General features: G+C 34.2%; 1 pseudogene; it reads left to right on the plus strand.

The window, feature by feature from the left end:
- Positions 1-32084: 32084 nt before the first annotated feature.
- On the plus strand, positions 32085-57971 carry LOC149566744 (lysine histidine transporter-like 8 pseudogene; annotated as a pseudogene).
- Positions 57972-72089: the final 14118 nt, after the last annotated feature.

Below are 72089 nucleotides of genomic sequence, written 5' to 3' on the forward strand. Positions count from 1 at the left end.
TATTCATTCTTATCAAAGAAGATCTCATATGGTTCATTTGAGCTTCTATTTATGAAATTTGGGTCAACAAATTTGACTTATAATATGAACAATTGAATCCTGATATGCTTGTGAGTGCTCATTTTTTGTGTAACAAAAGAAGTTAAAAAGTGTTGTATTGTTCGATATTACAATAATGTAGAGGTAATTCCTTTTACTTCCTCTTTTGGGAATCCTTGGAGAATTATAATTCAATCATCTAGGTGTTACATTGAAATCCTAATTGAACTCATAAATGTAGCATTGTGGTAAAAAAAAATTATGCATTGATTGATGATAAAGGAATTGGACATGAATGATGAAAGAGAGCATATCAATAAGAAGAGAGGCAGAGCCAAAAGGCTGAACAAAAGGGATTAGGTTGTGTTGAGGCTAAAAGAGAGATTAAACAAGATGAACATAATTAAAGGAGTGGAAATGGACTCAGAGATAGATGGAAGCCAAACCACATGATTGAAGGGTTTGTGGAGTATTGACAGTGAAGGCACAATATACATATGTTAATTGCCTTAACCAAACAATACTATTGATGACTATGATATGCCAATAACATATGCAATAGTAATATGATTTCTAACTAAACAAGAACCTAGGGTCAGGACTCATATGACTATTACTAGCCTGATACAGTTACCCCATTTAGTGGTAATATTATAGTCATCCATGCTTGATACAATGATAAGCAATCACAACATATTTGATAATTATACAATTCAATTTGATCATAGACTATTTCATTTTTATTTTTTAAAACCTATGGTTTTTATCAAAATTTTGCACTTAATAGTTGTTATTTTGATGATGCCCATTTTTGATAGCTTTGCAAACTTCTTGATGATAATCTCAATGTCATTGATATTTTGATGCAGCTTGCCATCGAGGGCATGACAAGATCATCGACTATAATTTGCTAAATGTCGATCTTTCAATGCTAACACTCATTGATAACAATTTTAGAATTGTCAAACTTTTGAGCTTTTGTACTAGTGGTCTGATGTCATCCCATGACAAAGATTAGGATGATTTCATCGATCTTTCAATGAGAATGCCCGTCGATAAAAAATTCATTATTATCAAACTTTCAACATTTTGTACTAGTGGTCTGATGGCACCTCGTGACAAAGATTGGTATAATTTTTGATAGAGTGGTTTGTTGATATATCGACAGCCATGGATTACATCAGGATTTTGACAAAATTATAGTGACAATATTTTTTGACCTTTGAGAGTTGAAATTTTGACCAACACTCATTGAAAAATAGGTCCAAATTTACTAGTGACATGTCATGGATAAGAACCTATAAATTTTGAATAAGATAATTTCATATGAGGATGGTTTGGGTCAGATGAAACCATATTGATGTGGGATGATTTTATCTTAATTTTGTGAATCATGAAGAAAAATAGTGTGGAAATTTATGAGCAACTTCCAGTATTAAGCCAAAGGATATAAATGCATATGAAAAATGGTCATGAGAAATATAATTGATTATGAAAGAGTACAAAAATATGAGAAATGGTATTTTTACTTGAAGATAATGATGCATCACCTTGATGTAGTTTGATAAGAACTCTATCAAGGTACTCTCATGTACATATTGGTGTTCATGGAACAAAGGGAGATTAGAAGAATACATTGTTGGAAGTCTTAATGGGAAAGTAAGATACTGAGAGGGAGGGTGAATGAGGATCTAAAAAATGTTTTCACAAACAAAAAATCAAATATATTCAACTCTAATCCATCTCATATCTTAGATCATAGACCATATAACCATAAACTATAATATTGAAATAGATCTAAGTGTGCATCACATCCATAAACATGAAAGTAAATGAAAATACATAATACATAGGATTTGATTATCCATAAATCCTCCAAGGTGAATCTACCCTATGAGGGGTTTTCCCTATTAAGAGCTTACAAGACTTATTCAATCTACCTTGATAAAAGGATTTAAAACTCACAACTTAAGCACCCTATTAGGAGATTTGAATAGGCCTATTAGGATGACTCTATTAAGAGATCTATGTGACTCACTCATTAGAATGACTTATTACTTGATCCTTTGGTTAACACTCTAATACTAGATTATGGATCTTCTCTATCCTTGTCTGATTTGATCTCCTTATCTAATATACTCTATTCTTCCCTTCACTTCTAGGTTAGTATGTCTGATCATCAAACACAACCTTCCTTTTCTCACACACTTGTCTCTTCACTCTCTCATGGTCTTTCACTTACACACTCAATCATACTCTTTTGATTTAGGGTTTGGACCCTTCTTAAATAAATAACTAGAGAAGGTTCTAGATCTTGATCAAGGATCTAGAGCTCTCCCTTTTTCTACTTCGTCCTTCCAATTTTCTGATTGGTTACTCTACCTTCCTAGGGATCAATGTCCTCTAATAAAATTCTTAATTAGCTCCTTAATTTTTTTTACAACCATAAAATGATGTATAGAAGTTGACCAAAATGGTTTACATAAGTATTTATGCCATCAGAAACACATAGGTCAAAACTGGTTTACTCGTCACTTGAATACCCTTATGTTTGGTCATAACTAAAATTCATCCTTTCCCTTGGCTTTTGTATGCTCAGCAGTAACTTTCACACTTGGCATAAATTGACTTTTCTTATCTTGGCATCTTCTATCTTTACTCTGCTTAAATTATCACTTGGTCCATACTAGGGTGCTTGACAACTTTTAACTTGCTCAACTCGCACTGGAATATAAAAAAGTCCATAATCATTTGGCCTTCATTGGGTATCTCAATTGTAGTGATTACCAACCAAGTCTACCTAGGAAATGACTAAGTGTTTAACATTGATAGTCAACACAACATGGAGATCAAAAATCTCCTATGGAGAAAATACTATGTCATGAGTGATCATTCTATTCAAAATTACAAAATAGAAACCCCCCTTAGACTGTGAGTCAGTCTATATACAACATATATACATATCTCCAAAAATGAATGTGAGTAATATCACTCATACCTTTTATCTTTCCTAATTCATGTTTCCTTCCTTCTTTTGGTTTCCACATTAAATATATGACAAAAATATTATTTTCCCTTGTTTATCTTTTCTCCATTTTTCCCTTTATTTTTTTCACTCATGGTTTAGGGGTGGTTGAGGTCAAATTGTACTTGTCCAAAAATGTTTTATGAATTTGTAAAAAAATATCTAATGCATGATCCCAAGTGGATCTGACAGATTCCAAAACTTGAATCTTGATCTCTAGCTAAGCATCTAGACCCACTAAACTATCTTCTGTAGAGAGTTGTGGATCTCTCTAAACTAAATCTTTTGCATCTATAAGTTCTTTCTGCATCATATCTAGATGAGGTAGTAACATGGATTGAATAGAGATCAATTTGGTTTTAATGTTGCAATCCTTATCCATTAGCTTGGCTAACCTTCCTTGAGTAAAAGTTAATCTATTGAAATGAATAGAGTTTGAGCTTGCATCAATACTCACAGAATTTCTGAATGACTTCAAATCTTTTTGAAGTTTATCAATAGATGGTTGATTCTCCTTGGTGAAGAACTCAATATCACAAAGCATTTTATATAAATAATAAATATTCTACAAAACTCCTAAATTATTTACAATATTTGAAAGTTCAACCTTTTTTATTGCTATCTCTATTGAAACTTTCTCCAAAACTATGTGCTCAAATTTATTTTTAGACCATTTTATCAAATTTTTGTTGGCCTAATGTCATCATTGTTGACTTTCTCAACAATATGAACTAGTTGGTCTATTATTGTCATTTTCTCATTCATAGTATGAATTTCAAATACATCTACAAAATTGTATTTCATTTCATGTAATATCTAATTTTGTTGTATTTCCCTTCTAAGTTCCTCTTGTTTGGTATTCCTCTACAAGAGTTCTTGCACAATTTGCATTTTCTCAAAAGTTATTGTCTCTAGGTCATATTTGGGAATGATGATGACCTTGTCTAATGTCAATGGCTTGCTAGGTGACCTAACATTTTTTTTCATCTTCTTTGACCTAGGAGCATTAGCACTTGACAATGTAATATCCCTTTGATTAGGTATTTCCTATCGAATAGGTGTAGTAATTGATGTTTTAGTTAATATATGCACAACACTCAACAATTGTATTAAATCTTGGATTGCCTCTTACTCTTTCGGATTCTCAAAATCCTCACTCTTTTGTTGCTCAACCTCCTTTTCTCCCTCAATGTGAGGTCTTGAGGCATCATGTGTATATTGATCTTCTTGTTTTGGTTTTTCTCCTTCTTCCTTGTCCATCACAATATTGGCTGTTGGTGGTGGAAGTTGAATCACAATGATGGTTTTTCCCTATTCCTCAACACTTACATCTTGTCCTTTTTCCCCTACTATGACTAAAGTTATTTGAAAATTATCAGTTGTAGAGGTCATAGTTGGTGCACTCTCAATCCTTGGGTAATCCTAAATTTTTATTAACACTGGATTGGAGCATGGAAGAGGCGTATCTGAGGTTGCATTTGTAGATTTTGCATTTTTGAGTTCTTTCTTGGTTAAAATGTTTAGATTTTTTGGTATTTCATCACCAAAAATGTCTTTGATTGTGACAATATATCGTTGATCACTCTACTCTACCTTTCTTCTAATATGCTCCTCTAGATTATCTGGTTCATCATAATCTTCTTGATTATCTAACTCCATCATTTTTGTCTCTTTGTCTTCTTCAACTGTAGGACATTTCAGCCCAAATTCCTTTTTCCATACTAATGTGCTCTCTTGCATAACCTCTTCTATTTTATTTTTCAAAATATTATAGGTCCTTTTCTTCGGCACAAATTTCTTTGCAAAATCTCATATGAAAATAGATATGTGTATCTTTGCTAAATTTTCTATGGTCTGAGCTAAATTTGTTTCTCTGATTTGTCTCTCTATAGAAAATGCCCACTTCCATTTTGCATCCAATTTATTATACAAATCTTCTAGAATTCCCTTTCCTAACTCTATAAGCATATACTTGAATTTTGTCATTATATCTAGCATTACTTGTTCAATCTTCTCTTTATTTTCTTCATCTAGAGAATCATAATTAATGTATTTAAATCTTAAAATTCCTACTAAATTTATGATATTCTCATATACCTGATCAATATTCATAGAACGTCATCTAGGAACATTTTGGAGCTTTCTCAAATCATCCAACTTAGTCTTCTCTCCTTCATCCTCTCCATCATTAGGCAAGATGACTAGCTTCCTCCTCAACTTCTTTTGTTGATCCTACTCGGTCCCTTTGGTAACTTGTTTCCTCTTTGGTTTGTCATGTCCCTTAGTTAGCTTGGTTACCTTTGTTGTTAATTTCTTTGGATCCTTGATGATTTATTATTCTTTGAGGTTCAGATGTAGGAGGTGTAACATTTTTCTTCAAATCCTTGTTTATCTTAGGATAAACTATTACTATCTTTTTCTCCTTTTCTTCCTTGGGCTCACCAACCACTAATTATTTTCCCTTTGTTTCTTCTTCTTCTTCTTCATCTTTCCCTTTTCCTTTAGTAATTTATAGGGGTCCTTTGTGTAGTTTTCCCTCATGATAAGAAATCATTTTCTTTCTCTTTCTATCTATTTTAGGCACTTTTATTTGCATCATCATTTTTACATTTGTTTTCTCATATGTGCTAAATGGCTTAGCATTCTTGTACATCTCTTTAGATAGTAAATTTTTCACACTTGTAGTAATCTCATCTACATTTACCTCATATTGCATATGCCCTAGCCATGCAACCCTTGGTAGTACAACTTGTGCATATGTATAGTTTGTGTCCACCATGAAGAAAATGTCATCATAATAGTGGTCAAACACTAACTAGGGAGTCCTTAATTTGTTCTTCATTTTAATCTTAAATTCCTCAAAATATCCATCCATAATAGTTTAAATTTTTTCTCCCAATTGTTCATTCATTAGTCTTGATTTACCCCACACAGTAGTTCCAATAGTTGGAAATGAATTTTGCACATAGAAAAATATGCATATCAGGAGTGATCCAAATGTACATGATGAATTCTTCACTTTCCTAGTTGCTCCAATATTTTCATCTAATTGTATCAGTTGCATCTTTGTAAGTAAAGAGTTGTGAACTTTCTTCACAATTTTGTACCCTAAGTGCACTATAATACATGACACGTTGTTCATTCAACTTGACTGGTAGAACTTATGTGCAATCACAAGTACCACAAATTCAATAACAAGATCTTCAATGTCATCTATTGACATCCCTTGACCATTCCAGTTGGCCTTTTTTTGTTCTTGAATAACATTTCTTGCTTAGCAATGCAAGGTCTTGACTTGATCTATGGTAGGATACATTGTTACTCAATCAATTGTTGCCTTGTTGATTTTCATTGGTGCACTCTCTAGCCACAATTTCATGTTGTGTACCTTACTTAGAACAATTTTGATCCATTCAACTTTAAATTTTTTTAGAAAGGCTATGACATGAGTATGCCCTTTCTTGGCAACAACCTTATTCTCATCTTTCAATACTCCATTTTCACATAGTTTTTCCTAAGCAATTTTGACTTCAAAATCTCCAATCTCCCCTATCTTGCACATGTAGCATGACCAAATGTCATGTACCATAATGAATTTGGGAGGAATTTATGATAGAACACTTGATGCATCCCTAGTCATCATGATATTCAGGTATACCTTAAATTTTGGTGGGGGGCATTGATCATTCCTAACAATCTATGCATTAATATCCTTCAACATTTCCTTGCTAGTGTCTGATGCATGTGATTTCATTTTTGAAAAAAGGGTTTCAAAATAAATTCAAAAACTTTACAAAATAACTAAACTCATTTCACAAGCCTTACTTCACTTTTCAATTTTCCAATGACACATTATAGAATCTCACAATGTTTTGCACACATTGCTCTTTTGATTGCCTTGGAATCACTCTGTAAGTTTGCAATTTCCTAGTAACTGAAAATAATCTTCAAAATTTGATATATACCTTTGAATGATTGAATCAGGTCTTCAATGAATGCTTCATACTCTAGTAGGTTAATTATGTTTATTGATGGAGGAGTAAACAAGATAAACACAATACTAAGAGGGAGGGGGGGTGAATTAGAATCTTTAACACTTTCTAACTTGTGATGTGAATATCAGGATTTAACTATGTGATTTTGAGTCAAACTCATTGACCCATGTTTCATGAGTAGTGATTCAACATGAATCCATCTCTCATGAGAATAAATGGAACACTTAACACTCATTGGATCTAGGTGATGCTCATAGGGGTGAAGCATTGAGACTTCCCAATTCATTCACCCTACTTTCTCCTACTTTCTAACTTTTCACCAATTCATTCACACCTATCAATAACTTGTGCATGTAAAACTTATAATGTAAATATTCTATAACATATAAATATGATCGATCATATGCATGAAAATAAAACACATAACACAATATTTGTTACCTAGAAACCCTCCAAGGTGAAGGTAAAACTATGGTGGGGATGACACCCACAAATCTTCACCACTGCAATAATAAAGTTAACTAGTTAAGGTTGAAATGTTTAACCATAAAATAAGATCTACCCTATGAAGGGTCTACTATGTTAAAATCTTAAGAGGCTATAAGGTCTCACCTTGTTAGAGGATTTAGCACTTACAACAAAGTAAGGACTTTGTTAGGAGATCTACAAAGATATGTTAAGACCACCCTATTAAGAGATTTACCCTTATTTAAGTTTGTTAAAGCACATCCACTACCTAACTCTTGGTTTGGTCTATAATATGATTTTGGGTTTTCTCCTTGCTAACTGATCTTCTCCTCTAATTTGATATCACCAATCTTTCCCTTTCACTTCACTACCATGACTAGGTCACTCTATTTGTTAGATGATAACAAAACCCTTCACCAACTTCTGATCTTCTCAATTCTTCCTGTTCACATGCATTAACATCTATTCCTTTTCTCTTACTTCACATGCTTACAATCTAGGATAAGATCATCTCTATTAAAGTGATTCATAAGTCATTTTCTATATGGTTCCATGTTTTGCCTCTTGATCCTAATAATAGAACACACATCATAGGGATCTGTGATCCATGTCATGTAAATATTTTGTAACAACATTTGTAAGTATTAAATGTTCCTTCCAAGTTGACTTGATAACCATATTTCTTCAAACTTTGTTCCATTGCTGACTTTTATGTCAACTCTACATTGCTCAGTCTTTATTGTTTCTTGATGCTCAATATTGTTGTTTCTCATTTTGTATTATCTTTCTGATGCTCAAAATGTAGTATGCATGACACATACTGTATAACTTGGCACTTGTGTACTTGGAATTTTCTTGGTCACTAATGATCTCGGCCTGTATAGAAAATACTATTTGACCAAAAACTTACTCGGCTCCTATAGAGCTCAGTACATACTCACTTATGTACATGACTTAGCCTATATAGAGTAACTCGATCAGAATGATAATTGTATGACTCTGCCTTGTAAATGACTAAGTGTTTGACACTAATAGACAACAATGGTTAGAGATACCAACAATCTCCCCCTTTGACATTAGTGGAAGAAAACACTTTGTCATATTTACATCTATACAATACAATCTGATAAATGAGCTCCCCCCCCTAAGTCTTATGACTTATACAAATGAATAAACAATGAAAAAATGAATAGAAAATCCATTTCACCTTTATTCAAATCATTATGTGACATCTCATTTACATTAACTCTATTTCCCTTTTTATCAACTCTATTTCCCCTTGTTGACTCTATTTCCCCCTTGTTTTTGAACACTATATATCACAGCTACTAGGGTTGAATATGTAGAAGTAATCCATATTGTTCAATGAATTACTTATGAAATCTCATAATCATGGAAAATTCATGATCCCAATTGGTTTTTGTTGCCTCCAAAATGTGATTCTACAAGTGAAGTCTTGCAACCAAATCAATTAAACTATCAACCACTAATAAATTGTGACCTTCTATGATAAGATGATGGGTTTTTTTTAGTCCTATTTGCATGAACTCCATATGAGGTATCATCGTCACCTAAATAGAGATCAATTTGATCTTATATTTCTATTAGATGTCTAAAGCTTGGCCAATGTGCCTTGAGCATTCAGTAGATTATTGTAGTGATCGATGCTTGATCCTATTGACTCTGGAATAATGTTGTTGGATGTCTTCATCTCATCCTAAATTGAATTTATTTATGACTAAATATTGTGAGTAAATCATGAAACATCTAAAAAAATGTGAGGCCTCGCCTCGACCCATCGTAGCATAGTGATATATTCCTATTATTTTGATATTCACGACTCAAGATGTTGAGACATTATCTAATGCTTAGAACATACTATATTATTACATGTTGTGTGATGTTACTTTCAGATATAGTTGATTTTTGTCATTTAATGTTTCATGTATATGTATGTTGATGAAATCAGTAAATGTAGGATTGAGACTTTGATTTAAGAGATTTTAAATGGTTAAGAATTAAGCAGGATGAAGAAACCCTTATTGATGTATGTTTCACTTTATGTGGATTTCTGATATGTATACATATATGTACATGTGATTTTATAGGACTACTGATGTGTGCAATGAGTGTGTAGATATTTAGCCGAGAAACCCTACAGAGGAACATAACTGATCTCTATGTGCTAATTTTGGAAACCTTGTTGTTCGTAATTCTAGTATTGTATTGTGAGATGTATGTATGTATATTTCTATGTTCAGTGAATGTTAGTATTCGTAACTATGTTCTTTTAGTGTTGCTAGACACTCTTATATTGTTTATGTTCTTTAGTGTGCTGATTGGGGTTAGTTGTGTAACCTTTAGACCTAAGTTGTTTTAATTTAGTGTCAGTTTGTTATTTGGTTCTTAATCAAGGTTAGCCATCCCTTAATCTAGATTAGTGCTTAATCTACATTTTTAGAGTTGTTAGATGGTCTTATTTTATTCCTAGCTTTTGTTTGGCTCTAAACCTTTTTCCTAAGTCTTAAAACATGAAATTATTATACCCAAAGGGTATGGGTATGGGTTAGGGGTCTTTTCCAACCCCTAAGCCCCTTTTATTAACTTTTGAGGCCACTCAAAATGTCTCATTTTTCCTTTGTGCAAAAAGTGAATATGACCATCATGAGTTACCTCACTTCCATTTAGTGTTTAACCATAGTGTGGGTTGAGTTAGGAGCTTCTAGATTTGTAGGTGGGTGGGTATAGTTATTGATCCCTTTGGTGGTTGAGTTGAGGCTTATTTAGAGGCCCTTCTTGGACTAGTGGAAGTTTTTACCCAATCTCTAGATTTAGAGAGGAGACTTGGAAGATTGGAGCAAGGAAGGGAAAAGCTCTACTCAAACTTGTTCATTGCCATTACCTCTTTGTGAAGGTAGGAATTCTCATCTCCCTTGTTCAGATTTCATGTTTGTTTCATGCTTATGCTACCTTGTTGTTGTTTCAATGTTTGTATGTTTGTGGGTATGTTGGGAAGCTTTGAAAACCATGTTATTTTGGATGATTTCCTTTCATGTTTATGTTTGCAATTTTGACATTTTTCTTGCATGGGTGTTTTGGTATTACTCACCCTTGGATAGGGCAGAAGTGACCAATTTTGGGAAAGGTCTATTTAGTTGGACTCCAACCAGTGTAGAGTCTCTTCTCAGGATGAGAAGAGGGAGAGAGGGTAGGGTGTTATGGGCCCCTTCCTGTTAGCACAAACCTCGTATGAGTATGACATGTTTAAATGGAAGAACGAAAGTTCTTGGTTAATAGCCCCGATTGGGCATCTAATTTGGTGTTGTGCTTGACTTCTCCTGTTGGAAGAATCCACCTTTCCCTAGTGTTGATTCATTGTGGATCATATTGTGAAAACCTTGTATGAATATGCATGTTTGAATTGTTCTTGGTCATGCTTTTGGTCACCTGATCAGATTCTGTTCCCTCCATGGTTCTTGAATGTGTTGCAAAAAACATTATGAATCCCTTGATGAGGGTCATGAAGAAAATTCAATTAAATTGTTGTAATTGGGATTGATATCCTATGTAATTTGTATTTCAAACTTTGTTGTAATGGCGACGAAGCCAGGTTTTCTTCCTGGTTCTTTCCCGACTGAGCCTTTGAATCAGGTTTTCCATTAAAATTGGTGTTTGAGTATAATTGGTTATCATGTGGTTTAATAGTGATTTAAATTTAGATGGATGCATATCAAAAATGGGATCGAATTGATGTTGATTTAATTTGGCAATATTTCAAGTTTTCTTATACGTTGGAAACAAAAATTATGATCATGTATGTAGATTCAGTTTTCATGATTACTAGAATCAAACAATTATTGCATTATTGGACAAAATGAATAATTCAAATTCTTGGTATGTTAAGGTTGTAACAAGTCTTTATAGATTTTCATTAAAAAGAAATTAATGACAAAGGTCAAATTATTCCAATTTAAATCATATAGGAGATCAATTGATTTTGGTTATCATTATGACTCAAGCTATGGCATAATTGTTTTAAATCTATTCAAAAAAAAAAACTTAACATATAGACCAAAAAAATATATTCATATACCTTGCCTTGTAATCTATACTTAGAAATTTTTTCAAAAAATACACTCCCAGGAGCAAAATTGCTCACTGGAATTTGTATGGGAGACCATTTTAATTTGAAATGGAACAACAGAGAATATTCCTTTAGTTATCCTTTTCATTTGAATTTTTTAATAAAACAAAATAGAGGAAAACATAGATGTACTTGATAAATTACAAAGAAAATTGAATATATATATATATATATATATATATATATATATATATATATATATATATATATATATATATATATATATATATATATATCATCATATATCTAAATATCCTATTCTTACCAAATTAACTTTCTAATATCATCCTAACCCCCCCCCCCCCCCCCCCCCCCCCCCTTTATTGCTTACCCTTCTATTCACCAAGAAAACTTTTTAAAACTTATGTCACCCTCTCCTTCCTTGGCGTTGATGGGCAAGGTGCCATCATGATGTGATGACATCATCCTGCCATACCCCTCACGCAAGCCAATGCATGTGATTACCTTATGGTAGTGTTAACTTGTTATATGTCTTTACTTTCCCTCTTACCTTTTTCCTTAGAAAGGAGGCACTGGTTTTATTGGGTCTGTCTTAGTACTGCCCATGTACTTTGACCAAGGCAGATGGACTGTGTTTTGCAGACCTTGGGCTACATGGGACAGCCTTGAAATCTGCCCAGGCATGTAGGAGGGAAGTCTAGGGGGATGGGTGGATTTGATAGGTGGGGAAGGAAACCCACTTGTCAAGTGGGCTAGGTTAGTTAGGTTAGATGCTAGGTGTTAGTATAGGATAGAGTTAGATAGGGTAGTTAGTATAGGTGTTAGTGTTAGTAGCTAGTTTAAACTTAGTTAGTTGTAATTAGATTTTTTTATTAATTTTTAGTTCTAGTTAAATTTGTTTAAGTGGTTAGCATTATTTTATTTGAAGGATGTATAAGAATTATTTAAGTATTATTTAGTTTTATTTTGGTAATTGTTATTATTAATGGAAATATCTTAATTAAGTTAGATTGCCAATTTAAATGTAATTATATCTTTATGACTAATTTATAATTTTGATAGACGTTGATCTTTAATAGTTAATTACTTTAACTTTAGGAAGTTCTTTTTAATCTCTAATGAAGTATATTTTACGCAATATCGTAATTAGTATGTTTTATTTCTTTATTTAGTAATGTTAGTATGGTTTGATTTTAATAGATTACAAAGTTAATTGATATTTATATTTAGAAATAAAGTTAAGTTTGTTATGATATTTAAGAATAGATTTAAATAATATTGAAATCTTAATCTGAATTTAATGATGGATGAAATGTTATTTTAATTAGATGATATCTTTTTAGTGCAAAAGTTTCAAAATAATTAGACCTTGAATTATAATTGTTATCCAATTGATTTAAGGGTATAAATCCTTATTCCTATTTTAATCATTATTTTTATCCTTTAATGTGAATGAAACATCAATGTGTTAAAACTTTCATAAATTGAATTTGGATTTGTTTAAATTAATTAATTGACTAAACTATGAAAGTTTTAATTTTGATGATCTAATCATACCCATTGATTTTCAACTCAAACTTATCGAACTTAGAGCATTTTAATTATTAATTTAAAAAAAAAAATTGTGTTCTTGCATCGTATTTTGGGCATGACAAAAAATTATATATAAACATTGTACCTTCTAAATTAGTTCAATCATATCTTGTTCTTTCTCTTGCAATAGCACTTTTTGCTCAATGATAGTTATGGAAACTTTTTCCACAACCTTGGTTTCAAAAGTTCTTGCTAACTAGTCCATTAGCTTCTCATTTGACTTCATATTTCTAGCATTCACTTGTTCAAATATATTTACAAGTTGGTTTATGATTGGTGCATCTTCATCAAAATTTTGAATGACAAAAGCATCAACAAAAATATGCTTTACATAGTGTAGTACTTCTTTTTGCTTGTCCTCTCTTCTTGTCTCTTCTTCATAAAAATTTCTTGTAGAAAAATAGTTTGCTCCAAGTTGAGATTTTTTAGATCTAATTATGGCATCTCAATGATTTCATCTAGACTAACATCAATATCTGATGAATCATCTTTGATGCTGATGCAGGAGCATCTTGCAAAAATTTATTATTAAAAAAAAAAAAATTGTGGAGGAGAGAGAAAGTGACAAAAATAGAAGGAAAAATAATAATAAAATAAAATAAGGGAAAAAGGAGAAAAGAAGAATAAAAAATGAATTTCTATTTTCAAGGTGCATAGGTGGTGTAAATAGAAAAATAATAAAAATAGTTGTTATTCCATTAATTGAGGTGTGTAGGTGGCATCTTAGAAGTTTGTGGAAAGTTCCTTAAATCATGCATTTAATATTTGTTGTGATCTACAAAAGAAATTTAATTGGGCCACATGGTGGTGCTTAGTTGTATTTAGGTGGAAATTCTAGAAAGTTGTAGATATTGTAGAAGGTTGTGGATATTCTAGAATGTTGTGGATAAATCATGCATTGGGTGGTAAGTGCCTATTTAAGGAAGGCTTATGTTCATTTGTAATCAAGCTCTTCGAATGTAATCTCTTGTAAGGAAGCTCCCAATGTGTAGTGAAAAAGCTCTTTGTTGTAAGCTCTTCTAGTTGGAAGCCCTTAGTGAGGAATCTCTCTTATATTATAAGAGTTTGGAGTTTTTCCATTTGGAGAATATTGTAATGAATTGCAAGTATTAATGGATGCTTTATGAAGCATTTTTGTCATCTCTTTATCTCCATCTTGTTGTGATTGGTTGTGCATTTGTAAGGGTGGTGTGGCCCTACATCAATCTTTTATTGCTTTCCTCTTTCTTCTAGGTGAAGGAGTGTTGCTGCTCAGCACTGCTTTTGGAGTTGGTGAGGGGGTGTCACCACTCGATCATGTTTTTTCTTCTATGTTCATGAAAACAATATTCACACTTGATTTAGATTTATTTTATTTCTTTGTCCTCAATATGAGGTGCTAAAACAATATTATTATTTACATTTGTTTCTCTATCTTCACCATCTGCCTTTGTGTTTGTGAGCCTTGAGTGTTAGAGGTGGCTATACATATAGGGCACATGTTGTCTTGTGGACTTAGAACACCTAAATTTTTTTTGCTACTATAATCATCTTTTATGTTTACAATTTCTATCTCTTTAGTCTTTGTTATTAACCCAAAAATGTTGTTCTATAGTGTTGTGGTTTTGCAATGCATAGCCCATTTCTCCTAGAAATGGGGACTCTTAGATTTTTTTTTGTCTCCTAGACCCCTAGAGTAGGGCTTGGGATCATTTTTGGAACTCCACTTAGAGTTTGGATCAAGCCCTAGTCATCTAACATAGAAACTTGGGTCTTAGAACTGGAGAATTTGAGAAGAAAGGTTGAATTTTATATTAAAGTGTACACTAGCACACCTAGTGCACATGTGCACCTACCATAGGTGTGCAAGTGCACTAGATGCACAAGTATGCTTATATCTCTCTTTGGAGATGTGCACTTAAGCACATGCATAGTTGTGCACCTTCAAAGAGTGCACATGACCCTGAGCCTATAAAAGCTCAGGACCCCCTCCCCTTCTCTCATTGTTATCCACACTCCCTAAAAGATTGCACATCCACAAATTTGAAGGTGCACCAACCTATAAGATAAACAATGCAAAAATGTTAGACACTAAGGTGCGCATGTGTGCACCTCACAATGGTGCACACATATGCACCTTTATTTGCATTCTCACGCCTAAAAAAACCTAAAATAGACCTAATAACACCTAAGTCAAAGGTGCGCATATGCACACCTATCCAAGATGCACATATGCACACCTTTGAATCACAAACCTAAGAAAACACTAACATCTAAAGGAAAGGTGTGTAGTGTGCACCTCCCAAGGTGTGCAAATGCAAACCTTTCAAAGAATAGATCCTTAGCACAAATAAGGGTGTGCACATGCATACCCTATCAAGTTGTGCATGTGTGTACCCTTGAAAATGCTTTGCAATGTGCACATTAGTGCACATGCGCATGTGTAGAACTACACCCAAAGTGACCACTTAGGGGTCATTAAGTGCACCTAGTGCACCTTTCAAGGTGTACAAGGTGCATTGATTTGTATTCCAAAGCTCTTGGGGGGATTTGAGTTATTTTTCAAGGTTTTAGTGTTTTGGGTTTGATTTTTTGGAAATTAGGGTTTGCTTAGGGTTTCATTTTGAACTTTCTATTTTATGTCAATAAAATGGCTTCCTCATCATCCTTGCTTGCTAAACAGATTTCTCTAAAACCTATTGTCTTTAAGTTTCAAGATGCACCAAAGAAATAACACTTTAGAGATCAAAGATACTTAGATGGGACACATATATTGGACCACATTCCTTATACTTTGCAATAAGCCTAAAGAGAGGCCCACAATGGTTTCTACACTTATCTGATCTGGGTTGTTCAATGCAGCATCTCATCCTACATTAATGCAATCCTTAGAGCTTATCATGACATTGGCAAAAAAGTATGTATCAGAAGAAAGAATAGTTAAAAGTGTCATAGGGGAGATATTCTTGGACCTTAGACCTAGGAATATTGAGAAAGTATTTCATCTCCCTAAGTTGATCAGTATGTAAAGATAACTTATCATCAAGCAGAAACATGGTATAAGGAGAATGACAAGAAGGCCATAAAGATCATACTATCATCATTTTGTATTGATAGAACACTAGTGGGATGTAGAGCCAAAAAGGTAGACATGACTAGGGGATATATGAAGGACAACATCAAATATGTTATTGTACTTTTGAGCAAAATCATGTGTCTATTGGCAATAGGGAATATTCATATCTAGATGGTCCATTTCATAGAGACCGTCAGAACAACAAAAATGACAATTGGTAGGAGTTAAAGCTGACCCTAAGTTTTATATGACATCATATTTGGTGTACTTATTGGTGGAAAGGATAACTGATTACCCAGGACTATATAAGAAGGGGAGCTTGTACAATGCCAATGCCTAATCCTATGTGGTATATTCTTAGTTTGTAAAGAAGAAGCTCTCAAGTTAGAGCAAGGAATACTGAATAGTGAATGATGCTTTTATATTTAAAATCATCTAATTTATATAAGAGGTAATGCTAAGAAAATATTAGAAGAGGCAGTAGTAAGGATTGTAGAGATTGGAGCCTACTACATCCAGTTCAAAACATTCACTTACCTAAGGGTAGCTAGTACTATGGTGTATCTAAAGAAACTCCCAAGATATCCATCAGATAGGCTTGTCTTATTGGAGATTGCAAGACAACTCATATATGCCTATGATAAAGTAAGAAAACAACATAAAAGACATGGGTATGGCCTATTACTATAGGTGCATTTGAGGTAAAGAAGAAATGAGATATTATGACTTTTGATTCAGAGTGGGATCAATATCCCTTGGAAGAGTACAACTCCCCTCACCCTTATTTTGATAATATTGAAAGAGTTCAACATTTGGTAGGGAAGTAGTTTGTGTACGAAGATGTTATAGAAGACCATTAGATGAACTCAATAGATGAATATGATATCCAAATAAGGGATTATTGTAGGATGACCCTATATCTAGTGTAAATAGCCTTAAAAATAAAGATTCCACTCAAGGTTTTTCAAAAAGGGAAGTCAAGATGCCTTGGATCCATCGTACAACTATGAAAAAATATATGATAGGCCAATGATGAATGCAGGGATAGATTGATGAAAATGTAGATATAAATCATAGGGCAAGGCACATAATTTAGATTATGAGGGAATGGATCAAGAAGCCTTTTAACCTTGACCCAGTTCCATGGGTTGTTGCCTTTCAAGCCACAACACACCCAGTTAAGGGTAAAGGTGCAAAATTTATTGTACCAAATTTCCCTGCTCAATCTCTAGTTAGGCTAGAAATGGTGTATCAACATGAGATAGATGTTGGGTACTTTAGAGAAGATAAAGGGAAGAAGAATAGGAAAAGAGATTCCCCAAAGCAAGTTGAGCCCGAGACTAAAGAGCCCCAAGATGAAGAGGTGGCTCAAGCCCAAGATACTAAACAAGTGCCTTGACCTAGACAAGAACAAGAACAAGTGTTGGAAGAAGAAGCATAGTAAGCACCACCAGTTGGTATAGAGGAAAAATACTCCCCTTTAGTTGCCAAGAAGGCTAGGGTTAAACCTACAGTCAAAAAGACAAGAAGAGGGAAGTTACAGAAGAAAGATATTCCTATCCCTCAAATTCTAGAGACCATCCTTGAAGTAGATGTAGAAGAAGATGAAGACAAAAAAGACAATCTCTCCTTGAGTCAAAGGACTTGTATAGCCAGGTCTACAGTAGAAGAGAGAAGGAGAAGCTCAACCATAATTTTTCCACCCATTCCCAGGAAACCTACTTAGGTTACAACTTTAGAAAATGTGCAACAAAAATAGATCAAAAAATAGAAAGAGCAACAAATAGATGTTTTTAACATTTTTTATTTTGATTTTATGCCTATGGACATTGAAATTGTGAGTGATAAGATATGAAATACACCTACAAACCAACCTTTGGGAGAGGCTTGGAATCAAATTCCACCTCTACCACAAGGGTCTCCAGGTATACCACCAATACAATCTTAGGTTCTCTCATTCTTGGATAAAGGCTCAATCACTCCTCCCCCTCCTATTACCGAAGAAGAAAAAATGGTGGATGAAGAAGAGCCAAAACAAATGCCAGCCAGTGAAGTATCAAAGGAGGGATAGATACCTAAAGTACCTTAGCAAACTTCTCAAGATATAGAGGCAAGGACTTTGGCTATAATACATACATGGACTCCCAATATAGATCTCTCTTAGAAGGAGAAGACTACATAAAGGAGCTAGCAGGGAAAACCTTCTCTTCAACCAAATATATATCTCCCATGGGCACTCCACTTTCTTGGCTAAAGAGGGAGGTTATTGTCTGACAAAAGAGGCATATAAATGTAACTATAGACAAGGGAATGGAGGAGTTAATCAAAGATATCAATAAGCCTTAGCCACCTATGGGTGATGTGTGACCATTGGCCTTCATAATGAAGAACCAAGATTAGGACTTGCTTGCACATATTTCCATCCATCCTCCACATACTAGCATTGAGGACTTAACCCCTATAAACTATAAAATCAAGGAGGTTTTACTAGGGAGACCCATAGTAGATACTGCCAAAGTATTAATCACTACAAGTATAAAGGAAATGTTAGAGCACATAGACAAAGATGAGTCTAAGTTGATAGTGCCAAGGAGACAAAATGAGCTTATGAGAGGCTATTTACATGGAGTATTGGGCCCCATTGACCTAGATAATCTAGAGATTACTCTTGTTGCAACATAGAGAGGAGAGATAATGGGAGTGTACAGATAGATTCATTTTTGAGCACATGTCAAAAATGGGATGACAATTTTTAGGATAAAGGTGTATAGATTATACAAGCTAATATGAACTTGTTGCACCATATTTAGTCTAATGTAGAAAAGTTGGTGTCTATATTGAACCAGGATTTTTGGTTATTGGATGAGGTACATACCTAGGGAAAGGACCTCCAAGCACTTTAAGCAACAAAGGGTCAAAGGTATCATATACTTATGAGGTGTACTCAGTTGAGGAAATGGATTAGTTAGAGGATTTGATTTAGAAGATAATGGCTAGTAATAAAGTAATGGAGACATTACATGAGGATATAAAAAAGTTGATAGATCAAACACAAGAGCAGATTTTGGACGATGAAAAGTATTACATTGATTCTTGCATTGATATTTTAGAAGATGAGTCAAAGACTAAACTCATTCTAGTGAAATAATTTTTCCAATAGTTTTGAAGAACCTTCAAAGCTGCTTCGTCAAAACAAGATATTAGACAAGAATTCAAGATTGAAGTGGCACTATTGGAGCTAGACACTAAACTTGAGGATTTTGCGGATATTTGTATAGAGGTTAGCAATTATGGGAAAATAGTAAAAGATAAATATAACACTTTGTATTTTCCAGATGCTACCCAAGTGATGAAGATTATGGAGAAATTTGAAAGGAAACATCCAAACATTGCTCTAGTATGAAGGGGAAGAAAACTAAGAAGCTCGAAAATCAGTTTTGACACTTGTGAAAATTTTGGATTTTTTTGAAACTACCACCAAGGTGTGCAAGGTGTGCAAGGTGCACTTTTCACAAAGGTGCATCGATAGTTAACTACCAGTTATTATTTTAAGAGTATTTCATGCACTCGAAACACATTTTGACAGTAATTTAACTCCCAAAAACATTTAGAAAAGGCCAAACTTCCATTTTTAGAGCTTCCAGTGACTCTCAGATCCTTTTATAGATTCTTTCTTCTTATCTACTTCTTCTTTTATTTTTTAAAGTCATGTAAAGGCTCATGCACCTATTAATTGATATAAACAAGGGTGGAGTCCTACTTAGCACCATCTAGAGAGTTACTATGTATATAATTAGATTTTTTTTATTATTTTAGAAGCATACATTTGCATTAAGAGATCTCTCAGTCTTTATACAAATTGAGGATATGATTTCTTATAAATACATGGGTGAAATATGTACTCCAGGCCATAATTTTGATATAATAATATATTCTATTGGTGCTCTCATTTTGAGTGTAGTTATTCTTGTTGGAGTGTGTTATTTTTGTGAATTCTTGTTCATGAATAATAATGGATCCAATGGTTTTGTAGTGTTTATTTGATTATGTGATCTTTTAGTTCTGGTGTTTTCCTTGTGTTGACAAATTATATTGACATACCGAGTTGGAGAAGAGATCACCCTATTGTTCCAACATAGCTTCTTGTCTCACATGAGCACACTTTCCATGGCCTTGTGATTCGATGAGAAGTGAAACATCTTTTTTTTAAACTAAGTTTCCATTGAAGATTCCATCAATGGATTTGTGGAAGTGTTTCTCCTATTTTCATTGGTTTCCAACCTGATCTTTTCAATGATTTAACTTGCAAACATGTTACTGTGGTTTATGTCCATTAGGAATGTCCCTTTCAAGTTATTTACTTTCATCTCTCATTACCTTATCTTTAACATTTTCTTCACTAACACTTGGTTAAATTAGAAATTCATATAGTTGCATTGATAAATTGCATTCGTCATAAAATAGAAACTACCAAAAACTATATCTCTTTTATGGTTACCTTTTGAGAGAGCAAGCAAATTGAACATCTTATCCAAAATTGGTCAAAACCAACAAAGGCCTCCCTATGAAAAAACACATTAATCTTCAACTAAGTGGATTCTAGTAGGTCATAAGATCATCCAAAACCTTGGAGTTGATCCTAGATTAGCTTTTCAAGAGGGGATTTCGAAAGGATTCCTATCGTTAAGCATTGTGCAAAATAAGAAATCAACAAATAGAAAATCAATTTTCTATTGTACAACTTCCTCTTTGTTTTGTAATATCAAAAACATTTTGTATTTAGGAACAAATCTTCTCCTATATTGTTCCAAAAATGTGTCTCAATGATCTTGTGATGGATTAGGCATAACTCTAACTAATGTATTAGTTCTTATCTATTTCTCTACTACTTTAGCCTATTGCCTTCTTCTCTCTAGTCTACCATAAAGATCTTTGGGTATATTCTTCTCTATTACATTAGGAGCTTTTTTTTTATTTGCAATCATTTCTACCATAACCTCCTCAACTTTATTTTTATCATCATTATCTAGTGTGCCATATCTGACACATCTAAAACTAGATAATCCTAGAGATCTTCTCAAGGTTTCACATACCTCATCAATAGTCTTTATCTTTTTGATAGGTGGTCCTTTGACCAGTATCCTTCTTCTAGTTCTAGGGGCACAGGGCTTAGTAATCTCTACAACCTTCTACTTTGCAAACCTCTCGGCACTAGCAGCTGCCCTGGTCCTTGGCTTGTTTTGTGGTGAAGGTGTCACTATCATCTTCTTTTGTGTTCCTTGATCCTTCTTTCTTGGTGGCACCACAACAACTAGGGATTTTCCCTTGCTAGTTTATTCTTCTTCTTCTTTCTCCTCATCACCACTATCTTGTTCTTCATCTTCACAAAGATCTTGTGTAATTTGAAATGGTTCCTTGCCTTTGCCTAGGGTTCCTAGCTTAGCTTCTAGGTCTTCAATCATTTACTTCCTTTCCTTCTCTTTGGAAGTTATCTTGATATGCACAATTATTCTTTCTTTGGCTTCCTATATCTTCCAAAAGGTTCAACCTCGACGTCTATCTCCTCTTCTAGTAGTGCCTCAATATCTGCACTCACTATATCACTGTCTACCTCATAATCAAAACTTTGTAACAAGCCTTCCTCGGCTTAACTTCCTATACAAAAGTGTTGTTTGTATCAACAAGAAAACATATGTCACTGTAGTATCTTGTGACTAATTCTTCAAGAATCCTCATTCTTCATTTCATCCTTTGCTTAAATACATCAAAATAAGCATTCATTACATTTTCAAAGTTTTATCCCAATTGAGTAATGCACTATTGATATGCTTTGTCACTAGTTTTTCTTGCTCCCATACAACATTACCGATACTAGAAAATTACTTATGGATATAAAAGAAAATAAAAACAATGAGGGAAATTCTTTTCTTTTCTTATTGATGACAGATGTTCAGCAAGTTGTAACTTGTGCAAGATTATACTCATGATCTTTCATCAAAATACTCCAAGCTTGATCCATAGCCATACAAGGTACACTATTTAATTAGCACAACTAATAGAATTTGTGAGCAATGAATCTCACTAAAAATTCAATTAGTAGATTATAAATGTTTGTAATGGATAGACCACATCCATTCCACTTGGCTCTTATGTTTGCCTTGACTTCTTCACAACTCTGGATTCAAATGGTTTTCTACCTATCTAGAGTTGGATAGCTTGTGACCCTATGTATTATTTTGTTTCTAATCTCTACTATTCCATTCTATAGCCAATACTTCATTTCATGAACTCTTCTCAAAATAACTTTAATCCACTCAAACTTGAAATTTCTCAGGAACTCTAGGGCACAAGTTAACCTTTTCCTTTCAACAATTTGAAATTCACCCTTTAAGATTCCTTTATTACACAACTTCTCATAAGCTTCCCTAATTTCATAATCACCTACTTATCCAATTTTTCACATATAATAGCTTCTGACATCATGGATCATAATAACTTTAGGTAGTATCGAAGACAACACACCCATTGAGTCTCGTTTCATAGCAATCTCTAGAATAGCACAAAATTTAGGTGGAGAGAGGCATCACTCTTCACAAGCTGAATTCTACTAACCTCTTGGCTCATTCCAGTAGTTGATGATATTGTCATGATCATAGTTAGGTTTTGGGGTTCTTTCTTCTCTAGATGCTCAGCGGAGTTCAGATTCTCCACTCATTCAAGCTTTTTGATCAAATCATTTTTGAAATCTTTATTGTTTTCTAAAATCGCTAAATTTCTCTATGCTCTCAAAAATTTGAATGTAAGGTATGAAATAATGTCTTTGAATTTTATTATATACCTCCTTTTGATTGATTTAGGTCTCAATTAATGTTGTCTACTCAGGTAGGTGGAAGCCAACAATCTCGGTTGATGATGATGCCTTTCAACTAGGTCTTTATACTAGAGCTTGGTCTCTTCCATATTAATCGATCTCTATCATTCCTCTTTTGAAGTTCTCAGTCTATATTGCAATGCTTGGTCAACATAAATAATTTTTACTGACACTCAGCAACCTTTGAAAAAATTGTTCTTATGCATCTTCACATATGCAGGTATGAACTTTAGGCACATTTATATGTAAGGAGCTGATGTATTATATATCAATTAAGTATACATTTCCATACATACCTCTCTTGCTTAGTTTGAGATGACATGATCACCTTCTCCATTAGATTGGGTGACCTTAGCTCCACTATTTCCATCTTCTTCTCTCCTTTTCCTTTTTTGATTCATTTCATTCCTAATTTTCTCAATGTCCACTTTGCCTTTGCCTTTCTCCTTTGTCTCATTTGCTAAAATGTATTTGAGTCCTACAATTCTTAATTGATTTCCAAACTTGTGACATTTGGAACATGCATTGTTAGGTGCATAGTTCTTTCTCTGATTTATCCAATAGGGTTTTTTCTGTGATCTACATTCATATGCTCTATGCCCATATTTTTGACAATTATAGAAGTAACCTTAATGTGTAGGTTTAGTAGGTGTATTGCTTAGTCTTGACCTACACTCATGTATTTGATGTCCTTGTTTCTTGCAATAAAAATAGTAACCAATAAAATTATATTTAGAATTTTGCATACCATGTTTTCTTTAATAGATATGTGTAGTATGACCAATTTTTCCATAGTGGTAGCTATAGGATTTGAGCAAAAGCGCATAACAAATCCATGAAGCCCAAGAAAACCTACATGCAAAAAACATGTCACGAAGAAGAAAAAGACAAGAAGAGGCAAGGGTTTGATCTAAAAATCTTAGATGAAGAAGAAAAATATTATTCAACAAATCTTCATAATAAAAAAATACAAAGAGATCAATCCTTATAAAAGGAGATCGAAACCTGAAAAGGGTAACCTAAAGCCTAAAAAATCTAGGTTGCATAATATAATTAATAAAATATTAATTATATGCACCTACAAGATAGCTTAAGCAAACTAGAGTAATAGGAAACTTATTTAATTGATTTAATTAATAAGTGTGAACAAATAATTACACTAATATCCCCCCTTAAGCGAAGCTCAGGAGGTAAGCTAACCTAGCATAGCTATGAAAGTAAGAAAAATTGGGTCCTGGCAACAAGGCTTGATCAGGTACCTAATCACAAAAGAATTTCTATAAAGAGAAGAAATAGAGAAAACCACATGGGAAAAACCCTACTCCAAAAAGAGATAGCAAAGAATGTTCCAGAAGAAGGAATAGAGAGAGATCATGAAATGAACCACTACAGCATGAAGAACCACAAAAATCTATCAAAAAGTGCTGATCTGTAGAACCTCCATGAAAATAGAAGGCATGAACCAAGTGTATCTATATGGTAGATGATTCATCTGATCGAAAAGCATAGGTAGCCAGCCACTGCAATCACCTAGTATGTAGGATTAGGTACTAAATACAAAGCTCACACCAATGAACCATCAACCAAAGAAGCATAGAACAAAAATATAACCCCCCCTTGATGCAGGTGAGGTGATAGGTAGCTGAAAAGGTGTGCCAAAGAATCTCATACAACACAGGAACCGAATACATCGAGAGTGAGGTACAGACACCAATAAAGGCACGTGTCATCAACACTACATGAGGCCAAAGAGAAAGAGGTCTTATAAGTGGCAAAAAACTATCCCCCGTGGCACTTTATAAAATAATCCAAGTGCAATGAATCACAATGATGAAAAGGATCCCAAAACGTAAGAGTGGCACTTTATCTTAGTGCATTGCATAAAGATGCTTACAATGAATATAAAAAATGATCAGAAAAATCATAAGACTAGAACAATGGAAGGTAGAGCCCAAAACAAAGTATTTGAAGTAACAAAATTGATCCCCGGACCTAAAACAAGTAGGATATCGACCAGAATGCTAAAATAAAAAAGACTAAATAGGATGTGCCTAGAATAGAATTTGGAACAACAACTAGCATCACTAGAAACAACATAGAAAGAGCTTTCCAGCGATATAAAGAAGTCCAAAAATGGATATCAGATGCTCAAGATATGCTTCCTGGAGTGCAAAACAGAACATCCAACTTTGACTGCCAAAATAGGCAACCAAACTACATCAAAAATAAAAAACACCTGCAAAATTATCTCTTTCTTGGAACTAGATTTCTAGAAGATTTTTTGGATTGAAAAAATATGTCTGTATGCTCAAGTTACGGAGAAAAAACCACCAGACCCTCTGAAATGCAAGGAAAAAAATATTTTTTATAATAAAAAAAAAAAAAAAGGTGCCACCCCCACACCATTGGCGGAGCGACGGTCGAGGTGGTGAGAGAGTGGAGTGAAATGTCCCTTCCTCTAATTTTATATGATATTTCAAGCCTCTAATCAGATTTTTAAAATCAAACAACCAATATTTCAAAGATCAACCAATTTCTCAATAAACCCCAAATCAGGTATGCCCGAAATAGTGCCAAAAACTTCACAACTTCACATATTATTAATAGATCTGAAAGTGGAAATTTTTACAAAAATTTCAGCAGCATAAAAGCCTACAAAATGACATTTCTAGATCTGTATAACATTTACACAACAGCTCCAAAACGGAGGGCAAAATCAATGCTCATCAGGCTCTTGAAAATAACACAAAATAGCCCGAAAACACTAATAATATATCAAAAAAGTTTAAACATGAACCAATACATATATTAAGCTCTATTTTAACATCTAAAAGTCTAAAATATAGCAGCAACCCAAACTGATATGAAATACTTAACCAGAAACACCAAACTCTTACAAAAAACACACCCGAAAACCCACAAATTTGCATTGTTCAGCACAAAGACAAACTCTGCATGAACTTGCACATGAAATGGCTTTAAACTCTCATAGTTAGCCTTCCTAGAAACCTGCAAACTCCTATCCTTGGGTCTCCTTCTCATCAAGTTTGGCAGCCTCTGAAGAACAACAAAGCAATGAGCAAAAATCAAGTTTTGGAATTAGCCCAAAATGCCTCCAAATCCCTTAAAAGAGGGCATAACCCTAACTCACATCCAAGAGGGGTTAATAAAACATATTTTAATAATTATTTTCATTTATTAGTCCATTGGTTTTCAAAGATTAGCCCCTTTTTCTGAAACTTCACCTTTTTGAGCCTACCTGCCTAAGCAAAGATTATTATTTTTAATTATTTGAAAAGGGGAGATGACAAGTCCTCCCCTCCCAAATATTGCTTGTCCTCAAAAAATGAAGGTTGGAATTCTCAAGAATATTTTCTCCTTCCCAAGTTGCATCCTCCAGTGGTAATCCTTTCCATTTGACCAAATGCTCTATGATGCTCCTATTTCTCAATCTTTTCTCTCTTGTATCCAAAATCTCTTCTGGTATCAAAACTAATTTCCCTTCATCATCAAGAGGTGGTAATTCTATAGATACTATGGTTTGCTGGCCTAGAACCTTCTTCAGGCAAGATACATGGAAAATATTATGTATTTTTCTGTTTGGTGGGAGCTCCAATTCATAAGCTACCTCTCGTACCTTCTTGATGATCTTATAAGGCCCATAGAACTTTGGCTTGAGTTTCTCTGCCCCACTCCTCTTCAAGGTGCTTTTCTTATACAGCTACAACCTAACAAATACCAAATCTCCCACCTCAAAAGATCTTTCAATCCTTTTCCAATCAGCATACAACTTCTATTGGTTTTGTGTATGTTGTAGATTATCCTTGAGGGACCTTATTATGTCTTGGCTTTGCTTGACAAAATCACTTGCTACAGGTACTCTGCTATCTGAAAGTACTAGATCAACAAAGGAAAGGGCATCATAACCATAAAGAGCATGAAAAGGGGGCATACCAATAGACATGTGATGAGATGTATTGTAACAATACTCCCCTAGGTGCAACCATTCCACCCAAGCATGTTGTTGATTTGAAACATAGTTCCTCAAATATCTCTCTATCCATTTATTAACTATCTCTGTTTGTCCATTTTTTTGAGGGTGAGAGCTAGTACTGGGAGTGAGTTCAGTTACTACCAAATGAAAGAGCTCCTTCCAAAAAGAGCTGAGGAATCTACTGTCCCAGTCACTGACAATGTTTCTAGGCAAGCCATGTAATCTAAAATTTTTCTTGAAGAACAATTCGACCACTTGTGATACCTTAAAATTAGATGTGATAGGAAAGAAATGTGCATACTTAGTCTATCTACCACCACATATCTGCAATCCTTACCTTGAACCCTGGGCAACCCAGTGATGAAGTCCATGGAAATACTTTCCCATTTTTGTTCAGGAATAGGAAGTGGTTGTAACAACCCTGCAGAAAAATTTTGCTCACTCTTGCTTTGTTGGCATACCATACATTCCTTAATGTGTGTAAGGACATCCTCCTTCATAACCTTCCATGAAAATCTCTCACAAATTTTCCTGTATGTCTTGAAGTATCCCTGATGACCAGCCAAAGGTGTGTCATGAAAGGCCCTCAATATCCTCTCTTTAGTTTTTGATCCTAGCACTAAGAAGATCCCGTTCTTGTAATAAATTAATTCATCAACAACCTTGTACCTGTTATCATCCACTAACTTATCCAAAATCTTGGTGGTAAAGGAATCTTTAGCATACTCTAAAATTATGGAGACTTTCCAATCAGCAGAGATAGATGTTAAGGAACGCAAAGTGGGCTTTCTTGAGAGAGCATCAGCAACCACATTATTCTTTCCTTTCATGTATTCAATATCAAAATCATAAGCTTGTAATTTTCTTACCCATTTTTGTTGATGATCATTCAAATCCCTTTGGTTCAAGAAGAACCTAAGGCTATTATGGTATGTCTTTACAATGAATCTCCCACATACCAAATATTGTCTAAACTTATGAAGTGCATGCTTGATTGCCAACATTCCCTTATCATAGATGGAGTAACCTTTCTCTGATTGATTTAATTTTCTACTCTCAAATGCTATTGGATGTCCCCTTTGAGTTAGGACAGCCCCTATACCTTCTCCAAAAGCATCACATTCAACAACAAAAGGTAAAGAGAAATCTGGAATTGCAAGCACAGGGCATGAACTCATTACCTCCTTAAGCTTATCAAATGTTTTTGTGCCTCTTATATCCAAACAAAAGCTCCTTTCTTTGTCAAATCAGTCAAGGGGGCAGCAAGCTAAGAAAATCCCTTGGCAAATCTCCTATAGTAGCTACACAACCCGAAGAAACCTCTCAATTGTGTAAGATTAGTGGGTGGAGGCCAATCCAAAATTGCCTGGATTTTTTGTTGATCAACATGTACTCCTTTAGAACTTATAATATGTCCCAAATATAGAATCTCTGTCAAACCAAACTCACATTTAGATAGCTCAGTATAGAAGGATTGCTGCTCCAAGATTCTCAAAATAGTGTCTATGTGCTTTAGATGCTCTTCCCATGTTTTACTGTAAATCAAGATATCATCAAAAAATACCAAAACAAATTTTCGAAGATGCTGGCTGAATACCTTATTCATACAAGATTGGAATGTTGTAGGTGCATTAGTGAGGCCAAATGGCATAATAAGAAATTCAAAGTGCCCATAGTGACATCTGAAAGCAGTCTTTTCCACATCTTCACTCATTCAAATTTGATGGTACCCTGATCTTAAGTCAATTTTTGAGAAGTATATAGCACCATGTAACTCATCAATGAGTTCATCTATGTCTGGTATGGGATACCTATTTTTTATGGTCTTCTTGTTTAGAGCCCTATAGTCTATACACATTCTCATTGTACCATCCTTTTTCTTGACAAGTACCACAGATGACGAAAATGGACTAGAGATAGGTCCTATGAATCCCATGTCCATGAGTTCTTTAATAATTTTTTCAATTTCTTCCTTATAACCTCTTGGATGGTGGTATGGGGTTGTTATAACTGGTTTGGCACCCTGTTCTAACTCTATAACATGCTCAAAACCTCTATCTAGTGGTAATCCTGGAGGCAAGTCATTGAAAACTATACTATGCTTATCAAGAATATCTTGAATTTCAAAATGGAAATTACCTTGATTCTTTGGAGAGCTTGTTGGATGGATTATGGATTTTTCTGCCCATGCTACTTGTCCTCTTCAAAAAGTCCTCTCCATCCTCTTTGTAGAGACCGTCTTAGGTGCTCCATTTGATAAGCCTCTTAATAAGACTTCTTTCCCATTGGAATGAAATTTAAACTCCATAGTTTGATGGTTCATGTAATAGCCTCCAATAGAGTGCAACCATTGAAAACCCAATACAAGATCTGTCTCCCCAATGCCAACCACATAGAAGTCATCACATAACTCATAATCTCCTAAGGTCATCTTGTGTTGTTTCACCACCCGTGTGCAAGGCATAGTGAATCCATCAACTACAATAACATTGAATCCCTCAAAATCTTCTACTGTAAGCCCTCTTTTCATGACAAATCCCTCATCAATAAAATTGTGAGTTGCCCCACTATCAAGAAGAACTGTCAACCTTTGCCTTGCTAGTACCCCTCAAATTTGAAAGGGATGGTATCTTGGGACTCCTGATAATGCTACTAAAGTGCCATCCTTGCTGATTTCTTTTTCTTTCTTGTCCTCTTCCTCCTCCTTAGTGTCAAGAAATTCCTCATGCTCATCTGAATAAGATTATAAAGAAACTTCAATATAGTGCACTTGACCTTTCCCCAAACATCTGTGTCCTGGAACCCATGGTTCTCTACAAGTGAAACAAAGCTTTTTCCTTCGTAATTCACTCCTAGTCTCTTCATCTACCTTCTTTTTTGCCACATTTATCACATCTTTTGGTGGTAGTGTTGGAAAAGTCTTTTTCTAAAAATTCCCCTTATGTTGCCCAAGATTTGGGAGTTTTTGATTTGGGGGTTTTTGATTAGTGATTGGTTTCATAGGCATGCAAGTTTCAAGTTGCAAGCTTCCTGTAAGGTTGAGGGTGAGAAAGCCTTAACCAAACCCTTAACAGAATCTTCCAAACCATCAAGAAAAAGATAAACAATCCTCTTTTTAGTCATATCAGGTACCATAACAACCACTTTGTGAAACTCTTATATATACTCATTAACTGATTTGGTTTGCTTCAACTTTGACAATTCTTTAAAGTACTCTTCATCATCCTTGAGGTCAAATCTATCTATCACTCTTTGACTGAAATCATCAAATGTAGTTACCTTATCATGACCTTGAGTAGTCATTCCATGATACCACCAATCATAGGCTACATCTTCCAAGTGTAGACTTGCAAATTGAACAACATCACTCTCCTTCATGAGGTTAAGTGTGGAGAAGGTCTGTAATTTTTGTAGCCATGCTCTAGCTGAAATTTTATTTGTTCCATCAAAAGTAGGTGCTGTAAACTTGCTTATTTTATTTTTGAGCTCTCTTCCACTTATGCCATGCTCCCTCCTGTACTCTTTCTTGGGCATCAAAGTGTTCATCATATCCACATATTCTCTAAAAGGAATCAAACTGTGAAAGTCATCATCTAAGCCATTGTAAGTAGCTCTTAATGCAATCAAGTTACCTGTAACCTCTTCCACAAGATTAAGGGTTGGATTTGGTATTGGTGGCTCATCTACAGGTAGGAAAATAGCTTTTGTTAATTTAGAGGGTGTGGGTTTCAGATTTCTCAGCTCCTTTGAAGTGCTCCCTTTCTCATTAATAGATGCAACTCCTTGCAGTTTTTCTGTCAATATCCGCAAAGCCTCTCTAGTTTCTACCAAACTATCCACTGTTTGCTTCTGAGTATTTTGGATGTCTTGGAAAATTTTCTTTGCCATCTCATCTTGATAAGCCATACTTTTTCCTTCCTTGGATTTTGTACTTTTACTTTTAACTGGAGGTTTGATCAAAATTTCTTTATTCTTTTCTCGTTGCAAATATCTCTTTTCTCTTTCACTTGGTTGCATGCAAACTTCTACAAACCCTCAGGCTGGCAAGATCATAGCTTTGATACCACTAAAATGTCTCTTCCTCTAATTTTATATGATATTTCAAGCCTCTAATCAGATTTTTGAAATCAAACAACCAATATTTCAAAGATCCACCAATTTCTCAATAAACCCCAAATCGGGTATGCCCGAAATAGTGCCAAAAACTTCACAGCTTCACATATTATTAATAGATCTGAAAGTGGATATTTTTACAAAAATTTCAGAAGCATAATAGCATACAAAATGACATTTTTATATCTGTATAACAGTTACACAACAGCTCCCAAATGGAGGGCAAAAACAATGCTCATCGGGCTCCCGAAAATAACACAAAACAGCTTGAAAACACCGCAAAACACTAATAATCTACCACAGAAGTTTAATCATGACCAAATAAATTTATTGTGCTCTATTTTAACATATAAAATTATGAAATATAGTAGCAACCCAAACTGATATGAAATACTCAACCGAAAACACCAAACTCTTACAAAAAACACACCCGAAAACTCACAAATTTGCACTGTTTAGGACAAGGGCAAACTCTGCATGAGCTTGCACATGGAATGGATTTAAACTCCCATCCTTAGCCTTCCTAAAAACTTTCAAACTCCCATCCTTGGGTCTCCTTCTCCACAGGTTTGGTAGCCTTTGAAGAACAACAAAGCAATGAGCAAAAATCAAGTTCTGGAATCAACCCAAAATGCCTCCAAATCACTTAAAAAAGGGTATAACCCTAACTCACATCCAAGAGGGGTTAATAAAACATATTTTAATAATAATTTTCATTTATTAGTCCATTGGTTTCCAAATATTAGCCCCTTTTTCCGAAACTTCACCTTTTTGAGCTTGCCTGCCTTAGCAAAGATTATTATTTTTAATTATTTGAAAAGGGGACATGACACGGAGGGCCGCTGCGAGGTGGAGTGGCAGTGGGGCTATGGTGGTTGCCATCGATGGAGCCGCTATAGGCCACTGGCAGACCACCATCGGTAACCGCTAGTGGTTTCCGCCAGCGATGACTGCAGCAGTTAACCGCTAGTGGTTTTGCTACGGTTAACTAACCATCGTGGGCTGAAAAATTCCTGCGTGATTTATTTTACAATTTTTTTCTCTCAGATTGCATGTAGAGGTCGTACGGCCTTGTACGAAAACAAATTTTTTCCTCCCAGATCAAAGTTGTCCAAATCGGACAAATTTTATATCAAAACAAGGGTTTTGACGCCTTTTGAATCCATCTATGAGGTCTGTTTGGCCTCAAACTACTCCAAAAATTAGTGACCCCTCTATTTTCTCAAAAAAAACTTTAAAAAATACTAGATCTAGTTTTCCAAACCCTTGTTCTCCCTTTTTCTTGAAACACTGAACAAGCTACAATAGATCTAGCTTTGATACCATGTAGGATTTTAGCAAAAGCGCATAACAAATCCACGAAGCCCAAGAAAACTTGCATGCATAAAATTTGTCATGGAGAAGAAAAAGAGAAGAAGAGGCAAGGGTTTGATCTAAAAATCTCAGACAAAGAAGAAAAATATTATTCAATGGATCTTCATAATGAAAAAATACAAAGAGATCAATCCTTATAAAAGGAGATCAAAACCCGAAAAGGGTAACCTAAAGCCTAAAAAACCTAGGTTGCACAATATAATTAATAATATATTAATTATATGCACCTACAAAATAGCTTAAGCAAAATAGAGTAATAGGAAACTTATTTAATTCTATCAAAGTGATTTAATTAATAAGTGCGAACAAATAATTACTCTAATAATAGCATGTTGGTTTGTCCTTTGACTTTGCATTCCTCAGTTCTCCATTCTTGGATGATTCTCCTTTCTCGATGCATGAATGTTCTGTCCCATTAGAACAACTTGATTACTTCATAAGTTCTTCAAAGTACTTCATTGCTCCCTTTGGTATGTTGAATCTCTCCAAAGATTCCTTCTCATTTTTTAATTCATTCTTCATTATGTCATTTTGTGATTGGATATTTTCAATTTCTACGTCCTTGTGATTCAATTCTTGATTTGCAAGCATTACTATGTTCATCATGTCTAGTTGAGTATTAGTGAGCTTTTGTACATCTTATATCCTTTCATGAAGTCTATTAGCCTTTTGTCTTCTTTATCCATAGTTATGTCTTCTTCAGCTTTCTTTCTTTATTTGGTCACTTCACATAGTCTTACTAATTGGATTTCATGTTCTCTTTTTTAGTGTTATCACTTCTTCATTTAGTAGTTTGTTCTTTCCAAGTAGATTAGTAGATGCTTTATCTTTTGGATTGATTGGTTCAAATAGTCCTTTAGTCTGAATTTCTTAATAGGAAAATTGTTTTATCTAGATTGAAATTTCCTTTCTCCTTTTCAAGGAATCCTTCAAATCTTGTCTCATCCTCTCAAGTTTTTGTAGTGTGAGTTGAATGTCAATCACTTGATTGTCAATAGTTTTGTCCAGTTTGGAAGCCTCCACCTCTAAGATCTAATCTCCAAGCCTGTAAGCATCTTTCAAAGAACCAATGCTATGATACCAATTATTGATTGATAGAGAAGTAAACAAGATAAACAAGATACTAAGAGGGGAATGAATCAAAATATTTAACACTTTCTAAATTCTCACCAATTCATTCACACCTATCAAAAACATGTGCATGTAAAACTTATAATGTAAATTTGTTGTAACTTGTAAATCTGCTCAATCTCATGCATGAAAATAAAACACATAACACAATATTTGTTACCTAGAAATCCTCGAAGGTGAAGGTAAAACTAGGGTGGGAATGACACCCAAAAATCTTCACCACTGCAATAATAAATTTAACTAGTTAAGGTTACAATGTTTGACCATAAAATATGATCTACCCTATGAGGGGTCTACCCTATTAAAAGCTTAAGAGGTTGTTAGTTCTGACCTTGTTAGAGGATTTAACACTTACAACAAAGTAATAACTCTATTAGGAGATTTACAAAGATATATTAAGACCACACTATTAAGAGATTCAACCTGATTCAAGTTTATTAAAAATGATCCAGTGCCTAACTCTCGGTTTGGTCTATAAGCTGATTTTGAGTTTGTTCCTTTCTAATTGATCCTCTCCTCTGATTTGATGTCACTTATCTTTCCCTTTCACTTCACTGCCATGACTAGGTCACTTTGTTTGTTAGATGATAATATAACCCATCAATGACTTCTTATCTTCTCAATTCTTCTTGTTTGGATGCATTAACCTCTCTTCCTTTTCTCTTACTTTGCATTCCTATGATCTAGGATAAGATCATCACTATTTAAAGTGATTCATAATCCATTTTCTAGATGGTTCCATCTTTTGCCTCTTGATCCTAATTATAGAACACACAACACAGGGATTTTTGATCCATGTCAAGTAAATGTTCTATAACAACATTTGTAAGTATTAAATTTTATGCAAGAACCTCTTAAAAACTTAAATATTCCTCCCAAGTTGACTTGATAACCATTTTTCCTCAAACTCTATTTCATTCCTAACTTTTTTGTAAACTCTGCATTGCTCAGTCTTTACTATTTCTTGATGCTTGACATTATTGTTGTTCAGTATATATTATCCTTATGATGCTTGGCATGTACTATGCATGACACATAATATATAACTCAACACTTGTGTACTTGGAATTTTCTTGATTGCTAATGAGATTAGCTCATGTAGAAAATACTTTGTGACCAAAAACTTACTTGGCTCCTATAGCGCTCGGTACATACTTGCTTATGTACATGTCTCTTCCTATATAGAGTAGCTTGGACATAGTGATGACCATCTGACTCTTCCTTGTAAATGACTAAGTGGTTGACACTAATAGAAAAAACTGGTTAGAGATACCAACAACATTATAGTTGTATCAGCCTTCACATAAATCTTTGTTCGCAATACCTTCTTTACATTGCTTAGTCATAACCATCATTTGGTCTCCATTACCATTTTAATGCTTAGCTTGGCCAACATATCAACTTGGTCTATGTATGAACTCAATCTACATAGTGATACTCGATCACTATAGACTCTAATACTAACACTTGGTATCTATCATGCACATGATCTCATTTTGTTAGTTATTGCCTCAAGTTTATCCTAGTGCATCTTGATTCATATAGGTATGGACTCTTAACATATCTTATTTCAAGAATTGGTGTAAAATGTAATATTCAAATGTAGAGTTCCTAACATACCTTCTTTTCTTAGTTTGAGGTAGTGTGATCACCTGATCCATTGGATTGGGTGACCTTGGCTTCACTTGATCCACTACTACTTTCATCTACCTTCTTTCTCCATGTTTGATTTGTCTCATTCCTTTTTTGTTCTACATTAACTTTTTATTTTCCCTTGTGTTTATTTCTTAGTGATGTTGCTTGGGTTCACAGTCCTTTCTTACATGTCCAATCTTGTGACAAATATAACAAAATAAACTTGCATACATCCAACTCTTAGATTTTCCTCTAAAATGTGTCTTGATACAGTTCTCTAGAATATGACCATATTCATCACAATAATGACAAATATACCATTTGTTATAATCCTAATTATGAGAGTTTCCTTGCTTAGGTGCATGCCCTTGCTTCTTGGATGTCTAGTTTGACTTTGCCTTGGATCTACATTCTTGAGCTCTATGTCCATATTTTTGGCAATTGTAACAATGACCTTCAAATCTAAGTGCAATAGGTTGTTTTCTTTCCTTTGACCTGCATTCATGTGCTTGGTGTCCTTTCTTCTAGCAATTAAAACAATGTCCATTTAATTTTGGCTTAGGATTTTTCTTACCAATCTTTCTTTTGTAGATGTTTGATGTATATTCCAACTTTCCACAATGACAGCATTTTGGTTTCTTCTTTGGCTTTGTATTTCTTTTCTATCTACTCTTTAATGATTCTCCTTCCTTAGATAGGTGTTCAGTATAGCCTAGAATATATGTTTCATTAGGCCTTATTTTTTATCTCATTAGCTCTTTGTAATATCTCATAGATTCTTTAGGTTTGTTCAACCTTTCAATGAGTTCCTTTCCATGTTTCAGTTTATTCTTCAGATCCCCATTCTCTTATTTTAGATTAGCAATCTCCACATCTTTTCTACTGAACTCTTGAGTTGTAAGGAGTAGTCTATTGGTCATATAAAACTAATTTTAAGTAAGCCTTTGCACTTCACTATTCTTGTTATCAAGTCTTGTAGACATATTATCTTTATCTTCTTCAAATTTCTTTTTTTGCTTAGTCACTTCAAACAATCTCACTAACTAGATTTCATATTTTCTCTTGAGTTCTCTTACTTCTTCATTCACTGTGTTGTTCCTTTCCAATAGGTCTTCTATTGTTGCATCACTTTCATTGGAATTTCCATCTTCAAGTAGTCCTTCAGTGTCTTCTACATATAAAGTTTCATTCTATTGGATAGCCAAGTTCTTTCTATTCTTTAAGGATTTCTTCAACTCCTCTCTTGCTACTTCAACTTGTTGTAGTATGGTCTGGATGTCAAGCTTTTGATTCTCAATGATATTTCCCAGCCTATAAGCCTCCATCTACAAGATCTTAACTCTCAAGCTATTATAATTCTTCTAAGAGAATGAAGCTCTGGTACCAATTGTTAGAATGCTTAATGGGAAAGTAAGATACTAAGAGTGGGGTGAATTAGGATCCACAAAAGCTTTTCACTTATTGAAACAAACAACAAATCAAATGTAGTAATCTCTAATCCATCTTTTATCTTAGATCACAAACCATATAACCATAAACTATAATACTAAAATAGATCTAAGTGTACATCGCATCCATAAATATGAAAGTAAATGAAAACACATAACGCACAAGATTTGGTCACCAAAAAACCCTCCAAGGTGAATGTAAAGTTTGGGTGGGGATGACACCCACAAATATTCACTACTATAGCTACAATGTTTGACCAATTTTGGTGATTTACCTTGTGAGGGGTCTATCCTATTAGGATATTATAATACTTATTCAATCTACCTTGATAAAAGGATTTAAAACTCACAACTAGGTAGACCTTTTGTTAGGACCACTCTATTAAGAGATTTACCCTGATTCACTTGTTAGAATGACTCAATACCTAATCCTTTGGTTAGCACTATGATGCTAGATTATGAATCTTCACTTTCCTTGTTTGATTTGATCTCCTTATCTAATATACTATGTTTTTCCCTTCACAACTAGGTTTCTCTATCTGATCTCTAATTCTAATCATCAAACATAGCCTTCCTTTGCTCATACACTTGTCTCTTCACTCTTTCCTGATCCTTCGCTTATAGACTAAATCACACTTTTTTGATTTAGAGCTTGTACCCTTCTTAAATAAATAACTAGAGAAGGTTGTAGATCATTGTCAACGATCCAAAGCTCTACCTTTTATTGCTTAGTCCTTCCAATTTTTTGATTGGTTACTCTACCTTCCTAGGGATTGATGTCCTCTAACAAAATGTGTAATTTCCTCCTTTTATATCTCTACAATCATAAAATTGCATATAGAAGTCATCCAAAATGGTTCACATAAGTGTTTGTGCTATCACAAACACATATGTGAAAACTAGTTTACTGGGTACTCGAATACCCTAATACTTGGTCACAACTAATATTCATGTTGTCTCTTGGCTTATGTGTGCTCAACAGTAATTGTCTTACTCAACACAAACTATCTTTTCTTTGCTCAACATCTTCTATCTTTACTTGGCATAAACTATCACTCAATCCATACTAGGGTGCTTAACAACCTTTGACTTTCTCGGTTCACATTGGAATATAAACAAATCCATAATCATTCAATTTTTATCGGGTGGCTTAGTTGAAGTGATTATCAACCAACTTTGCTTAGGAAATGACTAGGTGTTTGACACTGATAATCAATACAACTTGGAGATCAATATACTTAATATCATACATAAATTCAAGAAAATTTAACCCAAAGCTAGCATATAAGAACACATTTATTGGATGATTAGGGTAAATAGAGAGTTTCCAAACATTCAAAAAGAAATAACTTAGTTTAAGGATTCCAATAAGAAGATAAAGACATTTAAAAAATCAAGTTGAACTAAAGTACATGAAAATCCCAAACACGAATGAAATATATGATGTTGTAAATGCTTTTAATATTTCCTTTGAAGAGATGGTTGTGCATCTCTAAATACATAGACATGAATTTTGATATAATTTTTGAAAACTTTACATTAGTTAGCAATTGAAAAGTAGTGCAAGCATATTTTTTTCCCTCAAAACTTTGTATATTTTTAATTTTCAATTTCTTCCTACATTTGTTCCAATGTGTTTTCACATATCCCCAAGAGTTGTGCAAACAAGGAACTACAATTTTCTTATGGATAAACTCAAGAAAATAATTGAAAAATTGGATGTAGGTGAGTTGCACTTAGAATGTTGGAATGATAGATAAGTCTCAAAATTTTAGGGTACATTTTGGTGTAACTGGAGCTTAATTAGATTCGTGAAATCATTAAATAGTTGTATATCCATTTTTTGATAGTTTAGAATTATTTTTGAGCACTAATATGTCACTTTAATTTTGTTTTTCTCCAAAGTAATGCCCAAAAACCCTAGTAACTAATTTCAAAAATATGTAATTTCAATTTTCTACTTAAACCATAGATTAATTTTCAATAAGGGTTGGGAATTCCTCATTTGAACATTATATGGTTTTGTTGTTACAATCTTACTACATAGAAACTCCCTATCTTTTGTGAATTTGAATAAAATTTAAGATTCATAAGACACTTGTTTTTTTGTGAGATTCATTCAATCACTTGATTAGTTAGTATTAATAAGTGGGATAAATTTTCCATAGCAAGACAAATTCTAATATTGCTTTCAGGATTCAACTTTGTAGTTTTTGGGTCAAACTCATTGATACGTGTTTATTGAATACTAAGAGCATATCACTAGTTGGTATTAGTAACCGAATGATTGTTTCTTTGTGATGGATAAAATGGTTGGATCTCACTAATTCATTAGTTAGAGGGTAAATTCATCTAGGATGTATGTACATGGGTATTGTTTTGTAATTTGAAGAATTTTGATCAATTCTATGTTATTTCATTTTCTTTTGATGATAACACTATGTCTTCATATAAATTAAGGATTTTTGGTTTGTAATCGCATGGTATGTAATTCATGCATATTCAAGTGTTTGAATGATTAATGCTTGAAGTAGATGTTTAATTTTGTTTGAACGTCTTGCAACCCTATTATCTTTTTTATTTTCTTTGAAATTTGAAATTTGAATAGTTGTTAGTTTAGCTTGGAATTTTTTTATTGATTTACAAATCTTTTTTTAGGTGTTCTACATTTAGAAACCTAGAAAGAACAAGTAGAAATCTAATATATAGTAAATCTAGATATACCTTTAACAAACCTAAAAGGGACCATCTTGTGAGATCTCACATAATCTTACTTGACCTACTCAACAAAAAATTGACTTGACCTTATGGAACCTTGGGTGATAATTGTGAGTCTTTCTAAAGAATAAATTAGATTTGTTTGTCACTATCTTTATATTGTGAAGACTTCAAGGTCAACAAGTACTTTCCTAACAAAAAGTTTATTTTGGATAAGTTTGGAAGTATATTTTGAGGAAAGAGAATATATTGAAAATAAGACGACATTTAATAGAAGAAAAATAAATATAGATTTTAGTAGTTAAAAGTGGGGTGAAATAATATTTTCATTTTTTTACCAATCCACTATGAGACTTGGGAAAACAAATATCTCTAAACTTCTTAATGAGATTGTATTAGAAGTCACTATAGATTATTAGATAGGGTAGGTTTCTTCTAATTGCTTTGAAAAATTATTTTTTAAACAGACAACTTACAACCCTTCTACTTTAAAAGTTGAACATCTAAAAAAGTCCCTCTCTCCTTATCTTGTGAGGAAAATGCATTACTTTTGTTACCAATTTTTGGGAATAAAGTAGAGATACCACTTTCTCATTGTTTTTTTGTAAGACCCCAAGGCCTAATATTTTACCAAACACTATTTTAAATAATTTTAGGACATATATCAATTTGGTGTAAATATGGTTGCTAAAGAATTCCTTAGAATTTGGAGCTACTAAAATCAAGTGTGATCCTTGTTCAATTTAATTGATGTCTACCTATTAGACTATGCAAAATTTTCTTCAAGACCTCAACAATTATTCTTTGTAGGACTTATCACACTTATTAGACCATGTTTTGTTGGTGTCATTAGAAGCAAGTTCTTTCTTAGTGACACCATTGTTATTTTTTAGCCATTCTTGCACCCCCCCCCCCCCCCCCACCTGGGAAAATTTTATTTTTTCTAGGGTGACAACATGTCCAATGGTCATTTGACTATTCAAATTCATTTGCCCTATGAATATGAAATTTTTTTTAAATTTTCTCTTTTATCCCCAAATCTTGAATCTTTCATGATTGCATGCTCTATCCTTATAAATATTTAAGTTGTGACCTTGCGACTACTCTTCATCGCATGGTCGCAGGCCATAAGCACTTAACCATCAGGGAGACTATGAGCATGCAAAATGGTTATCCCTATAGTAAGTACATCTTCACATATGATTAAGAGCTTAAGGATTTGAAGGTTGTAAGGATGTGACATGGTCTTCTTAGCAGTGATCTCTAGTGTTTCTCTTCATCACAGGTGGTTAAGGTTGACCCAGGGTTCATGCTGTGAAGTGGCGATCTCAATGCTCTCATGTTTGAAAGGGATAAGATGCAGACCACGGTTAAGGTGGAAATGTTGCAAGGCCTTTGTTTTCTTATTCTCGTGGGTTGATGTTGGGTTAGAGGTTCAAGTTGTGAGGTTGCATAGAAGCTTTATTCACATGATCACATAGAGCTAAGGTTAACCCAGGTTTTGAGTGGCAAAGCAACAAAAGCCTCATGTTCACTTGTTCACAAGGTTAAATGCCAAACCCTAGTCCTAGGATGCATGGGTGCAAAATACATAGGCATCTACAGTTAAATTTCCTTGATCATTGGATCTAAGCAGATCGACATCCAGTATGCGCAAGTTTTTTGAAGATACACAAACTTTAACCATTGCAAGAAAGTGAGTGTTCACCATGTGGACTTGTGGGACCAATTTCAAAAGGTAAAGGCAACATTTATGGATTATTTCCAATGTCACAACAAGGTTAGTTGGAAATTGATCATAAGATTGTAAGGGCAGGCAAAAAGGCTTCTAATGTTATGATGAACATTTTGATAGCTGCGGTCATATGATCATAGAGGATGTAAAAAGGTAAAGGGCTAGTTTCAGGGTAGTCATTCATCAAATAAAGGTGAGAAAGGTTAAATTGAATCTTTCCATTAACAAAGGAAAATAGAAAAATCTCCCAATCTCATGATAAACTATGTTCGTGAGATTGCAAGGGTAAGTTGATAGACCACAGAAGTCACAATAGGGGTTAACTGATCGTGATCATAGGATTGTGAGGGTTATGGTTGCCTGTTGTTGACGCTACAATAGATTACAATCATGGGATCATAAGGTCAAGATAACTATGCTTGTAAAATCATAAAGGAAGTTGAAAGGCTCCCCAACGCTATGAAAAACAATGGATCATAGGATCTCAAGGGTGGATTGATGAGTCTCTGATGCTATACCAAGTGTATTGTCATAAGATCTTGTTGTCATGAGGTCATATGGGTTTCAATTTTGATCGATCGTAAGATCGCAAGGGTTAGATTCTCAGCTGAAGATGTTATGAGGGGTTTTGACTTCAAAGGCAATTGTAAGATCATAGGACCCTAGGTTGATGTGAAAAGGTGATTGCTTGTCTGAGCTAGAAAAATAAGAGGTGCCCTCAGCCAATAAAATCACAAGAAAGTTATGTGTGAAGATTGAATATAGTTCACCTAGTGATATATTTGATTTGGTGTGTTAAAAATAAAGAAGAAGTAACGCTTTAATGGTGACTAGGTCTTGGATTACTTGCAACCACTTTTTTGAGTGTTATCCATGCCCATTCAATGCAGATTTCATTCCTCTCTACCATATTAATCCATCTACCCAATCTGATTGTTTTGGTCACTATTTTTGTATTCTTAAAGCTCAGGTTGTTATGAAAGATATAATTTCCTGCATCTAGATGTGTACCAAGATCAAATCTTCCCAAATTTATAGTGATTATTCTCTCTAACTTTAATGGTAGTAGTTGAGCTTTGCCTTAGGGTAGAAGCTGTCTCAGTTATGCTTGAACTATAAAAGCAAGTTTTGTAAACCCTTCAAGGGTCGGTCTTTTCTCTAATTCATTAGCAGTTGTATCGTATGCTCTGCAACTGCAATTTCCTTTTGTTTAAGAATGAATACATTTCTCTATTGTACCTCATTCCCCCATTAATATAAATGCAAAAACTTCTTGTATATGTTAATATATTGCTTCCATTCTTCAATCTGCATGACAGTATCTATTTGGCCTTGAATGATATAGAGTGAAGTTCCTTCCTTGTAGCATCTCATTTAGTTTTTGATTACATGTGATTATTGAATTAAAGTAAAGGTTGAATCAGTGTATTTTGAGATTATATTGGTGATTAGTCCATTGTTAGGTAGAGATAAGATTGAATAGACTATTTTGGTGCATCACCCCTTTAGATTAGATTAGGTAGTTTGATTTTTATGCATCTCCTTCTCCCTTTTCCTCTCAAGAGTAGTTAGGTACACTTTGGTAGTAGGGAAGATGGTCTTCTCTAGAGACTCAATCTCATTGTTCAAGTCCCACAACTTCGAGATTATTTCTATGTTTCACAAGGTTGCTTTAGGTAAAAAAAACATTAGGCAAGGGTGCAAACTTTTGTGACAACATTATTATAATGGGATTTTCTTTTGCATTTTATTGCATTAATTTTTTTCATCAATTTTTTTGATCAACTAAGTTCTAGGAATGAAGAACATAAATTACATGATTAAATCCAAAAGAAATATCAATTTTAAACTATGGATTATGGAAATATGATATCTTGGACCATTGTTACTATATTTTTGCTTTCTTTTTTATAACAAGTAGAAATTTTAATTTCTAATCATAAATATTAAAATGTGTCAAGGTCATGAAAAAAAAATTGGATCCATGCTTGAAGAAGGAACAAAAGAAAAGAATTAAAAGAAAAAAAACTAAAGAAAATATTGTGGAAGCATACAAAAAATGACACCATAATACCCCCTTGATTCAATTTGGAATTCCCCCATCCCATTTTGGCACCTAATTAAAGCATTGACACATGTAAAAAAACTCAAATTACCTTTTCGTATGAGATTTATAAAGTTGATCAATCCATGAGCTATTTGATCACACCAATCACAATCCTAGTCATAGGATTGGACTCACATCCAAGTTTGTGAATTGTATACAGATTCAAAACTTATCCAATGCATACCCTTGGCCAAAAAATAATATAAATTAAAGTCATTATTTGAGGGAGAAAAATGGTTTAATTGAGAAAGAAATATGTTCTTCAACACAAATCAATCTATCTTTACAAGTGTTGGTATTGGGTATCTTCTTTGTAGATATGTAACATTCTTGCGGATTTTAGTAACTCAACTCTCCCAAATTTTTGTGAACTTAAAATGTGCAAATCAATTAAGAAAGACAAAAATATTCAAACCCTATACATGCATAAGAGTGACATGCTTGGTAAGGAAATTTCCTTTGGTAAAATCTTATGACCTTCACTAAAATGAATTGACCTACAAAGAAAAAGAAAACCAAGAATAAATTTTTCATTTGTATTTGACAAATTGATATTTACAACATAAATTGAATTGACTTGCATGTGTAATTAAACCATTTGCATATGGGTCAACATTTGAATTTTCCTTAGGGAAAAATGCAACCAAGATCAAGAATGATGCAGGAGCATCTAGAGGTATAAGGGCAATCCTGTGTCACCCAAAAAAAAATGTACTTAGACTTAGTTTTTTTTTCATGTCTTTACATTTTTGGATACCCATTTGGCTCAAATAAAGGTTCCAACTCTCATAGTTCAACTATCAGTGCGTTTGAAAATCTTGAAAAAAATAGGAGCATGTATTTGGGCCATCATTTCAGTAAACTAGAAGGTGTGAATTGGCCAGATGAATGTAATCATGATTTAGAGCATTCCGAAAAAAGAATCAGTTCAATAGGCCCCACGGTTTGAAAGATATTGTAGTTTTTTGGGTTTTGGAGACTTCCTAAGAATGCTTCAAAGTCAGGTTTAGGGCATTAAATGACCTCAAAAAGGGTCAAAAAAGGGGGACGAGCGAAGCTGGTCCATAGGGCTATAGAGAACTTTGAGAGCTTTTCGAAAATGTAAACAGTTCATCAATCGAAGCTACAGTTCAAAAGTTATGCCTCCCGAAAGTTCGGTTACCGTTTCTGGATTCTTCTAGATTTGCACCAACTTCTAACGTAGCTTTTAGAACCTTCTATTTCGTTGGTGGATGCCTACTAGCACTTTCTAGAATGTACTCCTAGTCCTTAACCCTCTGGGGTCTATTTAAGGAGATTGCTGGCATTGTAAAAGGCAGTTCAGAGTGGAGTTTGAGAGGATGTGCTAAAAGGAGAAATATTCTCCAGATTTATGCTATTGTAAGCCCTTAGGGCATGTTTTGAAGTTTATTTTCTCTGTACTATTTGTACTAGCTTATTTTCCCAGGTAATATAATTTTTCCCTTTTTGTTGGTTCCATTCCGTTCTTGGGTTGTGTCCCCATCAAGTGGTATCAGAGCGGGTTTTCCTGAGTGTATAGATAGAGCACCGACTGTGAGGCAGTTTGCACTAGGACTATGTGGTTGTGGGTTCTAGTTAGAAGATGCCTCCATGAAGAGAGCATGGTGGAAGGGCCAGAGCTATTGATCCTGAGGAGGTTAGAGCCCTCTAGAGGTAGGTACAAGCATTGCAAGAGGAGCTTCGTAGAGGAGCAAATATTGTCGCAGGTGACAATAGTTAGGATGACAATGAAGAGGAAGTAATGGGACCAGAAGAGGAAGTTGACGGGGAAGTTCTGAATCCTATAGAGGAAAGGCTTTTTAGGGCCATTACTAAGTTTGGGAAAAGACCTACAATTGAAGTGGGTATATTTTCAGAAAATTTGAAACCAGATGAGTTGATCGATTGGATCAATGAACTGGAAGAATACTTTGAGTATGAGGATATAAGGGACCCAGATAGGGTTAAGTTTGCAAAGGCCAAATTGAAAGGCCATACCAAAATCTGGTGGCAAGAGGTTCAACTGGAAAGACTTAGAAGAGGAAAGGAGAAGATCACAAGATGGGATCGCATGGTGGACAAATTGAAGAAGCAGTTCATTCCTGTGGACTACGAGCTTGATCTCTTTAAGAAGATGCATGGATTAAAGCAAGCAGGAAGATCAGTCCAAGAATATACAGAGGAGTTTTATCGACTCTTGATTAGAGCAGGGCATGCAGAAGCAAATAAGGAGAAGGTTGCTCATTATATCAGTGGGTTGCGACCTAGCATCCAAGAGGAATTAAGTTTGGTAAGAATGACCAGTGTTGAAGAAGCATACCAGTTTGCCCTACGAGTTGAAGAGAAGCTGAGTAAAAGGTTTGAAGGAAGAAAAAGAGGGCGCAGTCATGTAGGAAGGGGAAGCGGTAGATCATCTGGAGGCTGCAATGAAACCCAAAAGAAAAATGAAGATGTGGGTACTAGCAAAAACCAAAGGAATGAGAGTTTCAACCGCTCCCATGATCAAGACTTTGGAAATCAAAGAGGAAGAGGTAGAGGACATGGACAAGGAAGAGGAGGCTTCCATGGTACCTGTTTCCATTGCAATGAAGAAGGTCATCATGCCTTTGAATGCCCTCAACGACAAGGAAGGACAGATAGGAGAGCTAAGGGCCAAGCTAGGGTTGCTCATGTGGATGAGGATGCACAATCATCACATTTAGAGGATGCAGAAAGAGGAGAGGCTTTAGTAAATGAAAGGGTTCTACTAAGTGGCAAGATTGAACCAGGACAAATCATCACATTTAGAGGATGCAGAAAGAGGAGAGACTTTGGTAAATGAAAGAGTCCTACTAAGTGGTGAAAATGAACCAGGACATCAGAGGAGTTTGTTTCGTACCAGATGCAAGTATGAGGATAAATGTTGTGACGTGATCATTGATGGTGGTAGCACTGATAACCTAGTATCAAAAGAGATGGTCTCTAAGCTAAAGCTCAAGAGGGAGAAACATCCCCAACCCTATCGAATTTCTTGGGTAAAAGATGATCATAAGGTCCTAGTAAGTGAACAATGTTTAGTAAAATTCAAAATTGGGAGTTACCATGATGAAGTTCTCTGTGATGTTATTTTGATGGATGTTTGCCATCTATTATTGGGTAGACCATGGCAGTTTGATAGACATGCAGTGCATGATGGACATGCAAACACATACTCTCTGACAAAGGATGGAGTTTGCCACAAATTGAAGCCCATGAAAAAGGAAGGTGAAAAGGTATGTAGCAGTGCTAGGATTTGTCTTGTTGATGGAAGGAAGTTTTTAGATGGCATGAAACATCAACATATGTGCTATGCTTTGATTCCTAGGTAAGATAAAGAAGGTAGTAGTGAAATACCATTTGAAGTTTCAGATTTACTAGGGGAATTTGGAGATATTATCTCTGATAATATTCCAGATGGATTGCCACCAGTAAGGCAAATCAGTCATTAGACAGATTTGATTCCAGGAGCTAGTTTAACTAACAAGGCTAATCACAGGATGACTCCTTCTGAAATAGAGGAGCTAAATAGACAAGTTTAGGAGCTATTGAGGAAGGGCTTGATTTGAGAGAACCTGAGTCCATGTGCAGTACCTGCAGTACTCACACCAAAGAAGGATGGAGAGTGGAGGATGTGTACAGATTCCTGAGCTATAAATAGGATAACCATCAAGTACTAGTTTCCTTTGCCAAGGATGGATGATCTTATGGACTACTTGAGTGGAGCTCAGTACTTCACAAAGATAGATCTGAAGAGTGGCTATCATCAGATATGGATTCGAGAAGGAGATGAGTGGAAAAAAGACTTCAAGACCAAGGAGGGTCTTTATGAGTGGTTGATCATGCCCTTTGGATTGACGAACGCCCCAAGCACCTTCATGCGGCTCATGAATGAGGTACTTAAGAAGTTCTTGGGAAAATTTGTTATTGTTTATTTGGATGATATTTTAATTTTCAGCAAGACTTTGGAAGAACATTTACTGCATATTCGTAGTGTCCTTGAAAGGCTAAGGGAAGAGAAACTGTTAATTAATCTAAAGAAGTGTGTCTTTTCAAAAAGGGAGTTAGTCTATTTGGGGTTTGTTATATCACCTGAAGGTCTCAAAATGGATCCAGAGAAGGTAAAAGCCATCTTGGAATGGCCTACTCCAAGGAATGCTACTGAGGTAAGATCATTTCATGGTCTGGTTAGTTTTTACAGGAAGTTTATTAAGAATTTCAGTGGCATATGTGCACCCCTAACTGATACAATAAGAGGGGATAGAAAAGAGTTCAAATGGACTACAGTAGCTATGAGAAGTTTTGAATTGCTGAAGAAGAAGGTGACAGAACAACCTATGTTGGCACTTCCAGATTTTAGAAAAGTGTTCCAGGTGGATTGTGATGCTAGTGGCAGCGCTATTGGGGTTGTATTAAGCCAAGAAGGTAAGCCTATTGCATATTTTAGTGAGTAATTGAATGATGCAAAGAAGAAGTATTATGTTTATGATCAAGAGTTCTATGCAATAGTTTAGGCCTTAAAGAAATGGAGGCACTATTTATTGCCAAAGGAATTTATTTTGTATACTGATAATCAGGCATTACAGTACCTAAATAGTCAAGGTAAATTGAATCAGAGGCATATGAAGTGGGTAGAATTCTTGCAGAGTTATACATTTGTGTTGAAGCATAGAAGTGGAAAATCTAACAGGGTTGCAGATGCACTAATTAGGAGACAGTCACTGCTTACAGTAATGCAGGTTGAAGTAGTTGGGTTTGATGAACTCAAGAATTTGTACCCTGAGGATCCTAATTTTGCTGAAGCATGGAAAGCTTGTAAAGAACTTGTTGCTATAGGTAGAACCAAGTAGTTAGACTATTTGATTTAGGATGGCATGTTGTTCAAAGGTAGCCAATTGTGCATTCCAAGGAGTTCCATGAGGGAAAATCTGATTAAGGAGAAACACAGTGGAGGGATGGCAGGACATTTTGGTCGGGATAAGCCCATTGCCATTCTTAGAGAACATTATTTTTGGCCTCAAATTACATAGGATGTGAAGAAGTTTGTACAGAGTTGCCAAGTTTGTCAAGTTGCCAAGGGGTTTAGTCAAAATACTGGCCTATATCAGCCATTGCCTGTTCCATCAAGGCCATGGGAGGACATAAGTATGGATTTTGTTCTTGGATTGCCAAGGACACAAAGGGGTAATGACTCAGTATTCGTGGTGGTTGATAGGTTCTCCAAAATGGCACATTTCATTCCATGCCACAAAACTCATGATGATGTCCATATTGTAGACTTGTTTTTCAAAGAGGTGGTAAGACTACATGGTCTTCCAAGGAGTATAGTTTCTGACAGAGACACTAAATTTGTGGGGTATTTCTGGAGGACATTGTGGAAGAAGTTGAGAACAGACTTGAAATTTAGTTCCACGCATCACCCACAGACTGATGGCCAAATAGAAGTGGTAAATAGAAGTCTGGGCAATTTGCTGAGATGTTTAGTTAGAGATAAGCCCAAGGGATGGGATTTGATTCTACCACAGGCAGAGTTTGCTTATAATAACTCTGTAAATAGGAGTACTGGAAAATCACCATTTCAAATTGTATATGGGAATAGCCCAAGGACTGCACCAGAATTGAGGAAGATAGAACAAGGGGAGAAGACAAGTGCTGAAGCTGAGGAATTTGCTGAACACATCAAGCATCTACATGAGGAGGTTCAAGCACACATTATCAAGATGAATCAAGAGTATAAAGCTAGGGCTGATCAAAGGAGAAGACATAAGGAATTCCAAGTAGGGGATCTTGTCATGGTGCACTTACGAAAAGAAAGATTTCCAGTTGGTACTTACAACAAGCTAAAAATGAAGAAATTTGGCCCCTGCAAAGTTTTGAAGAAACATGACTCAGGAAATGCATATGAGGTGGAGCTGCCAGATGGTATCCACATTTCTCCCATTTTCAACATTGCAAATTTAACAAAGTATCATGATGATGGTGCAGATGAGGAGCTGGTTTTAGAGCCATGTCCAATTCCTACTTCTAAGAAGGAGGAGATAGACAAAATCCTAGATCATAGTGTGGGTAGGAGTACCAGAAACAGGCAGTATGAAGAGTATTTGGTCAAATGGAAAGGACGGCCGATCGAGGAGTCAACTTGGATTTCAGCAGCTGAGGTTTCCCATTTTTGATTTCCTCTACCATCCATAAAGTGACAGGGTCACTTTTCAATCTACCCTGGGTGTCTGATGCAGGAGCATCCAGAGGTATAAGGGCAATCCTGTGTCACCCAAAAAAAAATGTACTTAGACTTAGTTTTTGTTTCATGTCTTTACATTTTTGGATACCCATTTGGCTCAAATAAAGGTTCCAACTCTCATAGTTCAACTATCAGTGCATTTGAAAATCCTAAAAAAATAGGAGCATGTATTTGGGCCATCATTTCAGTAAACTAGAAGGTGTGAATTGGCCAGATGAATGTACTCATGATTTAGAGCATTCCAAAAAAAGAATCAGGTCAATAGGCCCCACGGTTTGAAAGTTATTGCAATTTTTCAGGTTTTGGAGACCTCCTAAGAATGCTTCAAAGTCAGGTTTGGGGCATTAAATGACCTCAAAAAGGGTCAAAAAATGGGGGACAAGCAAAGCTGGTCCATAGGGCTATAGAGCACTTCGAGAGCTTTCCGAAAATGTAAACGGTTCGTCAATCAGAGCTACGGTTCAAAAGTTATGCCTCTCGAAAGTTCGGTTACCATTTCTAGATTCTTCTAGATTTGCACCGACTTCTAACCCAGCTTCCGGAACCTTCTATTTCGTCGGTGGATGCCTACTAGCACTTTCTAGAATCTAATCCTAGTCCTTAATCCTCCGGGGTCTATTTAAGGAGATTGTTGGCATTGTAAAAGGCAGTTCGGAGTGGAGTTTGAGAGGAGGTGCTAAAAGGAGAAATATTCTCCAGATTTATGCTATTGTAAGTCCTTAGGGCATGTTTTGAAGTTTATTTTCTCTGTACTATTTGTACTAGCTTATTTTCCCAGTTAATATAATTTTTCCCTTTATGTTGGTTCCATTCTGTTCTTGGGTTGTGTCCCCATCAAAGAAGCTCAATAAAAAGCACAATATGGACCAAATGATGTATGATCATAATAACAATATGAGAATAATTGCTATACAAGTACACTAGAAGTGCCTATATATAAAGGCCTCTAGAATGACTAGGAGTTTGATAAGCCTCACAACTAAGCACATGTCCACCAAGAGTGGATTATCCTCCATTGAGCATAGAAGTTTGTGTAATGATGAGAGGATAAGCTTACATAGGTGTGTCACATAAAAAGATGTTGTAGACACCATGTGCTTAATTAGATTGTAAACAATTGTGTTTTCTGCATGACAACTCAGTTGATTATGAAAACTCTTTTGTTGTAGACACCATGCACTAAAATAGAGTTGCTTACTCTTGTGTTGTCAACAAGACAACTCATATGAATATGCATACTCCTTGGTGTCTAACTAATAAATAATAAAATATTGCATTAACCTAAGTAAACTTAAGCAAAGTGTAAATAGTGATTAATTATTTACACCAACACCCCCCTTAAGTGCAACTTACGAGAATGCACTTAAGCTCACAAAAGCTATGATGAAAATGCATAAAGGGTCCCTGCTACTAGGCCATGTTAAGTACCCAAGTACAAATGCAATATTGCAAATGCAATGCAATCCAATGAAATGAAATCTCTTTGAAAATAGAGAAAGCAAGAAAACCTCATGGGAAATACCCTCCTCCAAAAAGAGAGATATGTACAATAAAGAAGAGAAGAGTCATGTGACCCCCCTAGTGAAAAATCTCACATCCCCAAGAGATCTTGCAAATGAAGATACTTGACCTTAGTGAAGGGCTTGGTGAAGATGTTAGTTATCTGCTACTTTGTAGGACAATAATACAATGCAATGACCCACTCATGAATCAACTCTCTAATGTAGTGCATATGAACCTCAATATGTTCGGTGCATTGATGCTACACTAGATGTTTTGAGATTTCAATGGCACTCTAATTATTGCAATTTATGACTGTGGGTCTAGGTATGGAAAAACCAAACTCCTTCTGTATTTGCTACAACCAAATAGCTTATGTTGCTACATTCATAGCTCTTTGTTACTTAGCCTCAGTCAATGAAAGATCAATAGTGTTCTACTTTTTACTATATCAACAAATGGGGTCAGAACCAAGATGAAACATGTATCCTGAAGTAGACTTGCGAGAATCAATATCTCCTATATAGTCTGAGTTTGTATAAACCACTATCTATAGTCTAGTACCAGCTACATAGCATATCCCATATGTATGTACCCTAGATATAGTGCAAGATGTATTTGGCTACCTTCCAATTAAGTTTATGTGGCTCTTACATGAAGCAAGAAACCATGCCAACTATTAAGGATATGTTAGGGTGTGTATGTGTCAAGTAGATAAGGCTTCCAACAAAGTATCTATAAAAAGGAGCATCAACAAGTGGAGTGGAACACTTTGCTTCTAACTTAACACCTAAAAGAAATGGAGTAGATGTAGCCTTGTAGTCACTCATGTGAAATTGAGCAAGTAGATCAAGAGATACTTGGGTTGTGATAATGTGATCCTTGATGAAGACTAATGTATCTCAATACCAAGGAAATAATGAAGTAGACCCAAGTTTGTCATTATTTGGCTACCTTCCAATTAAGTTTATGTGGCTCTTACATGAAGCAAGAAACCACGCTAACTATTAAGGATATGTCAGGGTGTGTATGTGTCAAGTAGATAAGGCTTCCAACAAAGTATCTATAAAAAGGAGCATCAACAAGTGGAGTGGAACACTTTGCTTCTAACTTAACACCTAAAAGAAATGGAGTAGATGTAGCCTTGTAGTCACTCATGTGAAATTGAGCAAGTAGATCAAGAGATACTTGGGTTGTGATAATGTGATCCTTGATGAAGACTAATGTATCTCAATACCAAGGAAATAATGAAGTAGACCCAAGTTTGTCATTGAAAATATGTCCTGCAAAGTAGCCTTGACACTATCAATGATGGATTTTGTACTCCGTGTAATGATCAAGTTATCAACATAAAGCACAAGAAGCAAGTGAGAACCATCCCACTGAAGAATATAGATATTCAGATTGGAATAACATTTGGTTGACATCTGGTGAACCTTGTTGAGAGAAGGAAAGAATCCATCTTGTTATACCAAGCTCTTGGAGCTTCTTTAAGTCCATAGATAGACTTTTTCAATTTGCAAACCAAGGTAGAATCCTAAATGAACCCCTATGGCTTCTCCATATAAATCTCCTCATAAAGATCTCCATTCAAGAATGCTCTCTTCACATCCATCTGATGAAAAACCCATCTCTGAGTTGTAGCTATAGCTAGTGTCAAATGAATAGAGTTCATTTTTGCAACTGGGGCAAACGTCTTAGTGTAGTCATTACCAGGCACCTGAGATAAACCTTTTGCAACAAGTCTAACCTTATGTTTATCAACACTTCCATCCACTACAAACTTGGTCTGATAGATCTACTTACATCAAACCAATTTTCTTCCTTTAGGAAGAGAGACTAAGTCTCATGTATTGTTTCTCATAAGAGAATTATATTCTTCCTCCATTGCTATATGCCATTTTGGAATACCTGAAGCTTCTTTGAATGATTGTGGATTGGAAGCAACTACAATATAGGCATGTGAAAGTGAGTTGTGTTGTGATCTTGTCCTCCTAGTATTTGAAGGGTTCCCTACCAATGGTCCTGCTGCATCCAATGTCTATTGAGCCCATTTAGGTTTTGTGGAAGAAGATGTAGAAGTGATATCCTCAACCTCATCTAGCTGATTCTTATGTTTGGGTCATGGACAAACATCTTCAAAGTCACTATTATCACTGTCACTCTCTTCAATGAAGGAGGAAGAAGCAGGAGTTGAAGAAGTAAAGTTGGGACAACTTTCTTCAAAGTGAACACTCCTCTCATAGAATATGTCATGTGTCTCTGGATCCATCAAATTTTAGGCTTTATGTGAGTCCACATATCCAACAAAGATGCAAGGTTTTCTTTGAGGTTCCAATGCCTTGCATTTATGTGGAGGTATTTGTACCCTGTTGGGCAACCAAAGACTTTGAAGTGCTTTACTGAATGTTTCTTGCTAGTCCAAGCTTCAAAAGGAGTTATACCATCCAAAGCTTTATGAGTACTCTTGTTCTAAATGTAGTTAGCAAAATTCATTGCTTCAACCAAAAGGACTTGATCAAGAGACTTATGTAATAACATGCAAGTGTTCATCTCCTTGAGGGCTCTGTTCTTCCTTTTAGCAACATCATTCTATTGTGGCATGTATGGCATTGAATGTTGAAGATCAATTCCTTCTTGAGTTCACATACTCCACCCCATTATCTATTCAAAGAAGTTTGATGGCTTTTCCTGACTGCTTTTCGACTTGAGCCTTGAAGATAAGAAATCTTTCAACTAATTCACTCTTATGAGACATTAAAAATACCCAAGTAAAGTGAGAGTAGTCATCAATGAAGGTGAGTGCATAGCGAGACTTACCAAATGATGGCACTGGAAATGGTCCTACCACATCACTATGAACCAATTCAAGAACGCATTGTGCTCTCCAAGACTTCCCCTTGTCAAAAATTTTTTTAGGATGTTTCCCAAGTGTGCAACCTAAACAAACACCATCTAAAAATTGGACTTCAAGTAGACTATGAACCATGTTCTTGCCGCTAAGTTGATGAAGATACTTGTAGTTGAGATGTTTGAATCTCTAATGCCACAATTTTCTTGTTGTATTTGAATGTATTAAAAGGGCTTGTGCATTAGATTTAGTCATAAAGGAAGAGAAAGTGTAAAGCCTTGAATCATGACTAGTTTCCCCTATTGCAACCATGGAGTCATCTTTGATGCTTTTCACTACCACTGAATCTAGAAGAAATTCAACCTTATTTCCATCTCCATAGTGAGTGATTTGGTAGACTAAAAGAAGGTTGGAGGTAAGATTAGGAACATATAGAACATCCTTGAATGCTCCATTTTCTATCTCAAATTCACCTTTTTCTTCAACTTCCACTTTAGTATTGTCTCCTACAAAGATGTGAGGTATCTTTGAATGTGTCATGAAAGAAAAATCTCTCATTGATGCACCCATATGATGTGCGGCACCCAAGTCAATTATCCAATCTCCCTAACTAACAGTGTTTGTGAGTAAAGCTTGCCATTTGCTCTTAGAATTTGAAGACCCTTTCTCCTTATAAGAATTAGGTAATGGAATATTGTGTTTCTTCATGATATTTTTCAATTCATCAATCTATTTTTGATAACACTAATGTTCATCATGACCAATTCTCTTGCAATAGGCACACTTCTTATTTTCCTATTAGTGTCCCCCTTTTTATTGGTATTATGAGAAGACTTTCCTTGTTGTTGATTTGATGTGGGTGTTGTCTTTTTTTGTTACCCCTTGTTTTTTATCTTTCCACATCTTCTTCTTGCCCTTTCCTTTGTTTGAACTTTCACTAGCTAAATTTTTAGAATTCTCATTGTTAGCTATCAATGCCTTAAACTTTGAAGACTTAAGAATCCCCATTATTATCAACTTAGCTTGTTCATCCTCTAACAACTGAGTATAGTTATCAAAAGTGATTTTCTTATAGGAAGCCCCTAAGGTAGTCTTTGTGGTGTTGAAAGAAGAGACAAATGTGGAGTATTCAGATGGCAGCTTTTATGAATGAGATAAATAAACCTATCATCTTTAATAAGACTACCAGAATCATTAAGTTTTGTTCTCAACTCATTTACCTTAATGATAAAATCCTAGATAAAATCAAAGCTCTTAGGATCTAGGGAGATAAGCTCATCTTTAATCTTGTAGACATCCTCTTTAGTCAAGTCTTCAATCTTGTAGACATCCTCTTCAGTCACTTTCCCATATAGGTTTTTAAGAGCATCCCAAGTATCCTTGGAGGTATCATATTTTGTGATCTAATAGAGGATCTTGTCAACAACCCCTAATCTAAGGAGTCCTAGGGATTTCCTATCTACTATTTTCCAAGAACAAATTTCACTTTGAGATATTTGATCACCTATTGGTCTAGGAAAAGATCCATTTGCATATTGAGAAACTTCTTCATTCATGAATTCACACCATTTTTTAACTGACTGTTACCCAGACATTTTACAGAGAGTTTTTATTAAATTCATTAATCGAAGAGAAAGAGGGATTAGTCATAAAGAAAAAATAAATTTTCTCTGTCCCTGTACTTTTCTCTCTCCACGTACTAAAACCTTTAGAGAGAAGTATGGGTTAAGGTTTTGGTTTGGGTTTTCACTCTCTCTCTCTTCCAACTTTTCTCTCTCCCCATACTTTTCTCTCTCCATGTACTAAAACTTTTAGAGAGAAGTATGGGCTTGGGTTTCGATTTGAGTTTTCTCACTCAATTTTTCTCTCTCCACATACTAGCCATACTCTCTCTCCCCGTACTCCAACTTTTTAACCTAATCCTAACCCGAACTTAAATCCCAACTTCCAATTAATTGTCGGCTAGAAGTAAAGTTGAAAGATGCAATCTAAAACTATTTCCTGACAGAGGTTTTGGAAATCATTACATAGGAAGAATGCGTAGTGAAAATGTCTATGGATAAGTAGAATAGAAATGTAACTTTCAATCTCAAGCATAAATCAAGAGGTACATTTGGCAAAAGCTTCATAAAAACTCACAGGAGCCATTATATCAACAATACTCTTGCAGGTGTTACGAAGATGCATTTTGAAGCTATAAACCTTGTGAGAAATCCAAAGTAAAAAACCTAAATCATACGATTAGAGGTGATTATCAATTTTCAAAGACACCACTTTGGCAATGCATGAACGTGAGAGGGGAGGTGAACAAGATATCAGAGATATTTAGAAAAATGCAGGTGGCAGGCGTCAAGGCAAACACAGTTACATGGAGGAGATGAAATGAATCAAAATGCTACAATGCATCCACCGAGAATAGATTTAAGTGGAGATGAGGGGTGTTGAGTTAAGATCTTCAATTTGTGGCCCCATTAATAACACCAATCTTTAAATGCTAATTGGTCAAACACTTGGAGAGGCAAGTTCCTGAACAAAGACAAAGATTGCAAGATAACCATTTGATAAAATGCCTATGAACATGTAGATGTTTGATTGATGGGCATCTCCATACTTGCGAAGGCTGCAAGAATTGGCCTTAGAATGTCATTTGGATGATGAAATTAGGGAAGAAGGTGGGACTGCCATATTGCACCCTACTACAGATCATAGTGAGGAATGACTCGTAGAATTCCACAACAGGAGCTTTGGAGGAGAAAGCAACTCGTAGGAGAAATTCACTGAGGAAATGGGGAATTCTGTCTCTATTGGTTGCTTATATCTGGCAACTATACACACTGTGGCTTCTTGTAAGATTTCATGAATCTGTACCTAGAAAACACTACAATCAATATGAAGAACTTGCTAAAGATGCTTTTGGTGAGAAATTGGGTGGGTGGCTCTCTACTTTTACAATCCTGTATCCATCACGTGGCACTGTAATGGGACTGATTATTGTCATAGGGGGCTCGCTAAAATTGATTTTTCCAAATTGTTTGTGGCCCAACTTGTGAATCCCATCCATTAACTTCAGTTGAATGCTATTTGGTGTTCACCTACCTTGCTATGGTTGTTACACAGCTTCCCAATCTCAACTCCATCACATGGTTTTCTTTGATTGGAGCAATGATTTTAGTCACATACCGCACAATCATTTGGGCTTTGTCGGTAAGCCAACCCAGGCCTCCAAACGTATCTTATGATCCTATCAGGGCTAAATTTGATGTCTTAGCTTTCACAATCCTGAATGCATTGGGCGCCATAACTTTTTCCTTCAGCGGCCACAATCTTGCTCTTGAGATTCAGTCAACAATGCCATCAAGTCTTAAGCATCTAGCCCATGTAGCAATGTGGAGAGGAGCTAAGGTAGCTTATACACTGATTGCCTTCTGCTTCTTCCCTATTGCAATTGGAGGATATTGGGCCTATGGAAACCTTATGCCACTAGGAGGGATTCTAAATGCTTTATATTTATTTCATAATCAGGGTATCTCAAGGGGACTTTTGGGCCTAACATTCCTTCTAGTTGTTATAAATTGCCTAACCAGTCTCCCAATTTATGCTATGCCAATTTTTGATGATTTTGAAGCTTCCTACATCAGCTGGGCCAACAAATCATGTCCTCTAGGGATTCGAAGTGGATTCTGGGTGGTTTTTACATTCATGAGATTCTTTTTCGGGATCAAATTTATTTTCCTCAATAGGCTGGTTTGCTTGGAGGGATCACATTGACTGTAACCTTTGCATACCCTTGTTTGATGTGGTGCATGATAAAGAAGCCTAAGAAATACAACACTACCTGGTATTTGAACTGGAGACTTGGTATATTTGGTGTCATACTCAGCATAGCAATCTCAATAGGAGGTATTTGGAGCATTGTTGACAGTGGCCTAAAGCTCCAATTTTTCAAGCCAAGCTAAGCATCAAGTGACAGGCCAAAAAGAGGAGTCAATAATCTAGTGACTGGGTGCCTAAACTTCCCCATCTACAATTATGAGATTTGATTTGTTGATCTTAGATTCCAAATAACCATGTAAAACATGGATAGGCAATGTGTATAAATTATTTGAATGGAAGCTTTTGTTCTTATAACCCACGTGGAGGAGATTAGTACAATGGTTGGAAATCATGACAAAGCACAAATCTTGTTTGACACAATTTCCCTCTTATCAACTGGCAAAATCCAAAACTATAGAAGTTTTCATCTAATATTGCCTCATATTCAGAAGTACATCCTCTGCCACCTTTCTTAGCATGAAATCATTGATCAAAGAGCATACATCATGTAATATCAACAGATTATGTGAGCTGCTAGACAGAGTTTGAAGAATGCTTATGATTTCTTAAAGATTCAATGGCTGAAGTGTATAGTATGATATATATTCATATGCACATGGGCCAAACACTAAGAAGATGCTTTTGATCCAAGTCAAACTTAATGGTTTTGATGGATGTACATGCAAGATGTTGTTCTTTGACTCCTTAAGAAGTTGGGGTTGGTTATAACTTGTGTTCTGAGTTCTCAAACTCTAACTTTTGAGGTAGTTACGAACCCGAAAGGTTAGTTATTCTAGAATAGCTATAAATTCCTGAATCTCAATGTAATAAGGGACTTTTTGGGACTTGGATACAGGGGAACACTTATGCTCTGACCATAAAGAAATTTTTGGAAAGTGTTTACAATTGTTGTTTTGTGTAATCAGTTATTTCTTTCTTTCTTGGTGCAAGAAATAAAAGGAAGTACATTTAGCATTCTCTCTCCAAGGAATCTGGATCGCTAAAGTGTTGATTCATCTATGATTACTTTCGTGGTATGATGCGAGTATTTGTGGATGTTTGAATTAGCATTGTGTTGGTGAAAGTTCTCAAGCGTAGTACTTGATAGCTCTCATTAATAGTTTACATCATTTTTTTTATGAAAACATTGAAGGCATGTGGTGCATTTGCTGTCAATGGTTTTCCTTCCTATTTTCTAAGTTCTTCTTATCTTTATTGAAAAATCTAAAATTTCATCTTACGAGGGAGTTGCCCCTCTAAATGCAGAGGAAGGCCGGATATCAAGGGCCTGTCCAACTGTTGTGAACGATTTGCCACATACACTCTGTTGGGAAATTTCTTTAGTGACAAATCTGTTTACCAACACTAATCATGTGGCATAGTTATGTGGTGTTAATTTTGGAATCTTAAGGTTTCCCATAATGCAAGAAAAGAAAGATAATAGTAAGAAAATAGGAACACAACACCAAGAGACATCCCCCCTTTTCACTCAATCAAACACCCCCCCCCCCGGAAAGAATGATTTTGGCACTTTATATTTAGTGCAATTACAATAGCCACTTGCCAATTTAGGCCTTAGTGGTCTTCAAATTTTTCTATTTACAACCTCCTCTTGGAGTCAAATCTATTATTAAGAAATCTAGCTTAGATGTACAACAAGTTTGAAGTTTGATCAAAGCAATATAATGCAAAAAAGGACCTATTTCTAAACATGGTATTTCTATCCATGCAAGTCTATAATCTCATTGCATATTTACAAAATAGACAAAAAATTATTCACTTTCAAAAAAAATGGAACCTAAAAATGTGTCCAGATGAGCCTGTATGAAGCATTTGAAGGTGCAAAATGTAGGATTGGAAAGGTACAGTTGCCAAAAATGCAACCAAGATCAAGAATCTCAAGAAAAAGCACAATATGGACCAAATGACGTATGATCATAATAACAATATGAGAATAATTGATGTACAATTACACTAGAAGTGCATGTATATAAAGGCCTCTAGAATGACTAGGAGTTAGAAAAATGATTAGCCTCACAACTAAGCACATGTCCACCAAGAGTGGATTATCCTCCATTGAGCACAAAATTTTGTGCGATGATGAGAGGATAAGCTTACAAAGGTGTGTGTAAAAAGATGTTGTAGACACCATGTGCTTAATTAGAGTGTGAACAACTATGTTGTCTACTTGACAACTCAGTTCATTATGAAAACTCCTGTGTTGTAGACACCATGTGCTAAAATAGAGTTTCTTACTCATGTGTTGTCAACAAGACAACTCATATGAGTATGCATACTCCTAGGTATCTAACTAATAAATAATAAAATAATGCATTAACCTAAGTAAAGTGTAAATAGTGATTAATTATTTACACTAACAATTTTTACTAATTATTCAAATTCTATACCAACAATGATGTAGGTTACAAATTCAAGACTTGTGCACAAGGATTTCCTAAATGCAATTGCAACTACTAAAATAACATTCAATTTGAGTTATATTAAAAGCCTCAAGAAAATATCAAAATAGAAAGCTAAACCATCTTTCTTTGATGTCATGTAGAAACTATATGATCTTTGCATGATTGTCAAGACACTTAGCCACCCAAGATAAGTAAAGATATGCTCAACCTAAAAATATCAAAAACCAAAAAATATACAAAGAAATGAAATACTCACAATATCATTTTGTTATAAAGGTCAATCTGAATTTAGTTCAATTAAAATATAAATGTCCACTTAATTAAAACTCTCCAAAAAATAGCATGAGCTTAAAGGTAATTTCCTACTCAAATAGTATATTCAAATAAGCTTACTTGTATGCTAACATAACATGTGTACCTTATGTAAGATTTGTTGTGAACATGACCTAGGTGATGAACTAATTAGGTAAAAAACCCTATCCACACTAGCTAATATCAGGTATCCATGATATTTTGCATTGTTATCTATTTACATTCATTATATGTTTGTAATAAAACATTGTACTTCATGTGCCTTACATGACATTATTTTTCACTTAATATGAGCTCATCATTTTGATTGCAATAGTGTAGTCATTTATATCTACCAAACATAACTTCATTTTCATATCCAAATTTATAAAGTCATATTTCTTTACATGTTTTTGTTTAATCATTGTGCTTGTCTACTTTACCATAGTACTTTGTGTGTCATTTTGCATGAAAAAGAAATCTATGAAAAAGAAATCTATCATCCTATTACTTGAGGAAATACTTTTTTTAAATTGTAATGTTGGCACTTGTATCAAATGAGTTTCAATAGTTTAGTCAGTAGTAGCTAAATAAATATTGAAAACAAGTAGAAACATTTAGAAAGTTATTTTGTTTGGATTAAAGCATCATTCTAAATGTGAAAATTAAAAATGAGTTAATAATAATATAATATAATCCATTAATATATCTTAAAATTTTATCATTTGTTGGTGAGACAATCCTTGATTTAGTGCAACTTATTAAAAACATTCAACCCTCAAAGAAAATATGATAATAAACCTCAAACACTTATCAAATTCACCCATTCTTCTAGGATAATTAAACCAATGTTTATTTCTTAGCCTTATTTACTTAAGCTCTAATAAACAACCTATTATATAGCTTTTTTTTACCTTACTCTTAACCATGAAGTTGTACAAAGATGCCTATCATTTATTCTTTCCTTTTGAACACTATATAAACATTTCTTGGAGGGATTCAAATATAGGTTGATCCACAGTATTTAAAGATTTTTTATTCTATATATTATGGAAAAAAATGGTTTACCAGCCTAAGTGTGCTTCTAATCTTCCTATGAGAAACTATTAAATATTGCAGCCATAATGCAAACCCTTAACCTCTTATTATTAGATGCTTCTTATCTTCCCATGAGAAACTATCAAGTTGTACAACCACAATGGAAAAACTTAATCTTCTATTATTAAATGGTTACCAACATCTTTTCAACTAGTAGTTTAGTTGGTGTCTCATTTGTTTCACTTGAATTGTTTAGTTGGAAACTTTGAAATAGAATAGGGGAGAGGGATCAGTAGTCGTGAGAGCTAATTTTGTCAACATGTAGCCACTACATGGGATATTGTAAGATCTTAATTTTTTTTAGAAATATAAAATGGACATTGAACTACCTACAACTAAGGTTTGAGGGTGTGACTCATCACACAACTCATTATAATAGCTTACTTAGTGAAATGTATTCAAAAATGACTTTTTAAACATTTGACCAAAGCTCAATCTAAAAATATCTAATAATTGAATTAAAAAATATCATTTATTATTAATAGAATTTTGTATACGTATATGAAATGTAACATATATGCAACTTAAATGGACCAAATAGTTATTACTAATCATAAATATTTGTTATATATAACTTTTATATTAAACACAAAAAGACAAATACTTCAAAGAAAAAATATTTGTTGTTATAAAAATAACACATTATTATATAAAATACAACCTATATCCAACACAAAGGGATGGGTAGTTGAATACTAAAAGTTTTAGACAATCTTGAACACATTTATGAGAAAATCCAAAGCAATTAATTAGGAGAGCAATCAAAACATTTAGATTTTTTATTATTAACAAATAGATCAATTAATTATAATACATAGTAAAAATGTGTGGGAAGTTTGGATAATACAAGAGAGTGGTCCACTATTAAACTCCGCTTTACTATTGGTTCTTCTCCCATACCATAAGTGAATTAGCAATCAAAAATAGCCTTAGTTAAAGTTAAATTTAAAAAATTTAATAGTTTAACATGTTAACAATACAAATAGATATTGATGAAAACTATTGGTGTTTAAATAATTGTATAAAGTGTACTATAATGAGATTAAAATCTAATAGGTGGTGAGCAATAGAATAAACGATCCATGAATTTAGATAAAACCAATTGAATAGTTGCATTTGTTTCAAAATATATATAGAGAATTTTCAATAAATCCATTTAGTCCATTCCTATGATTAATGAAGTCTAGGAGACCACATTTTTTTCAAGGAACTATTAATTGTTTACCTCTACCTCCACTAATAGCAGTTGTCTTTACATGATAAAAGAACAAGCTTCAAATGTTGCAAAAGTATTACTAAATATAGACACAACAAGAAGCTCAGTTAGTGAGGTATTCATGTGTGCAAAAAATAACTTGACAAGTCAATCAATTTAGGCCCACTGCTAAGAAATATGTAGTTTGACATAAAATCATATAAACTTCTATGTAGCTAATAAGCTAATTAAACATGTTCCCATAAACATGTTAAATTCATTGATGTCATACAATTTGTACTAAAACACTTTATCAAATTTGTTTTGAACTTGAGTTGATCAAAATCATCATTTATAAGGATAAAAAAGTAATTAGTATTGCATTTGGTTCAGCTACTTCACATATGTACACAATCTATGTCATAGTTCCACTATAGTAACAACTTTGTGCCATTTGAATTTAATCTATTGAAGAATTGGTCAATTTAAATTGATGCATTAGAATCTCAAAGTAACAAGAATCAAAATTAGATTAGAATTGGCAAGGCCGAATTGAATCACGAAGGCCATGAATCAGAATCAAATCGACCATGAATAAGAAAATTAAAAAAACCCTTGAAATTAGTGAGTAACTTATTTCCTAAACCCTTTATTGCTGATTCGATTCACCAATTCACAAAAAATCATTTGGCTTGAATCGAATTGCATGAATCACTGCGATTCTCGTTACTAATACTCTCCATGATGAAATTAAAGATAGCAACTCATGAGAATTAAAAAGGAATAAATATGGATATAAGAATAAGTAACATTACTTCATAATTAGTCACACCTAAAAAGTTGTATGTCCCATTCAACAATTCACGAAGGACTTAAACTATTATCAAACATTTTTCATTCATTAATAGTGGTAATATTTAAATTATTGAACTTGTAAATAGTCGTCCACAATTTCAAAGGTAGGGAAAACTTGTATTCTGCACTTATTACTAGCAAATTTTTAACATATCAAAATTAGTTGTTTGTGAAGTGAAAATCACAGACATTTCCATTAAGTGGAAAGTAATATTGAAAAGGTGTGAACACTAGAAATAATCATGATACTGAGTTTTTGGATTAGATTGTGTAAAGATTTTTGTCATCAACGTTTCAAATCACACTACAAGCATTTATTATACGCATATTATTACATATTCGTAATATATATATATATATAACACTTTTATATTTGTAATATAGATATATACATGCTTATTTATATATATATTTGTAATATATAAGTATATATTATATTGCATTTATAATATATACTTATCTATATATGTAATATACATATTTTATATATATGTGTGTGTGTGTGTGTGTGTAATATTTATATACTTATATATACGTTATATATATATATATATAGGTAATTTATACACTTATACACCTTAATTCTATAGGCTTGCTTCCCTTGGATTTAGATCGGTCATTGTTTTTTCCCTCCCTTACTATCAACCTTTTTCTTGCAATTGTGAGTTGCCTTCTTGTGTAGTCTTTCACACCTTTTGTTTTATTATTATTTTATTCTAACTTTGGGGGGTGTGCAATCCCTTTCTCCTGGTCTCCTTTATTTAGAGAGTCTGCCAAATCTATAGCTTACATTATGTTACATCTCTTGCTCTTTCATCTTGATGATGGATCATGTAGTGTGATTCGAAATGTTGATGACAAAAATCTTTACACAATCTAATCCAGAAACTCAGTATCATAACTATTATGAATTGTGGAAATCCGATAGCATTACTAGAAAAAATCTCCATTCACCACTCTTATTCAACATTTCACCAATGTGGGATAAATAGCTCAGAAACTGCAAGTTGTATTTCTAAGTGAAGTGTAATACCTTCACATTTTATATATGCAATCAAGCAGGGATAGCTCAGTTGGGAGAGTGTTAGACTGAAGATCTAAAGGTCACGCGTTCAATCCACACTCACCAAAATGTGGTTATTATTTCTAAATTTATGTTTAAGTTTTCCTTTTATGCTAAAATATAACTTCAAAACAAAATGGTGTAATTTATAAATTTCTAGATTGCTTTCCAGAATAGAGTGAAAGCCGAAAAAGGTAAGAAGTCTATAAGATGATTGCATATATATTTTTTTTTCCTAGAAATTTAATTTAATATAAAAGGAAACTTAAAGTTCAAACAAATACATTAAACATTGTTAATTTGAAACATAAAACTGAAAGAAATGTAGAAGAGGAAAACAAAAAATAAAGATATTTAAGAAGAAGAAGTTTGAATTGGTAATACAACTACAAGAATTTTTTTTATCTATTTCTGTAGGTTCTCCACCCACTTCAAACTTGAAAAAGACAAATTCATGCCATCTATTCCATATAGAGTTCCATCTCTAGCATGCTTTTTAAATTTTGAAACATCTAAAAATTCTAGATAAGACAGATTATCAAGCTACCATGGAATCCTACCTTGAAAATTGTTCATGCCTAAATTGAGATAAGTCAAATTGTACAAAGAGCCAATTTCTACTAGAATTTCACCTTCAAATATTTTTTTTTTGAGATCCAAGTACCTCAATTTTTTAGACCAAAAAACTTTGCATATAAAACACAAGATGATATTAGAGATATAATGCAAGCTTCAAAACTTACTTCAATAGTTATTATTGTGCAACATAACTTATTTATTGGTACATCTAATCTTATCATATAGATTATATAGCCCTTTCTAAGATATAGAAATACATAAGTGTTCAATTGAAAAGTATCTAATGGTATAGATCCAGTGAAATGATTCTAGCCTAAATCCAAATGCTTCATATATTTTAATTGGTACAAAGCTGGATGAAGTATTTTCAAGGGATGAAAATAATTGTTGGTGAAATCTAGTCGAATGACATGGGAAGAGTATCGATTGCATTGAACTCCATGCCACTCACAACAATTAAACCCTCTCCATGATCCCAATTTCATGGCTACACTTGAGACCATATAATACTCACTCTTGAAAGTAAGAAGGACATCTCTCTCTTGTGGGAAACATGAAACATAGCTGGTTGTGCAAATAGAGCAACATGTAATGAGAATAAAGATGCATAACATAACAAAGAATCTCCACATTTTAAAACTGATTTATTTCAACTGCAGTAGTGTTTTTTTCAAGGGATTAAGATACTAAGTTTAGAAAAAAAGATATCAAGCTTTAAAAATAAAATTTTATTAGTGCATAATAAACAAATACATATAGAATTTTTTAAACAATTTTAAATCTGAGTAAGTAATATTTATTACTTGAGTTATCCACTTTATAAAACATTTAGATAAAGCCCAAATGTTTGCTAGAAATACCTAGGTGTCTGTCGAAAATGCCATCACTATGGAGACTACCCGTGTTTCGGCTAGCTTTACCCTGCAACCCATTACTTTCTGTGAAGACAGTAGCAAAGTGGATACCTCCCCCATTACCATTTCTTCCCTGGTCAAGGGGAAATCCAAGGTTTTTACTAACTCAAAGATTTTGCAGGATGATAACCAGGCAGCAAAAGCTAAAGTGGAAGTTAAAAAGGTGGAAACTAAAAATAGGGAAAATGTTGAGGAGCAAAAGGAGGTGATTTCCTGACTAGATCAAAGGGTTAAAACCTTAGAGGAAGGGAACTACACCTTCTCTAAATTTTCCCTAAAGGTCACTCATGTTGCAGCTACCACCATCCAATTGCTGGTCTAGGAGAAAGAAGAAACAGGGTTGAACATAGAGGATCATAAGCTCCTCTATAAGCTTCTTGCTAATGATTGGGATTGGGTTTTACTAGTAACGAAGGGAAAGGAAAAAATTGAGAAATAAGTTAGTATTTTTAAGGGATCATTGGATCCTAGTTACTTTATGTTATGTTGTTATTACTTGGTTTGCTAGTATCCAGTTGTTACTCAGACTTGGGCTGGCCTAGTTGTGCCAACAGTTTTATATTATGAACTACAGTAGCATGGTTAACATTATAGACTTCTACTCATAGTAGTATGCTGATTAACATTAGATGGTTCTATTCATAGTAGTATGTTGGTTAGTAGTTTGGGTAGAATATAGTGGTTCAGTTGCTTCTTAGTTAGTTTTTGTTTTAGTAATGTTATATGCTAGTTTTTGCTGGTGATGTGTTGGTTACCAACCTTTTGGTTGTAAGGGCTGACCCCCTTATTTTTGGTCACTTTTTATTTCAAAAAATTCAAATAAAGCTCAATGAAATACCCACACCAAGAACCCTATGGCTTAAAACTGCTTATAGCTCATTTTAAGAACTTAACCTCAAACTAGAACTTAAAGTAGATGATCCAAACTAGCAAGACCGGTGGCGTCACTTTGGGTAGGATGAGAAATGCCATCAATATTAGTAGGAGTATTCCCTTTAGCGAGCCAATAAGATTCTCCTCCAACCACTTCTTTGCAATCTGGACTTTCTAATTTTTGCATTGCACTACCGCATTCCCTGACAACATAGTGATGGCCATTGGGCATTTATATCAGTGCTTTCCTCCCACTTCCCTCATCATAACATTCACCACCTCTTCTACATCCCCACTCTCCATGTTTCTTTTGATTTCTTCAGTTTTTGCATGACCAGGGTTTTGTTCCAAAATAATTTCACAAATCGTCAACTTGCTTTAAAGTCTAAGTAGGAATAGCAAACTGACACCCACTACATCAATGACTTAATCGCTAATTCATTTTCAGCTATGATATTTTGATCATTGCCACTATTGAAATTCACATTATTTTTGCTGGAAGTAAATTTTGAAAATAGATTTGGAAGCTTTTCTTGGATTCGAGCATTATATGAACTACATTCTAAAATGACATCACTATGGTGAAAGTGAAAGCTCAGATGCCTAGAAATCTATTCAATGTTGTAGCTAATCAGAAATATCTTCCTTAAAGACAGTCCATTTGAAGATTTCATCATTCATGTAGAGGATTTCAAAGATGATGCAGAGATTCGTTGAGATCTTTCTAGCTTTAATTCGGTAGATTTTTTAAGAGATTGCACAACAATCTTCACATATTGTTCAATGAGAAGTTTTCAACTAAGCCTAAAATATTCAATTGTATGGTTTGAACAGACATGTTTTGGTGAAATGCTCACCTATAATAGCCTATCAGCTAACCAATGCTTGCACCAAGGTGCAGTGTATAGCCAGTTATTGTTTATGCAGTTCATTTTTAATTATGTCAAAATATAACTTCTTCAAAACAAAATGGTGTAATTTATAACTTCTTATATTGCTTTAGCAACCATCAAAATATATATTTGATATTAGCTTTCACTCTGTTTTGGAAAATAATCTAGAAACTATTAAAAACTAGCGCTTACACCAAGGTGCAAAATACAGTCCATAGGTAAACATATGTACCTTATCAAATTATAATTTCTTATTATTTTTTGTTTGATCCCTTAATGACTGTTCCAAACTTTGATATTTTATGTGGATTCATCTCTCTACACTCTCCCCCCAATTTTCCCTTTGTCATACTAACACTTATCCTTTTGCTTCCCCAATTTTTCCCTTTTTTATACTAACACTTATCCCTTCGCTTCCATACCATTATTTTCCAATGCTACAAAATTACTATTTTAAAAAAAAATTCATTTAACAATTAATTATATATCATTCTATTACATCAACTAGGGCCTACCCACCATTCAAACTATTGAAAAATTGTTGTCTTTCATATATATTAATTGATTTAATTTTTTAACTTCACTTGAATATTAATATATTTGATATTATTTAAAACAACTTCTAGTTATGTGTTTCATTTTATTTAAATAACTAAATTGTGTATTAAATTTATTAGAATAATTTACTTCTGTCAAGATTAAAATAACTAAATTTTGTATTAAATTTATTAGAATAATTTACTTCTGTCAAGATTAAAAATTATTCTATCCCAAGACTCCTCTCTAATTCAAAAATATTTATAGTTTGAAAAATACTCACGTGTCCCTTATATCATTCAGTAACTAACTAAAACTAACCAAAGATACTCAAGAACAATTATCAAATGTCTACTATGCAATTTCTATCTAAGATAATATTATAGCATAAATAAATCGCATCTTAACCTAATGTTATAACATAAATATCAATTGACAATTTATAAAAAGACACCCCAAAAAAATTTAAAATATAATTTCATCTTGATGCCATATTCTTAACCTAAATCTTCACTTAATTTAATTTAATGATTTAGATATCCATGGTTCAAATTGGGTTCCTTTCTTTTAGCTTCTAGATCATCCACTTCAACTCTTGTGTCGTGCTTTGATAACCCTAGAGAACGATGGGTATACTTGGACTCTAAAGAAGCCCCATTTGTCTTGGTTTCTAGGGGAACATAATGTGGCTTGACTTGAAGATGAGGGATGTCACCAGTGTGTGTCTTGAATCAGACTTGTTTGGCACCCAAGTAAACTGGACTGTCCAAATATGGACCATCAGCAGTTGGTGTCTTGCAAGCTATTGAGTCCATGGTTTCTTTAAGTATCTTATCATGACAAAATCAATGGAATATGTCAAAAATTGCTTAAGCATTTGATGAAGATTCACTAACTTTTCTGAGCCAAAAAATATATATAGTTCCTTGAAATTTTCCCTAATCCAAACAACTGTCGATGAATGTCAAATAAGGAATACAATTAAGTAGGCCAGCTCTGTTGCTCTAACCAAGCTGTCTCCTAAGAGGGAAAGGTGATTGTGTGGTCAAGTCAATAATCTAGTAGCGAAATTGTCCTAGAATATAAGAAAAGATTATGTGTGGTACCCAAATGTGACTTACTCTTGCAACAATTTGCTATGAGACATAGAAGGCATCGATCAAGTGCAGCTTCCATCCTGAACATACTAGTCTCCTTATTCTTTTCACTGTCACAGGTCGTAGCCTCTTCTACTTTGTTTTGCATCTGTAGAGTTCGTTTTATACATTTTTACCTATTGCAATTAATGTATGTTTATGTTCCTTTAATGCAAACATCAATAATGAGTCGCTCTATTCATTGGCAGGCCAATGTTCACAGATAAAGAAAAAGATTAGACGTGTCCGAGACAATTACTTGTTCAATACTGAAGGTAACAACAATTTTATTCTTCTAAGTACACATTTTGAATCTTATTAAGAGCTTTACTTCACTTAATCAAATGGTTTCTAGTCAAACATACATGGTATTCTCTTTTACCTTTTCTAGGCAGAGCAACTAAGAACCTTATCGAGTGCACAAGGTCGCTATAGATCACAATTGTGAACTTAATCTTTGATTCTCTTGCACCAAATTATGAAATTTTACACCATTGCAAAACCAAAAATGGCCATCAATGAAGTTGCTGAAAGTGTCTATTGCATTGCCAAGCCATCCTGCACTTGGCCTTCAAAAGGACCAATCACGTCTCATTCAACTTCAATATTGTCCGTCTGGAGGGATTTTTAAAGGCTATGTTCGCATCGTATTTGCATTGCAGTTATTTTTTGTTCTATTCTGTATCTTTTAGGTGAAAAAGGTTGTCGTTGGTTTTCAAGATATGAATGGGTAAATTTTGCTTAAATAATGCCCATCAACTTATTTTTAAATACATATGCAGGACTATTATTTTTACCAAAAAGTTGCTTAAGCTATAGTCTTTTCCGAATTTGGATTTGTGTAGGGCCTTAAGATCTGTATAATATTCAAAATGTGTGTTGAATCTATAATCCTTCACATAAGACCATTTTAATTCTTTCTCGACCCAATAGAGATAATAAAAATGTTAAAGAAAGCTTACAGCTTTACGAACAATAATTCACTCCACTCCACTCTACAGTTGTCAACTCTTTCACTCAAGATCAACCAAAAGCCCAAAACAATTGCAGTGTCCAGTAATCCATTTATGGAGAGGATTTGATTTCTAGCACATCCTATTTTAAATACCCTAAATAAGGAGGAAACATATGTAACAATAGAAAATGACTTACATATACTATTCACTCTTACAAAACAACAACAAAGAATCTCTCAAAAACTTATCTAAGAATTAGAGAAATGCAGCCATTCTCCATAACCAGTGGATGAGGAACTTACCTCGCAGACAACATTGATCAAATATCGAAAGCCAAATCCAGCAGAGAAAATGAGGAGTTGTTGCCATTTGGGCCTTTTGGAGAGTGTAATGCCAAGATATTTGCTGGCCTCATCTGCGAGAGAGACAATTTGTGGGAGATGACAAGCGTAACATTTGAATGTTCTGAGTTGAGAAGAGACTCGGCCAGATTTTGTAAAGCGGTGGTGAAGACAGCTGACAGAAAACGTGTAAGACATGCCTTTCACCGAGTGTTTGGACATTGTGCGTCAGGAGCACTTGCCAGCACTAAACATGAATGATCGGCAACAAACATTCCGATGACAAAGTTCCCATTTGGAAAGCTACAGCATGAGGAAATTCCGGTGGGCTCTCGCCTAAGTCATAGCTTTAAAAAATAGTATTCATTAATCAACCATGGTCGGTGGTTCTCTTGAATGGAAGTCTAGGTGTAAAGGATTGAAGTCACTCCATCTTGTCACAAAATCCTCTAAAAAAAGTCAAATCTTTTTGAAAATCTTTTGTCTTTTTTTCAATCTATTATAATTTTGAGAACAATTAAATATAGTATTTGAAAACATAATATGATTTCTCATGTCCATTGCAAATTGTTAGGTAGGTAGTTTGCATATATATTTTAAATTCGCTTTGAAATTTCTATTTATATTTTGTGTTAATTTTATAATATTAAAGTTGACTTTTAATTATGTAATAGAGTGGATTGTCATTAATTATACCACATTTTTTTATTGGCTATTTAGTTAATATATAGCAAATATATTTAGAGTTATGATTCATCTTTTGATTTATTTTCTTATTATTATTAAATTGTATTGATTAAATTTTTCTTTTGCATTTATAGACTATCTTATAATTTTTAAATTAAAAGATTTATTCTAATCAAAGGATTCAAACAATTATTGTGACAGTTGTCAAATATTTTTTTGATGTAAATATGTTTAAAATAAACTATTTAAGATGAAGTATAAAACCATTTGATTAAGGATCAAGATAATAATGGTCTTGGGCATATGAATAAAATAAAGTATCAAAGAAATGGAATAAATTTGTTAAAGCTTAACTTTTTTTTTACATTATTTAATATATATTGAACTCATGAATGAGTTTTTTAAAAAGTTTTCATATACAA

This window comes from Cupressus sempervirens, chromosome 3, assembly GCF_028749045.1.
Source record: "Cupressus sempervirens isolate cs-2001-9-10 chromosome 3, ASM2874904v1, whole genome shotgun sequence".
NCBI lineage: Eukaryota > Viridiplantae > Streptophyta > Pinopsida > Cupressales > Cupressaceae > Cupressus > Cupressus sempervirens.